Source organism: Chenopodium album, chromosome 9, assembly GCF_948465745.1.
Source record: "Chenopodium album chromosome 9, dcCheAlbu1.1, whole genome shotgun sequence".
Classification (NCBI taxonomy): Eukaryota; Viridiplantae; Streptophyta; class Magnoliopsida; order Caryophyllales; family Amaranthaceae; genus Chenopodium; species Chenopodium album.
Window position 1 is genome coordinate 29,030,646 of NC_137842.1, and position 72,089 is coordinate 29,102,734.

Consider the following 72,089-nt stretch of genomic DNA (forward strand, 5'->3'; position numbering starts at 1 on the left):
GCTAGTTGCCAAATGCATCTTTATTTATGTTTTCGATATATATTTATGTTTATATATATATGAATTATATGTTAGATGCATGTTTAGGATTTCGAATGTTGAGATGATTAATTAAGTTCACTTAAATCAACCAACATAGATACCCTAGGTCCCTAAAATATTGAGTAAAACTTGCCATTCCAAAACACACTTACCAACCGAACGAGGGTAGTGGTGGGCTACGCCAAAGCGAGGCATCACTACTTCTCCAAGGAACGTAAGGCATACCGGGTATGCAAGGTGGTTTTGGTTTTACTCAACAATATGAGTGATGGAGTCCTAACATGTCGTGGCAAAGTGAATAAATTGTTTAGAGAGCATTGGATGCGACGATTTATTCAACCAAGAGTGGCTTGGAGCCATTAGCAAAGCGTTGCTTACCTTAGGAGATTGAGTGTTAAGACAAGCCAAAGCATGCTTAACCACTCTTTGTTTCTTTGGATCTTGGAATCGACTTGTTCTCACCTAAAATGGGGACAATCTTTAATGTGTGAATAAGACGTTTTAAATAAGTTTGATTAAAATGCATGAATTCAATCTTATTTAAGTATAATGAATGGTTTTTCATTTCAAAATCTTTCAATTGTAGAATCATGTCTTCAAATAACTCAAACAACCGATTCTCGTTACGCTCAATTCTCGACAAGGAGAAGCTGAGTGGGCAAAATTTTCTTGATTGGCAAAGGAACTTGCGAATTGTTCTCATGCAAGAGCAAAAGGAATATGTCCTTGATGAGGAAATGCCCGAGGCTCCCAATGAGGAGGTGACTCAAACTACCCTAAATCGATGGCAAAGTGCCAATCGAGATGTCAAATGCATCATGTTGGCCACAATGTCTCCCGAGCTTCAAAAGACATTCTTTGATAAAGAGACGGCTTTTGAGATCATTTCTGAATTGCAGAATATGTTCCAAGAGCAGGCCCAAACTGAAAGGTTTGAAACCCACAGGCAGATCCTTGAGAGCAAGCTCAAGAAAGGAGAGCCAGTCAGCCCACATGTACTCAAAATGATTGGATTGTTTGAAAACATGGGAAGGCTTGATGCGGGGTATTCAACCGAGATGGCAATTGACATCATTCTCCACTCGCTGCACAAAGGCTATGATCAGTTCAAGATGAACTATAATATTCACAGCATGGAGAAAACCCTCACCGAGCTTCATGGTATGTTGAAGCAAGCTGAGCAAACGCTCAAGGATGAGGGAAAGCATGATATGGTCATGATTAAAAAGGGCAAGCCGTTCAAATTTTCGGGCAAGAAGAAGAAAGGCTTTAAGGGGAAAGGTAAGAAGAAAACTTTTCCGCCTAAGTCTAAAGCTACCAAGGATAAGTAGGTAGCGTCTTCAAAATCTGATTTCGAATGTTTCTACTGTAAGAAGAAGGGACATTGGAAGAGAGATTGCCTCAAAGAACGGAACCGTTGCTTCTGAATTAGGTATATTCGTTATAGACTTTAACTTCACTAGCTTAACATCATGGGTATTAGATACCGGATGTGGCTCACACCTTTGTTCCAATTCTCAAGGACTAAGGAACGCTAGAAGGCTAGAGAAGGGAGAGATTGAACTCCGGGTCGGCAATGGAGCCAGAATTGGTGCCGTATCCGTAGGAACTCTCAGTTTGTCTTTGCCCACCGGGCTAGTTTTGGAACTCGATAATGTTTATTATGTTCCTAACATTACCAAAAACATTATTTCAATTTCGGCGTTGGACGCCAAAGGTTTTGAATTTCGAGTAAAGGACAAAGAATGTTCGTTTTATCTCGATAATGTTTTATATGGTATTGCACATTCTGAAAATGGCCTTTATGTGCTTTCTTTAGACAAACAAGTTTATAATGTGAATAATGATACCAAAAGAGCTAAGACCATAGAGTCAAATCAGACTTACTTGTGGCATTGTCGTCTTGGCCACATCAACATCAAACGCATCAAGAAACTTCTACAAGAAGGTGTTCTAGACTCTTTCGATTTTGAATCGTTTGAGAATTGCGAGGGATGTCTATTAGGCAAGATGATTAAACAACCATTCTCTAAGTTGGGAGAAAGGGCAAGTGACTTATTGGGTCTTATACATACCGATGTATGTGGACCAATGAGCTCAACCACAAGAAATGGACATCGATATTTCATCACTTTCACAGACGACTATAGTAGATATGGCTATGTCTACCTCATGTCGCATAAATCTGAATCATTTGAAATGTTCAAAGAATTTCAGAGTGAAGTTGAAAATCAGCTTGGCAAGAACATCAAAGCCCTTCGATCGGATCGAGGTGGTGAATACTTGAGCCAAGAATTCGATGACCATCTGAAAGAAAAGGGTATACTTTCAGAATTGACACCTCCAGGAACTCCACAATGGAACGGAGTATCCGAAAGGAGAAATCGAACCTTGTTAGACATGGTACGATCAACAATGGGTCTTAGTGATCTTCCTATCTCTTTCTGGGGACACGCACTTCTAACTGCGGCACTAACACTGAACCGTGCTCCATCAAAAGCTGTAGAAAAGACTCCATATGAATTATGGACGAAGAAACCTCCTAGGTTATCTTTTCTAAATATATGGGGATGCGAAGAATATGTAAAGAAATTGATTTCTGACAAACTTCATCCCAAATCTGACAAGGTTTACTTTGTGGGCTACCCAAAAGAAACCAAAGGGTATTACTTCTACAACAAATCGGAGAACAAAGTGTTTGTTGCTCGCGATGGTGTCTTTTTGGAGAAGGAGCACCTTTCCAAAATAACAAGTGGGAGGAAAATCGAACTCGACGAAGTTCGTGAGGATGAGCAACAAAATCATAATGACAGTCAAAGTGCTCAAACAGCATCGGTTGACGCAGGTCAAAATGATCAAAATGTGCAAAGTCAAACCGACAATGCAAATGCTCAATCCATTTCCTTACGTAGGTCTCAGAGGCCGAGATCTCAACCTGATAGATATCTTGGTTTAGTATTAACCGAGAATCAGGACATCCTGATTATGGATGGAGATGAACCGATAACCTACAAGCAAGCGATGGCAAGCACCGACTCTGCTAAATGGCAAGGGGCCATGAGATCTGAAATGGATTCCATGTTTGAAAATCAAACCTGGGACTTGGTTGACTTACTCGAAGGTTATACACCTATCGGATGTAAGTGGATTTTCAAGTTGAAAACCGACAAAGATGGAAATGTATTCATTTACAAAGCTAGATTGGTGGCAAAAGGTTACAGACAAGTTCATGGTATTGATAACGATGAAACCTTTTCACCAGTCGCAATGCTTAAATCCGTTCGGATCCTCCTAGCGATTGCTGCGTATTACAATTTTTAAATATGGCAGATTGACGTCAAAACCGCCTTCCTTAAGGGTTATTTGGAAGAAACTGTGTATATGACACAGCCTGAAGGTTTTGTCGACCAAAACAATGCTAGGAAAGTTTGTAAGCTTAAGAAATCCATTTATGGACTAAAGCAAGCAAGCAGAAGTTGGAATCTGCGATTCGATGAAGCCATCAGTAAGTTTGGTTTTATCAAGAATCCAGATGAATCTTGTGTTTACAAGAAGGTCAGTGGGAGTGACATCGCCTTCCTAGTCTTATATGTCGATGACATATTGCTCATTGGAAACAGCATTCCGTTTTTAGAGTCTGTAAAGGCCTGGCTTGGAAAGTGCTTCTCAATGAAAGACTTGGGAGAGACTCAGTACATACTAGGCATCAAGATCTATAGGGATAGATCGAAAAGGATGATTGGATTGAGTCAGAGTACTTATATTGATAAGGTACTTGCTCGATTTGGCATGGAGGAGGCCAAGAGAGGTCACCTGCCAATGTCACATGGCATAACCCTAAGCAAGAAGCAGTGTCCACAGACACTTGATGAGCGGGTAAGAATGAATCAGATTCCATATGCTTCGCTTATTGGATCGATCATGTATGCCATGATATGTACTAGGCCAGATGTATCGTATGCCTTGAGTGCTACGAGCCGTTACCAATCAGACCGAGGAGAGGCGCATTGGACTGCGGCCAAAAATATCCTAAAGTACCTGAAAAGGAACAAGGATAAATTCCTGGTGTATGGTGGTGTAGAGGATTTAGTTGTGGAAGGTTATACCGACGCAAGCTTGCAGACAGACATAGACAATTTCAAATCGCAATCTGGATATGTGTTCTATCTAAATGGAGGGGCGTTTAGTTGGAAGAGCGCAAAGCAGAGTACAACTGCAGATTCTACAACTGAAGCTGAATACTTAGTAGCTGCTGAAGCAGCTAAGGAGGCTGTTTGGATTCGTAAGTTCGTTGGTAAACTTGATGTTGTACCCTTAAAGGGTCCAATAGCCCTCTATTGTGACAACAATGGAGCTATTGCTCAGGCCAGAGAGCCTAGGGAACATCTGAAGGTCAAACATGTCAAGCGGCGATTTCACATGATTCGAGAATGGAAATCAGAGGGTGAAATCAGAATTTGCAAAGTTGGAACAGATGACAATGTAGCCGATCCACTTACTAAACCTTTGCCTCAAGTGAAGCACAACAAGCACGTTGAGGCAATGGGAATCAAGCATGTAGGAGACTGGCTTTGATTTCCTTGTTTAGTGTTTTAGTTAATTTTGAGAAAAATTAATGTAAGACGCTAAGGAAAACCATTCAAGTTTTAGAGTAATATAAAATTTCATGCAATATTTTATTACTCCGTTATGCTATTTAATTGTGGTTTAGGATTAAATAATGATTCTATTCGATTCTGAGAATATTCAAAATAGGGTATCAAGACCAGTCTTGGTAAGGAAACACCTATTAAGTGAACATTGAATATTATAATTGAAAATTATCCCTAATCAAGGTCATTTAAACGATGGACGATTAATGACCGATTGAGATTAGTGTGTAGTTTTATTTATAGCACCGTTTCATGTGCTACAAGGACATGATTGTCATAAATCATTTGCACAGGTATTGGTTTAGAACAAAACTGGATCGACCTATGAGAATACTTTAAGAAATTAAAAAAATTTGTCATAAGTATACTTCTCATTATGGCTATCGGAACCTATTTCCTCGACCATGAGTATTGTGAGTTCTCTTGTTTGAGTACTAGTTCGCTTTGATGTTGTCAAACGTCTGCCGTAATAGGGGATTATAACGGCAACACTCGGGCGACTAGGTCCTCTTAGTAAGAGGAGCTACATTACAAGACTGGGAATGTCCCCCTACTAAAATAGGGAAGATGTCTTTGTTGTATACAAGGCCTCTCGTAGAGCGAGACTGTAAAATGCATGGCCGTGCTCGGATGGATTTTAGAAATCATCTGTTTATTGACAGTCGGACTCGGAATCGAGAAACACTTCTGGACGTAATAAGGATGACAAAACAAATCTTACCTTATATTTCATGAAGAGACATTAAGCGACATAGGAAAAAGGTTGTACACAAAATGCACACTTGTCCGGAAGGACAAGTGGGAGATTGAAAGGAATGGTGTCCTTCGAACAAGTGTACTATTCCGTTAGTGGGTTCAGAATTATTAGAAAGCTAATATATTCAGTGAGGTCAAGTGATCGGAATGCCTGGGTGGAGGCCGCTTCCGATTAGTAATATTAATGAATAATTAATATTACAGCTTAATCTTGACTGAACCCTTCGGGTCACACCCAAGCATTCAACAAACCGAAACGACGAATTAATTCGGAAGGAATTAATGAGTCAAGACGAGTAATATTTATTTAGACGTCGCAAATTCGAGCTTAGAGCGTTGAAACCGAGCGTCGGAAGTCGAGTCGAAAAATAGTGAAAGACGAGACGAGAAATAGTAATAAATCAACAAAAGACCAAAATACCCTTGCATCGGAATGCCCAAGCAAACCGAGTGCTAAGGGCGTATGGCCTAGCATGGTGGGTAGCATGCGCACCAAGCCGAGCCTAGGCTGGCTGGTGCGTGCTAGCGCACCCATGCTAGCATCGCAAGGCTAGGCGTTGCCTAGTGCGTGCTAGCATGCTAGGCGCAGCCTTGCAATGGCTAGCAAGCCATGCCGCAACAAGTTGAAGCAGCTAGCACGCTAGGCGCGCCAGCTCGCCACAGCTAGCAGCAGCATGGCTAGGCCATTGCTTGCTGCCTAGCAGCGCTGGCCAAGGCACAAGGCCAGCAGCAGCCCGCACAAGCATGCTGGGCTTGCTGGCCAGTAGCGCCTGGCACCCCGCATGCGAGTGCTGGGCCTGCTGGGCTTGCTGGGCGTGGCTGCCACGGACAGCAGCACATGGCAGCCCACCTTGGCTGCCTTTGTGCCCAAGGGTGGGTGCCATGTGGCTTGTGGTCCTTTAGTGTGTGTGGAGTGAGGTGGCCGGTTATGGGAGAGGGAGTGGGGAGCAAGTTTGGTCCCCCCCTTCTCCAAGTGGTCCTCACCTAACCACTCACATGAGCTTGCCACTTGTTGATTTATTACTAGCTTGATTATTAATTTTATTTTAGCTTTAAAATAAAATGGAAAAATCATACTATCCCACATTGATGGGAGAGTAAATGATACTCCCATCATTTCCTATAAATACCCAAGTATGGGCATTGGGAATGATGCTTGAGTAAGAGTTGAAAAAGGCATCACAATTAGTGAAAACCTTTGAACTCAATATAATTACTCGGGTTTTATTGGTCGGGTCTTGCTAACCCCAAGACATTGGACCTAGTCGGTTTTTTTGGTGCGGGTGGACTTCGTTTGAGGTCTCCGTGTGAGCGGGACTTGAAGCTTTCAAGTAAGAGCTCATTTTGGAGCGAAGCACGCGTCAAAGGTAATTAGCTTATCTTAATCTTGTGATTAATTTAATTATGTTTATGGTTTTATTTATTGCGAGTGCGGTCTTGTTTTTAGGTTTGTTTCCGCGGTCAGTCAGACTCACCAAACCCCAACAAAAAACACCTCAAGTGCACAAAGGCACCAACATACAATTTATTCCTTGTGTACATAGACACTTATATAGCTCTTTCCTCATGCTTAAAGCATCAATAAAAAAAATTATTTGAACCATAATAAAATTCCTTTTCAATATTCCAAACATAATTAAACATGTAGTTTAATTAATCATGCCTTCTAACATGCCATAAATAAAAATGTGGTTCAAACACAACATGCCCAAAATATAATTTTCCATTCCATAACCATCACAAATAATTCATGCTTCACAATTCAATCACAAACACCATAAATTCACAATTCCATACATAAACCTTAGCATGATACTACTTGTAATTGATTGAAATCAAACCTAGTTGATTCTACGTCATCAAAATATGCTAAGTACGCGAACGTACCTCAAATAAGCCCTTAAAGTAGCCGATTACACTACAACAATTCTAGAACCAAGTCTCCTACATAAAGGGACAATAATACTATATTAATTACCCTTGTATACACAATTTCCAGCAACTTAAACTCACTTTAAATAACTTATAATAATCTGAAAATTATTTAAAAACCCCTAATTAAACTCCTTTTTAATGGATAATCACACCCTTTTATTAAAAATCACAATTATACTACTTTAAATAAAATTCCAACATTTTAAACTAATCAAAAATCCTTTAAAACTTCATCAAAATACATCTTTATACTTAAATTATCCATAGAAACATTAAATTATCTCTTACCCCTTTTAAACTCAAAGATAAAATTTAAAGCATAAAAAAAAAAACTTCGTTAAAAATCAAAAACTGCTCGAAAATCGTATTTAGAGGCTGAATTTGGCCACGAGAGGGTAGTGCTCACTACCTAAGGTAGTGAATATTTCTTAAAACGTTGTTTCCACTCGAAAAACACTACTTTTTTTTTATCCAAATCGGAGGCGTTTAGAACTTAATCAGGATTAAAACGAGATTAATATTAACGAACGAAAATCTAATTATTAAAACATGAATTTGCGTGTTCAAAATAAATCTGGAATTAAGTTAAACTAATAAGTAGTTATAATCACAAAAATTTCAAAACATCATTACTATAAAAGCCCTAAATCAATTATTCATAAAAACCCTAAAATCATGATTTTCAATAATTAAAACCCCTAGGTTATAAAATTTACAAAATCTGAAAATTATAAAGTTCAATCATCAAAATACAATTTGATACTAATTAAATTAATTTCAAACAATAAAATCAAATCCCATAAATCAATAATTATAATTACACAAATTAATAAAACAAATGAGAGAGAAAATAAGACTAACCTTTTTGTGTGGGAAATTTTTGGGGATTCATGGGGTATTTATAGAGTAGAGAGTGTAGGGTTAAATTTGGGCTTATAAAAATGTGGGTTTGAGTTATGGGATAGGGCTTAAGTTATGGGTTTTGGAATGGGTTATTTCAATAAGAGTATGTAGGAATAATTTACATTGCCCAATAATTAATAAACGTTTGGCCCAAAACATATTTTACTTTTATAAAACTTTATATTTAAAATACTTTAACCCTTTAGAATATTTAATTAAAATACTTGAGCCCTTGACAATACATTTTGTTAATACTTAAATACTTTATAAAAATACATAAAAATACGGGGTATTACAGTTGCTAGGGAAAATCAACTAAGCAATCAAGAGAGTAAGGTAGGCTAATCTCCTATAGGTCAAGCTAGCACCAACTATGAGAGACTCTAACTAGGAGCCTTGTAAACCTACTCCATCAAAAAAAGCAAGCCACATATCAATTTTCCGTATCAATGCAAGCTTACAATGCATTCTAGTGCAACAAATCTAAGTTATCTACTCTTCAATTAATCACACACATGCACTTAATCAATTGACAAATTTAATCACAACATCAACTCCATCAATTTCCCCCCAATAAGCATCAATCCATCACTCATACATGCTTCACCATTCCCGTATCAAGAGAACTACTCACAATCCGTTGAAATTAAGATCAAAACTAAGCTAATCAACAATTTCATTATCATCATATCAATAGAACTAACTCAATCCCAAATTCAATTAAAACTGGAACAATCAACAAAATAATTGAAATGATAAGCTGAAAATTGCATTAAAGTAAAAGAAATCCTTACACACTTGATTCAATTCAATGGAGAAAATGCTAGAATTCAACAATCTTGAATCATCAATTAACAATCAAGAACTTCTCTCTCTACCATCTAGAGTTTCTCTCTCTAAAATTCTATCCTAATTTCTATTCTAATTCTAGAATAATTCCTCCCAAAAATCCTCTCTAATCCTCTCTCTAAAAACAGAGAGAAAATCTATATATAGAAAAACTAACTAAGATAAGTTAGTTAGATCGTCCCCAAATAAACCCATAAAAGCGCGGCCAACCATAAAGGGAGCGCAGCCGCGCAAAATTGGGTACGGAACAGGGACCTAGAGAGGCGTGCCCGCGCCACCAGGCCGTGTGGCCGCACCATGGTCGGGCGCACACCCATGTTTGGGAGCATAGGAGCCCTCTTCCCTATCATTCCGATGCTTCTCGTGCGTTCCACTTAATGCTCTTGATAAACACGGAACCTTGCAGTTTCTAAACTCCATGTTTGTGGGTTTAAGGCAAGAAATCATGCCCCCACGGCTTGACTGCACAGCTCAATGTCTTTAAGAACTTGCACTTCTCCATGCTTGAGCTTCAATTGGAGACCACTAAGCATCCTAATCAACGCCAAACTCGGGAAGAGGCTCGAGAAACTTTGGAAAACGATCTTAATATTATGACATATAAAAGATAAAATAACATAATAAACCAAGAAATGCATAAAGAACAAATCAAACTAAGAAAATGCAAACTAAAAGAAATAAAGAGTAAAATCAAGGAAAAACTAAGTAAAAGAGCTAAAGAATAGCATGAAATTCATCCTAAAAAGAATAAAATGAGTGCCATAAATGACACTCATCATAAACTTTTGCTTGTCCTCGAGCAAAACAAAGCAAGAAAGAATAAGGATGAAAAACTTATTCATAAAGAAAAAGAAAGAGATAGGACGGGAATATACACTAAGACTCACTTTTGTAGGAATCACGGTTGTTTTTAGTTACACAAGTCCTTTAAACCCCAAAGTCGCTTATGAGGACGAGTAAGGTCTCGTAAAGGTTTCCTAAGAGCTTAACCTATAACTCTCCACCAACATACATGAGGCAAACCACAAATGATCACATTTCAAATGAATAAACATCTTTCTTAAGCAATAGAGGTATGCACGATTCAAGATATCCGAGGTTGATTGAACTATAGAGTATGCTAAGCGTAGAGAACTATTTATCACAATTCACCTTCATCCCGTTCAATCTTACCGCGTTCTCCCTATAGTCTCAAATCTCTCAATAATGAGCATCTCAATGTCTCCTCGAAGGAGCCGGAAAAGAAATACTTTTGGGCTACACGACGTCTGGACTATACATCCCCTTTCTTTAGGCTTTAACTCTTAATGCCCTCCCTCGAAATTTGACTTAACCTCTAGGTCGAAAGGTTTTTCCCATGGTTGTAACGTAAGGGCAAAAAGGGTTAGGGGTAGGCTAAAATTTTAAAAATTTGGTGGTATCCCTAATAGTGAAGCAAAGAACGGGCCCTTTCTTGGAATCACAATCAAGTAGTCACCAAACAAAAAACTAACTCACCCAAGCTTATTCAAAGCCATAATCACAATCATATTTATAAAAAGCGTAAACGCTTCTCCCCCAAGCTTAAAGGAAGCATTGTCTTCAATGCTTGAAAAGGGAAAAGAATCACATCAAAATGTTTTTTGTTTGAATTTTCTCATTTTCAAATTTTTTCTATTTCTTTTTTATGCATAGCTTCAAAGCAATTGTCCTCGCCTCTTTCAACTTTGGACGGCTTTTACAACTTTGCATTTATTATGTCCTTGCCTTTTTGAACTTTGGACGACTTTTTCTTTCATACATTTTCCATTATTCACAAAATATACACAAATTACAAGCTTTCTTACAAATAGAACAAAAATCCAACCTTATAAACCACAAAATCCAAAAACAAGACCATTTACTTCACAAAACCAAAAATGGAACAAAAAGAAACAAAAGGCTCAAAATTCTAAAGATGTGGCTTGAATAGAAGGGAAAAGGCTCAAATGGTTAGCAAGAGGGAAAATGTAAACCCAAGGAGCTAAAATAAAGAAAATTAAACCTAGAAAAAGAAAAATTACCACCCCAAAAAGATGTCTTTGTCCTCCCTAGATGGTTCGATCTCGTGTTTGAGAATTATGAGTCAAGATTCAAGATTAGGTCCGCAATAGTTAAGGATCCACGCCACTCATACAAGTTATGTAGAAGGCTTGAAAAATGAAGAACCTTACATGGATGTAGCAAAAATTCATTTTAGGTTTCAAATCGACCATAGGAAGCAACTACCAACATGCCACAAAGAAGTAGAATCCGGTTTCATAATCCTCCCAGTTCTAGAACATGCTACCTTAGCATACACCTATCCTAGAGTCAACCAAGCACATTCTCAAACCGAGCATACCCATACCATTTAGGAAGATATTCATTAAAAAGCAAAATTCGGTTGTATATAGTCCAATTCAAAATGAAAAACAAAAAGATGACAAATGAAGCCTCAAAAACATACCAAAATCCAAAAACAAAATGAAAGAAAATAAAAGAAAAGAAAAGAGACAAGGAAAATTATAGTTAAAGGAAAAGAAGGAAAGTAAAGAATGGAACAAATATGCAAATAGAATATGTAATTCCCAATCGACAAACAATTGATCAAATGACAACATCGTCAATGATCCCAAACACTCTAGGTGTTAAAAGCATCCATCCTCGAACCATTCAACTTTTCCTAAAGCTAATCCTAGACTATGCATCCAAGAAAATAAAAGAGAATAAAGGGAAATAAGAAAGATCTCACCGGCTTCCAAGCAATGCTAAAAAGTAAGGTGAAGAATCAACCACCTCAATGAAGCTCCAAAAATCAAAGCATCATCATCAAAGCCATGTGAGAACAAAAATGGAAAAGAAAACTATAGACAAAGAAAACGGTTAGTAACTTCAAAACAAAAGAAAAAGAAAAGAAAATGAAAAGGAAAGAAAATAAAAGCAAAAATAAGCAAAACTAAACTAAAAACAAAACAAAAATAAGAAAATAAGAACTAAAGAACTAACAAACAACTAACTAAGACCCCAAAGTACTTAACTACAAAATTTGGATTCAAGGGGGTTTGGATTCACTGGATTTGGATTTTGGGGGTTTGGATTCAAGGGAGCAAACACACATCATCATCACAACAACAAGAAGACCGAAAATGAGCAAACATCATCAAAGTAAGATCAAGAATGAGACCATCATGCAAAGAATCAAGAGAAGCAACGTTAGTTTCTACAACAAATTAGCCACCGAGACATGACCCATATGAAAAGGAAAAGTTTCCCAAGCTAAACAAAGATACATCTCAACATCCCAACAATACAAAGTAAGCACACATAAGACAAGGGATGGAGGCACAAAGCACAAAAATGGGGGGAATTAGCAACCACTACCACTCAGCCCGGAGCCATTATTGTTGTCCCCATCATAAGAAAACCCGGATGGGGGACCATGAGGATCCCATCCCCCGGTGTAACCGGATGGACAACCATAATGCCCCCGAAAGTTATCTTGTTGCCAAGAGGCAAGGGGAGTGAATTGCTCGGGCAAAGCGAGCGGTAGCGGATGATCGGGGTGTACATCGGGGTAGTTAGGATCACCCCTATAATCGCTCCCACCGGGAACACGGTAATCGTAGTTACCGTGCTCATCAGGGAATAAGCGAGTCTTGGTGTTGGACCTAGGGGGTCCTTGCCAATTTAGGTACGTAGGTACCCCATCACCCCAAAAAGATGGTGGAAGACCATATTGGGGTTGAAAGTAAGGGTAGTTAATCGGGGGGTGATTTCTCCCTGGTTAACACCCGCATCATATAATTGTTGTTGTTGGAGAAACATACCTTGTTGCATCTCCGAAACCTCTCTCATATGGGAATAAAGGGCCTCAAAATCTTGATTGTACATGTCCTCCAACCGGATTTGCATGCCCTTCATTTGAGCACTAAGAGCATCCAAGTCGGAGCTATCATATTGATGATGTTGCTCTTGATGTTGTTGTTGTTGTTGTTGTTGTTATTGGGGTGGCTCTTCTTCTTCTTCTTCTTCTTCTTCTTCTTCTTCTTCTTCTTCTTCTTCTTCTTCTTCTTCTTCTTCTTCTTCTTCTTCTTCTTCTTCACCCATTTCTTCATCATGATCGAAGTAGGGCGGGCGGTGACTAATGGGGACATGCCAAATGTTTGCAACATTCTCTCGGTGGAGAGAAGTCAAGGAAGGGTTAGGGAGATAGCACCAATGCTCATTGTCCCTTAGCCACTCAAATACCTCATCATCATCATTCTTTGCCAAGAAATGGATTTGCTTTAATTGCTTGATGTCGAGATAAAGAGAATCATCATCCCCCATCGGAGTGCAAGATGGCAAATAATGCCCTATCTCAAGGTTGGTCACGAGCCTAGTGACCATGCTCCCACAAGTGATCTCGCCGGAATCCCTACCTTGCAAAAGTGTACCCCAAGTTTAGACGACCCCGGTGATCCGCTCGAGTGGCCACCCATAAAATCTGAAGTTCCAATTGGCTTATCTTTCCCAGTTCTTGCTTTGGGAACACCAATTATCCCAGTAGCCAATGGAGAACCCGGAGACATGGTTGGTATACCTTACTTATCTTGGCATACCGGGTCACAAAGTCACCGCAACTAGAAATATCGTCCCACAACGAATTCTGATTACTCATTGTTGAAGAATTGCTCGGGATCCAAAATATTAGAATTTTGATCAAAATCAAGAGACGCATTAAACTCTTCCAAATATTGATCGAATTGAATGTTGAAGAGTTGAAATTGGACACGGTAGGCATCACCCTCGACCACCACAAGATCAAACGTGGCCAAGAAATCCAAAGTTGGTTGAACATATGTACGGAAGCTCCGGTTCACAAATGACCCCATGTGAAGGTTGTTGATCAACTACCTCAAGTTTTCATTAATCCTCAATTTAATCATATCCGCTTGTAAATAGTGACGGGAAGGCTTGACGAAACGGTTTTCTTTGAGCTTGGAGTGTCTAGCTTTTTGGATTGGGTCGGTAATTCTAAGCTTAGGTATAGGGGTAGGTTGTCGTTGTTGTGAGATAGATGGAGAAGAAGCGGGTTCTTCATTGGTTTTACGTTTCTTAAAAAGGCTTTTAATGTGTTTAAACATGATGATTTTCAATTGTAGCTACTCAAAACACCAGAATGACCAAAGAAACTCCAACCAACAATCTTTAACATTTCAATCGAACTCCTTAACCAAAACCGACAAGCAACAATTCACTACCTAAGATGAGCAATCCCAAATACACAAAATTACCACCAATTCAAGCCACCAAATGCTTTCATATCATATACCAAGCTCAAAGAAATCAATAACCAAGGCTCAACATTATCAACCAAGCACCACTACCAAAAATTCGATCACAACCATTCTCAACAATAATGATCAATTTCGCTACAAAAACAACAAACAACAATATGTAAGCAATAAACAACCATTATTCATCACAAATAACAAACCAAATTCAAAATTCAAACATCAAAACAATCAAAATGCATACTACTACTATTCATGCCCATGAGTTAACTAAAACATGCAATTATATGGTATAATAAGGCAATTAAGAGCAAGAATAGATGATTATACCATACAAGAAGCAAAATAGAAAAATCCTTAGCCACCAATTTCCACTCACAAGAAAAACCCAATTAAGCTTCAACAATGGAGTATAGAAAATGGTGGATGTTATGGGTGAAATGTAGTATGAATTTGTTAAAATTGGATGAATTACTAAAGGATTTGATGAATTGTGATGGAATTTCGTTGAATTTGAGTGAAAATTTGATGAATGTTTGTAAAGTGAGGGTGCGGTTTTGGTGAGGGTTAAAGGGGTATGCTCGTGAGAAAATAAGGATGAAAGTGAAATTAGGGAAAAGAAGGAAGAAAAAAGAAAAAGGAAGGCACGGCAGGGGTGCGCGGCCGCGCGGCCTGGCAGCGCGCCCGCGCCACCTGCTGTTCTTCTTGCCTCTTCCCTTGGTGCGTTCATGCGTGGGTACATCGATTACTATCATTCTGGGATTTACGACCCCGGTATAATGATCAGTCTTTAAATGTGAAAAATATGGGTTTCAACACCCCAAATTATGGTAGCAACACGATGAACTCACCAAGTTCCAATTTCTTCAAACATAAGCACAAATTCCCTAACTTACCTTCCTAAAAAATCTTACCCCTTTTACCTCAAAATTTCAATAAAATTAAACATATAGCAATCAAAAACCGCAAAACACCATTCCATTTCTCATTCTACTTGATGTAATCCGATTCTAAGAATTCAACTATAAATCCTAAGTAAAAACAAGTGAAAGAAAATAAAAGAAACTAAAAGAAAGAAAATTAAGAAAATTTGAAATAAAAAAAAAAGTTAGAAATCTCCGGGTTGCCTCCCCGAAAGCACTTACTTAAGGTCCTTAACTTGACCATTCCTCAAAATCACGGAGGGTCAAAGAGCACCACCTTCTTCAAAGTGGCGGAAAGAACAACTTATCCTTCATTTCCAAACAACCTCTCATTGTTGCTTGACAAAACTTCACTAGCTTGCACATCAAAAACCATCTTTTCATTTATCATTTTCAATCTCATTCTCTTCTTCTTCGAAGCTCTTGCTTTTTTCTTGATTTTTTTTCTTTTCGTAGAAGGTTTCACACCATCTACATCCATGGAATCCTCCTCTTCCTCTCGAGGGTAGAGCTCAAACCAATGACGAATGTCGATCTCCTCTTCGTTCATAGCCTTTGGAAGCTCCTTCTTTTCTTCACTAACTTTCATGCAATCAAAAATCACAAGCACATCATCAAAAATATCATGAACATTGTTAGATGAAGAATCAATTACATACATATTATCAAAATAACGAAGGGAATCATCACTCTTAATTTCTTTCACAAGGGATAAAGATTCATGCATTGGTTTTAGCTCAAAACTCTCTTTCTTGTAACCAACTCTCAAGGTAATTCGGCCTCCCTTAACATCAATCAATGCTCCCGAAGTAGCTAGGAACGGTCTCCCTATGATAATAGGAAAATGGTCATATTCTTCTATTTCAAGCACAATGAAATCAACGGGGATTGTAAAACCACCTCTCTTTAGGGGAACATCCTCAACTCTTCCCTTGGGAAACTTGATAGACCTATCGACCAATTACAAAGTCATGTTGGTAGGAAGAATTTCTCCTAGCTTTAGCTTCTCGAAGACCGAGAAGGGAATTATGCTACACTAGCACCCAAATCACATAAAGCATTCTCAAACATCTTACTCTTGATTTTGCAAGGAATGGAGAAATTACCCGGATCTTTCATCTTCTTAGGGAGGTCATTGTGAATCAAGGCACTACAACACTCACCAAGCTCTACCGAATCAATCTCATTACAATCTCTCTTGCCACTCAAGATATCCTTAAGGAACTTGGAATATCTAGGAATTTGGGTCATGGCTTCGGTAAGAGGGATAGAAAGATGGACCTCCTTTAACATTTCAAGAAATCTCCCAAATTGTTCATCTAGTTTGTTCCTCATAAACTTTTGGGGATATGGAAGGTCGGGTTTTCTCACTTCCTCTTGCTTTCTCTCATCACTCTTCGTTTTCTCATGGCTCTCTTCTTTGGTCAAATCTCTTGACACATCTTCCCCTTTTTGCTCACTTGAAACACTCTTCTTCTTGTCCTCCTCACAATCCCTAGAAACTCTCTCTTCAAGAACTCTTCCACTACTTGTGGTGATGGAATAAACCAATTTCTTGGGATCTACACCTTAAGAAGGCAATGAAGAAGGACTAGCACAATCTTTCAAAGTGTTTTCTAGTTGGGTAATTTGTGTCTCATGAATTTTGTTATGTGTCATGATCTCATTAAGTTTCTTATCGCTCACCACCATATAGGTGTTCAAGATTTTTGTTTGATTTTCAATTATCTCCTTCAAATTTGACTTGGACGATTGAGAATATGAATTTTCAACTACACCTTGAGACTTTGGATCAAATCCGGGTGGGATTCCCCTTTGATTGTTTTGAAAATTTCCTCTATTTTGATTGTTCCAATTGTCTCGATTTTGATTGTTGCCAAAATTTTGGTTTTGGCCACCAAAGCCTTGAAATTGGCTTTGATTTCCATACCCTTTGCCTTGGTTTTGATTCCCATAACCTTGGTTATTATAGTTGCCTCAGAAATTTTTATTTCCTTGATTCCTATAATTATAATTGTTATAGTTATCAAATCCACCTTGTTGGTGAGAATTTCTATTTCTAAAGTTTCTTAGTCCATCAAACCTTTGACCATTGTTATTGTTTGAGACAAAATTCACATGTTCACATTCATTACTCTCACCATCATCGAGATTTTCAAACCCATTTAAACAAGTAGAAGCATTATAGTGATAAGACCCACAATTGTCACAAAACAAGCATCCATTAGGCATATTATTAGAAGTAGAAAGAGGAGTAGAGTTAGAAGATGTACCTCTCCCTTTGATGTGGAAGGGATGACCTTGTGCATTGGAAGTTGGACTTTCAAGCTTGGCCTTGATTGTTGTCATCTCCTTCCCCAATCTTGCAATTTGAGAGGATAGATTGTTGATGGCATTAAGTTGATCAACTGAGTAAACCGTTGATCCATTCTTGCTTGAAGACTCTCTTTCTCCTTCTTCCCAATCCATGTTATGGAGCACCACGTCTTCTATAATGTCTACAACCTCTTTTTCGGTTTTGTTCATGATTGGGCTTCCGGCTCCCGTATCAAGACACAATTTGCGTTGAGGACTCAACCCTCCATAGAAAATTTGAATGATTTGATATGTTGGGATGCCATGATGGGGATATTCTCTTTGATACTACTTATACCTTTCCCCTGCTTCATACAAGCTCTCACTAGGATTTTACTTGAAACTTTGGATCAAAGCTCTTGCCTCTGCCATTTTCTTTTGGGTGTAGAACCTAGACAAGAATTCCTTGATAGCTTCATTCCATGTTCTAAGAGAATTTGGCTTCACCTCCTTGTCTAACCATTCAAAAGCTCGACCTATGAGAGAGAAAGGGAACAACTTGAGTCGAATGAACACTTGAGAAACACCATTCACTTTGATAGTGTTGCAATACTTCTCAAACTCTTTGAGAAGGTTTAGCGGACTCTCAATCTTAGCCCCACTAAATTGTCTTCTTTCAATCAAAGTGATCATGGTCGGTCTTATCTCAATATCATTTGTCGGTGTTGTTGGCAAAGCAATTCCACTTTCAAACCTATATGCACCATGAGTTCCCAACTCCTTCAAAGCAACTCTTGGATTATCCCCCATGCTTACTTGATCCTCTTCTTCTCTTTCTTGGTGAACTTCTTCTCTTGGAGAACTTGGACTCAAAGAACGATTAAAAACCATTATCCTTGTTATTGTTCTCTCGATTTCCCGATCAAAAGGCACTAAAGTCCTTCCTCTTATCCTACGCATACAAAAACTCAAATCAAATATCAATAGCACGGCTACAAGTGCAGCCTAAAGAAAAAATCTTTTTGTATTTTTGAAGTTATGGTGAAATAGACTCAACAACAATAACAATCATCTACGCCATTCCCCAGCAACGACGCCTTTTTTTGACCCTAGGTGGAAGCTAGGTCGTTGGACTAAATTTCCTATGTCAAATCAAAAATTGTAAACTCTCGACACACCTTCATACAAGTATAACGACAAGTCAAGGATTGAACCCAAGGGAATAGGAGCTAACTACTATTGTTCAAGTCAAGCTATCTTGAAGTCAAGGGGGTACGTGTGTGTGTGTGTAATCTAAGAAACTAAGCAAAACAAACAAGAAATAGAAATCAATATAATGAAATACTAGGGTTAGGATCCGCATGTACTCGGAATGGACATACCTAATTGGGATTGGATATGACTAAGTCAAGTGTTGCTAGGGAAAATCAACTAAGCAATCAAGAGAGTAAGGTAGGCTAATCTCCTATAGTTCAAGCTAGAGCCAACTACGAGAGACTCTAACTAGGAGCCTTGTAAACCTACTAAATCAAAAAAAGCAAGCCACATAACAATTTTCCGTATCAATGCAAGCCTAAAATGCATTCTAGTGCAACAAATCAAAGTAATCTACTCTTCAATTAATCACACACATGCACTTAATCAATCAACAAATTTAATCACAACATCAACTCCATCAATTTCCCCCCAATAAGCATCAATCCATCACTCATACATGCTTCACCATTCCCCTAGCAAGAGAACTACTCACAATCCGTTGAAATTAAGATCAAAACTAAGCTAATCAACAATTTCATCATCATCATATCAATAGAACTAATTCAATCCCAAATTCAATTAAAACTAGAACAATCAACAAAACAATTGAAATGATAAGCTGAAAATTGCATTAAAGTAAAAGAAATCCTTACAAACTTTGTTGAGGGTAAAAATACCTCGTATACGTGGACCAATCCCATAGTGACACGTGGCCCAGTTATAGGGTGACACGTGTCCCCACGGGAAGATGCCACGCAATTAAGAGCCCTTAAGGTCTCAAGCCAATCTCGTAGCGACACGTGGCCCAGTCAGAGGGTGACACGTGTCGTCATGAGAAGATGCCACGTGTTTAGGGCATGTGTTCCTTCTTTAATTAGCACGCTAGAAAGCCCTAACAACGGCAGGGCCCAAATCCCGAGAAAAATCAATGAAAGCCGCAAAACGGCTCCCCCAGAGTAGCACGTGGCATTCACTGATTGCGCAGCCAATCACGCCACGCAAATCTAGGGTATAAACCCTAGAAAGGGGCACGAGACCCACCCCTATAAATACCCCAATCATTTATGATGGAAGGGACGGATTAAGACATTTACAAACAACAGAGCATTAAATAGCTCCAACTTCTCTCTACTTTCTCTCTCTAGCCTTTTCCGTTCCGATCACTAACTTGATCGTCGGAGGCGAATATTCCGTTGATCGAAATATTCGTTGTTTTGCTGGTTGGACCGTCTCGTTGCCAGAAGAGCGTGACCAATATCCTAGGAAATCCAAAAAACTCCCGAAACATTTGGCGCCGTCTGTGGGGATACTCGTACGTTATGGCGATAGATGGTCAGACACCTAATCAAGGCAAGGATGGACATGTAGAGGATTTAATCCCTACAATCCGTACTAGCGATCCTTTTATAGCCACATTTCAAAAAGCTGATGACCCTCCTGTTACCGCAACCTGTCTTAAGGCCGCGCTTAACAAACTCAGAAAAGAGATTGAAAACAATGGAGCCTCTACCTCTAGGCAGCCGCCCAGGAGAGAGGAACAGAGGGCTCCAAAGAAGACACACAGCAAAGCAGTCCATGCAACGGACGCTGGAAACACTCCCTTTCGAAGGCCGACTAGAAGGTCCCCGAGGGTACCACGAACTAATTTCTCTAACTTGCTTGCGAAAACGAAATCGGCTGGGGGGAGGGGTAGGCAGCCTCGAAGAGAGGAGCCTGAGTCGTCCAGACGATGGAAGGACGCAAGAGATTACCTTCGGCATAAGCAGCGGGAGCGCGTCGCCTACTCGGAAACGGCCTCAACCCCAACTATGTCGGATGATTTTTCACATCATTTTCTTTCCCAACATACCAACACGCCCATCTCTAGTAGAAGTCAGGCGGTCCGCAGCCCAACTCATATTCCAGTCTTTCATACTCCAACTCCTATTCCAGCCCAATCATTGCAATATCAACCTCCTCGGGGGTTCAATGGCTTGATGCAGCCGAACCCCCAGGCATACGGAAAATATGGGCCATACGGGCAGGTGTACGGACAGGATCCTTACCTGGCTGGACCGTCCGTGCAGCCACAATCCATCGATTGGCAGATGCGCCTACTTACTCTAGGAGATAAGCCGCCCCCGTTCTCGCAAGATATTTTTAATGCCCCTCAGCCGCCAAAGGTGAAGAGTGTAGTTGTGGGAGCCTATGATGGCACGGGCAACCCAGAAGAACACATCACCTCGTACAAGAACTTGATGTACTTGCAAAGCGTATACGATGCTACTTGGTGCAAATGTTTTCCGGCCACTCTGAAAGGTGTGGCGCAGGATTGGTTAAATAGTTTGCCAGCCGGATGTATCAATTATTTCACTTCTCTTAGTTTGCATTTTGTGGAAAATTTTTCATACAACATACCGCCTCGAAAGACTAGCCTTAACTTGGCGACAATCGTCCAAGGAAAGAATGAGGGCCTACGCTCGTACGTCCAACGATTTAACCAAGAAAAAGCCCAAATTCATAATCTGCCGGACGTAATGGCTTACTCTAAATTTCTCCGGGGATTAAGGCACAATGGTTTTAAATTTGACCTAGTTAGGAAAAAGATTCGGACATACGAATGTGTCTTGCGGGAAGCCGAAGCTTATATTGAAGCAGCGGACTTTTGTTCGCTCACGAAATCAGAAGCGTCGGCAAGGGGGTTGAGAAAAAACCTTCTCAGCAAGACTCGGCCGGCAAAAAGAAAGAAGGAAAAAAGAGAAAAGAAGTCTGGGTGGCTGATGCCCAGCCACAGAAGTCCAAGAAGGTCAAGGCGTACGAGCCCCAGTTTGAATTCAACAAGGATTGTTATTCTATCTTGATGGAAATCAAGGATAAGTTTGAATTTGAGAAGCCACAGCCGCTGAGAGGCCCGGCTCAGTATAGGAACAAGAACAAGTACTGCCATTACCACAAGGACGTGGGACATGACACAAACGATTGTATCAACTTGAAGAGACTGCTGGACAAGCTAGCCGAGAAGGGCATGCTGAATTCGTATGTGATGAAGTCCAAATTCACATACACACGGACAAACAACACGTCCGAGCAAAAGCAAAAGAATGACAAGAATAAAGATAAGGAAGATGATGGGAACAACACTGATTCAGGCTTTGTGGCCGTGATATCAGGAGGATTTGCCTCAGGCGGCCCCACTATGAAGGGGATCAAGCAGGACGCCCGGAACCTGGGATAGGTGATGCAAATGGACTCAGTAAAGGCTGAACCCTTCCCCGAAGTAATCATCAGTGAGGCCGATCGGGGGAAGGTCAAAGTCTTACACAATTATCCCATGGTATTCATTATGAAGATAGCCAATTTGAAGGTCGGTTGAATATTGATTGACACGGGAAGCGCGGCTGATATCATCAGCCTGGCCGCCTTGAAGAATCTAAGCTTCCCAGAGGATGCTCTCCAGGACATCACTCACCCATTGGTTGGATTTGGGGGGAATGTCATCCATCCGGTGGGGCGGATAGACTTACCTGTCCGATTTGGGAAAAAAAGGGAAGGAAGGGATATGGTTGTCCGCTTCTTGGTTATGAAAGAATTGACTGGATATAATGTCTTACTCGGCCGTCCTACACTGAATGCAGCAAAAGCAGTCATTGTGCCTCACCTAATGCTGCTAAAGTTTGAGAGGACGGACGGGAAAATAGGTACAATCTAAGGAAGTCAGAAGATGGCAAAGGAATGTAATCAGTTGGCGGTTAAGCCTACAGCGCGCGGACCAAAGTCGTCCGAGCCAAAAGAAGAAGGAACCTCACTCCCAACACACCAGGTCGGCTAGAAGCGTAAGGCGGCCAAGATAGAGCAAGCATAGCAGCTAATGACTGTCGGTCGGCTAGAAGAGTTACGACCCCAGCCGGCCGGCAGCCACTAAGATATAGTGCTTTACCCCGATCAACCGAGTCGGACGGTTAGTGTGGGCACTATAGCTTTGGTTGTGCTTGGGGATGTGTTAATTCAATTGTTGAGAGAGTTTAAAGATGTATTTACATTTGATGTTGGCGAGATGCCAGGTATAAGCCCTGACCTGGCCGTGCATAAGTTGGCTGTAAACCCGGCCATTAAACCTGTCTGCCAGAAGAAAAGGAATCATGGAGAAGAGAGGAATCAGGCGGCCGCAGCAGAAGTCAAAAAGCTTCTGGACGCCGGTTTCATTCGGCAATGTTATTACCCAGAATGGGTGGCCAATGTGGTCCTCGTGAAGAAGCCGAATGGAACATGGAGAATGTGTGTGGATTACACCGATCTGAACAAGGCATGCCTTAAGGATAGCTTTCCCTTGCCCAAAATCGACCACCTGGTTGATTCGACGGCCGGGCATGCCCTGATGAGTTTTATGGACGCATACTCCGGATTCCATCAAATTTCATTATGGGAATAAGATCAAGAGAAAACAGCGTTCGTAACTGAGCAGGGGTTGTATTGTTACAAAGTTATGCCATTCGGCTTTAAGAATGCCCCAGCTATCTTTCAACGACTTGTTAATACAGTCTTCAGAGATCAGCTCGGCCGGAATATGGAGGCGTACATTGATGACATGATTGTCAAGTTAAAAGAACCGGCCGACCATTTGAAGGACCTACGAGAAATTTTCACCGAACTTAGGCGGCATAAGATGATGTTAAATCAAAAGAAATGTGTCTTTGGTGTTGAGTCTGGTAAATTTCTCGGATTTTTAATTGATCAGCGTGGAATTGAGGCCAACCCTGAAAAAATCCAAGCCGTCATGGATATGAAGTCACCAAGGACAATTAAAGAAGCCTAAAGATTGACCGGCTGTTTAGCAGCACTTGGTAGATTTCTGTCAAGATCAGGGGACAAGTGCCGCTATTTCTTTCAAACCATAAAAAAGAAAGCCATGTTTAAGTGGACAGAGGAGGCCGAGGAAGCATTCGTACAGCTAAAAGTCCACTTACATACATTGCCTCGGCTTGTCAGTCCACTTAAGAGTGAGAAGCTATTTATCTATCTTGCCATCTCTGAACACTCCCTAAGCACCGTCCTACTTGCTGAATGGGACGGCCACTAGATCCCTGCCTACTTTATTAGCCACGTACTTCATAACGCCGAGCTAAGGTATCCCCCTATTGAAAAATTTGGCTTGGCATTATACATGGCATCGAAAAAGCTGCGGCCATACTTCTTGGCACATTCAATTGTGGTCTACACAGACCAACCTCTGAAGAAGCCATTTACAACTCTGGAGGCAAGCGGTCGTATGCTTAAATGGGCCTTGGAAATGAGAGGCTTTGACATTTCATTTGAGCCAAGAAAAGCAATTAAGGGGCAAGCCTTTGCTGATTTTTTAGCTGAAATGACTCGGCCGGATCTTCAGACGGCCGGAGACCAGATTTGGAAAGTGTTCGTGGATTGTAGTGCAACAGCTGCAGGTTGCGGTGCAGGTGTCATATGTCAGTCTCCTGAGGGAGATAAGTTTGAGTACGCTCTGAGATTCCAGTTTCAAGCCTCTAATAATGAGGCCGAGTACGAAGCCCTCTTGGACGGCCTTAGAATGTGTAAGGCGGCAGGAGCGACAAAAATTGATGTATGCTCGGACTCTCTACTTGTAGTCGGCCAGGTGAATGGAGACTTCGAGGCGAGGGAGCCGGCTATGATAAAATACTTGAAGATTGTAAAAGAGGAGGCTAAGAGCCTAGATCATTTTACTCTACAGCAAGTTCCTCGTTCGTCCAATCATCAGGCGGACGCCCTCTCTAAGTTAGCATCCTCAGCATCATGTGATACTCCTAGGTCGGTATTTTGGAAAGTAAAAGAAAAGAGGAGTATTGATGTTAAGCCAGTACATATCATTGATAGAAGCTTCACTTGGATGGACGGGATCATATCTTACCTAAAGGACGGATTACTCCCGGCCGATCCTAAAGAGAGCTGGCTGATGAAAAAGAGAGCAGCCTGGTTTGAAATTAAGCAAGGAGAGTTGTTTAATAAGGCATTTGTGAAGCCGTACCTGAAGTGTATCACTCTTGAGAGAGGGCATGATGTCCTGGATGATCCTTACTAGGGGCAGTGCGGCTCTCATATTGGAGGACGAGCTTTAGCTGAAAAGACTGCACATCTGGGCTACTACTGGCCGAGCTTAAAGTCGGACGCCATGGAAATGGTAAAGAAGTGTGACAAGTGCCAGAGATTTGCAACCTTGATCCACCGACCCGCCAGCAGTCTTTCGGCCATCTGTAGTCCGCTCACCTTTGCCTAATGGGGGATGGACATTTTAGGACCGTACACACCAGCGTCCGGCCAAAGGCGGTATGTGTTTGTAGCAGTAGACTACTTCACAAAGTGGGTAGAGGCCGAGGCTGTCCGGGGCATCAAGTGGACGAATGTTTTAGCTTTCATATGGAAGAGTATCATTACACGCTTTGGCATTTCTCAGTCTATGGTGTTCGACAATGGACCCCAGTTCGAAATGCCTCAACTCAAAGAATGGTTGGAGGACCAAGGCATAGCTCATTGCTTTGCTTCAGTCGGCCGACCACAAGCCAATGGTCAGGTAGAGGCATACAACAAGTTGATCTCCAATGGAATTGAGCGCAAGCTTGAAAGGGCAGGCGGCTTATGGGCTGATGAGTTGGTCAATGTGTTATGGTCCATACGAACCACGGTCAAGAGTTCCACAGGAGAAATCCCATTCTTCTTGGTCTATGGTGCCAAGGCTGTCCTCCTAATTGAAATGTATGAGCCCACCCTTAGGGCGATGCTATATGATGAAGCGGCTAATTGGGAAGCCATGAAGACCGCCCTAGACTTCCTTCCTGAAGCTAGGGGCAACGCGGCGCTTAGACACGAAATCTATCGTCTACGGATGACAAGGGCATACAATCGCCGAGTGTCAAAGCGGTCGATAAAATTGGGAGATCTGGTCCTAAGGAAGATGGAGGCTGTGGGACGAGCAAATGAGGATGGGAAGCTGACCCCAAATTGGGAAGGGCCGTATCGAGTCAAGGAAGAGGTCCGAGATGGGACTTACCGTCTTGAAGCCATGAACGGCCGACCCATTCCGCGTACATGGAACACTGACCATTTGAAGAAATATTATGTTTAAGTACTTAGCCAAAAGCTGTGTATACAGCTAGGTCTGTTGACCGAGCAATGTAAGCCGTACGACCAGAACAATGTAATTTTGACAAATTAATGAAAAGTCAAACATTGTTATATTATTTTCCATTTAATTTATGCGTATTTGCACGGTCATAATCTATACAGATATGCCGCGTGAAATTTGCGAGTAGGTTGCTTGCAACACAGCAACTCGGTCGCAGAACAAAAGTAAATTAAATAAAATAGAAACGGGCAACTTGACCCCGAGTTATATGTATATGTCCGCCCCTAACTAAGGCGGACGAAAAAGGTAAGGTACCCTGTGAAACCTATTTAATGGGGCAAGGGCGTACCTAGGCAGCCCAGCCCAGCCAAACTTAAAATTTTAAAGTTGAGATCATACTTGAAGTTTTCTGAGAGCGTCCGAGCGATAGTTTCAACGGACAAACTCACATAAAGTCAATTGAACGGCCAAATAATGTGTTGATTCGGCGTACCACCTAGTCCAAGGGCAATCATTACTATGATTTGATTAACTTGTTAGAAGTCATACCACCGAAGGTATAAATTCTACCAAGTCAATCAAACCACCCAAAATATGGACTAGGCGAACGCCGAATAAAGAAGCATACCCCCCAATTGTACGAGGATACAAAAACGTGAAAAAGCACGCGTACGAAAAAGCAAAAACTTGTTAAGTATAAAATGTGCAAAGTATGAAGCAAAATTTGGAAGCTGAATTAATAAAAGGACCGCTCAAAAGGCGGTAAAATATCTTACATAAAACCGCTCGAAAAGGCGGTTGAAAAAGTTAAGAAAAATATTAATAAATAGAAATTAAAGACAGAAAAAGCTGAAAGTCAGGGGGCGACCGGGGTCGAAGCTGGATCATGGACTAGGATGGGATCCTGAGAAGCTGTAGGAGAAGCGTCCTAAGCTGGCACCTCTTTGCTCTCCACTTCACCATTATTGTCGGCCGCCACTTCATTTTCCTCATCCTCTGAGGTTGTTGGTGTGGCGTCCAGCTCTGTAGAAGGCTGTCCAGCCTTCTTAGCTTCTTCCCTGAGGTAGACGAAGTTGAGGCGCTTAGTGAAGCGCTCTTGAAAATAGGCAGCCTCCCCTACGTCCACCATGAGCTCGAACGCCTCGAAGAAGTGGCTCTTCAGCCTATCCTCAGCGTTCTGCTCAATACGGACGACCTCGTCTGCGCTAGGGGCCCGAGGCGTCTTCAGCTGGAGAGTCAAGTCCTCAACAGACTTCTACAAGGTCTCCACCTCGGCCCTAAGTGCGTCTGCCCCGTCCAGGGATTCTTTCAAATGCTTATGGGCCAAGGACACCTCACTTCTGAGCTTCTCTGAAGCCTCAAACCCCTCCTTCCAGCGCTGGCCGTCCAAGAGGGCCTGATCCCTCTTCTGCCTCATAGTGTCCCTGGCTAAGGCCTCTTGTTCGAGGCCCTTACCCAGTTTCACCAGATCCTCCGCCTACCGCGCTGCCTTATCGGACAGCGCGTTGATCTGGGTATCAAAATATCGGCGCTGGACGACCGCTTCCCCAGTAACAGCATCCTGGGCCTTCTGGACGTTTTCCCAGGCGCGCTTCAGCCTTTCGTTTTCTTTTTCCTTCCATTCAAGGAAGGCGGTCAGCCGTAAGAAAAGCTGCGCACAAGAAAAACAGGTTAGTGGGTCTGAAAACAAAGAAAGGTCCTCAGTTGGAGGGTTGAAAAAGTCACCTCAGCGCTGCAGTTGATCATGGGGCCGAGGAAGCCCTCATGTATTCCCCGCAGCTTGTCTCGCTGCTCAGCAGGGACGGCTCGGACCATAGACTCCCGCATGGCCTTCCTGTCCGCCCCAGTAAGGGACTGTCAGGCAGCTTCATCTGTAGCTACTCTGTAATATCTACATATGGATGCAAAGAGTTAAAGTTAAGCTCAGTAAAAAAAAAAAAAGAAAAGAAAAAAAAGTAGGAAATTTAAAGATTACTCGGACTGACCGTTAGAGAAGCTTGGAGGAGTAGGAAGGTTGAAAGTGAATGGCGGGGGCGGCGCAGGCTGGTCACCATTATCCCCCGTCCGGCCAGACTGTTCGCCGACCGACTGAGTGGCTTCAAGCCAATCGGTTTCATTGACCCTTTGAACGGGCGGAGTCAATTCTGGCCCAGTCGGTTTTACCGGGGTCGACTTACCCCTATCGTCCGATTTCTCGGACCTAACATGACTCGGCATGGTGGCCGGATCTATGGACTTGGAGGCCCTGCTATCGCTCAACCGGGGTTGTTCTCCTTTGGACTGCTTAGAGGCAGCCCGCGACGTCGTCTTGGCCGCAGAAGTGGAAGTGGTCTTGGACGCGACCGTCTTCCTTTGTTTGGACGCCTTACCATCCTTGTCCGTCTGGGATGCAGGGGACGACTGCTTCCGTTTGGACCTAGGGGTTGGAGTGGCCAGATGTAGAGGCAAACTTTAGTAAAAAGAGAGCAAGATAATACTCCTTTAGATTGCTCGTACAGCTTTTGGCGAGCCTTGTACCGAGCCAAGTCAATCTCTGCCATATTGACCTCCCCTTTCTGCTCTGGGTCAAGCATCTTGTACGCCTCAGCTGAAAGAGAAGGAAAAAGTGTTAGAAATTTCTTCAAACTCAAATAATATGTGTATGTGTAAGAATATGTGTCCATGCGTCCACCTTGGGGCAGGTTCTTGTACAGGCCATAGGCGGACATAAATGTGGGATCCCACAGCCAGCTGGATAAAGGGACCCATTTACTTGGAACGCGCTCAGTTCTGTCGTTCCTTTTCACCCGCTTGACTTTGAAATATTTAAGCTGGTACTCCTGGCTGGGGTGGACGGGTGGCTTATCAGGCTTGAGGTCCCCGCGTCCAAGTTGAATTTGCTCAGCATTGAACCGATTCATCCGCAAGTTAAATTCAACATCTTTGGTCTTGATGCGGTAAAATCGGTGCTTCCAGTCACGCCACTTAGAGACGCGGTCCACCACCATCATGTAGTCTCTAGTAGAGCTCAAGATGAACCAACCGTCCGTAACCACGTCCAGCTTAGTCAGTGAGTGCATCTCACAGAAAACTGCAAAGTCTGGCTTGAAGCCTTTGCAGATTCACGTCACCAAGTACCCTAAAATGTTCAACCAACTGTTTGGCATCAGCTGGAAGAGGGCTATGTCATACTCATCCAAGATTGTGCGGACGAAAGGATGGAGGGGGAAGCGCAGTCTGACGTCTAAGGCCGCCCTGTAGACGCTAAAGGATCTTTGGCGCGACCTCTCTTCTTCCCAAGCAGCCACGGCGCGGGACTTTCGTGGGTGCTGAATCTCGAATCCCTCCCTAATGTGGAGGAATGCCTTGTAATCCTCAAATTTGTAGTTCAGGTAGCCCAAGGCTGTGCTACCCACTGTGCAGGCGTACAGATCCTTGAAGCTGTCAATGTTGGCAACATCCTCCTCGGCCGCCTCTTCGCCCTCTGCGGCAGCCTTTCCACCCTCGGCCGCATTCTCAACCTCATCCTCCTCTCGCTGAGGAGGGCTCCTAAACTCGGAAGACAGCACTCTGTCCAGATCGGCTGCCTCCGCTGAGCTGCGGCTCCTAGAACTATGGCCGCCTCGGGGAGAGATAATGTCTTCAAGTGGCCTTTTGCCTTTATCTTTGGCACCCGCCGCCTAACTCCCAGTAGGAGGTGCTCTGCGAGGGGGCAGGTCGGACGGTTCATTAATTGAAACCCCCGTTCTTGGTCTGTCCGACCTGCCATATCGGAGATAGAGTTCTGAGGGGGTGGGGACGGACGTATTAGCGTCCTCCCGAGAAGAAGAAGGAGGTCCTTCACAAAGTAGCAACTTGGCCCCATCCATGACCGAGCTGGCATATTGGGGGAACCTCAACCCCGGAGTTCGCCCGGACGTTCCCCCAGTAGTAGAAGCGCCTTGGGTTCTTTGGCGCTCCTCGAACGAGGAAGTTACTTCCACGGCCGAGCAGTGAGTGCCCGTGGAAGCGGTCGTAGGAGTGGTAGAAGGTGTCTCTAAGTTAGCATTATTTGGGTCATAAGGGGGCCTAGGGTTCACCAGACTTCCGTCTGGATTTCTGGCCGCATGACGATCGTACGTTTGCATCGTCCGTGCCATGTTCGACTGCAGGGACAGAGAAGAATGGGTGGATGTGAGTTGGTACGCACTAGAAATGGACCCACTCCATGAAGGAGACAACTCGTCTCCGTCCACTCAAGACTCCTCAGTCCCAGGCGAACGGCCGGCCTCATGAGGAGAAACGGACGAAGCCGAGTGTTGAGCCAGCTTTTAAATAAACAAAGAAATAAAAATGAAAGGAAAAGAAAACAGGCGGCCTACCTCTGTACGTGTTGAAAACTTGGAAGCCTTGAAGATTGATCGGAAAACTCAACAAATGTTCCCGGAAAACTCAAACGCACGGCGGAGCTATTGAAGATTTAAAGGAAAACACACTTTCTCTCTCTAGAAGCTCTAACTTCTCTCTAGAAAATGTAAAGTTCCAAAGTGCCAAAATGAAGTCAAACCCCTTGTATATATAGGCAAAATTTATGGGGGTAAGATGGTAAATTCATCTTTCCCGCCTAACAAAATGGAACGGTTATAATTTGAAAATGTGACCTAGAATTTGGAGGGACAAGGAGCAACTCAGTTAAATTAGGCGGAAAGAAGATGACCTAATAAACGGCGCGTCCAAAGGAAAGTTGGCAGAGCTAAAGCTCCCTCCGCAATGGCAAGACGGCCGCATCTCCCAAAAGCGAGACGGCCTACCTTCGTCCGCGCCATTTGTATAGATAGGCGTTCACTCCAAAATTGTCAGGCGGACATAAAACTGACAAAACCCTAATACACTTGCACGCGCCAAGGCTATTAGAGGTCAGAGGAGTCGGCCTGTAAGCGTACGAGCAACCCCCTCTGAGGGGCAAATGTTGAGGGTAAAAATACCTCGTATACGTGTACCAATCCCATAGTGACACGTGGCCAAGTTATAGGGTGACACGTGTCACCACGGGAAGATGCCACGCAATTCAGAGCCCTTAAGGTCTCAGGCCAATCTCGTAGCAACACGTGGCCCAGTCAGAGGGTGACACATGTCGTCATGAGAAGATGCCTCGTGTTTAGGGCATGTGTTCCTTCTTTAATCAGCACGCCAGAAAGCCCTAACAACGGCAGGGCCCAAATCCCGAGAGAAATCAATGAAAGCCGCAAAACGGCGCCCCCAATGTAGCACGTGGCATTCACTGATTGTGCAGCCAATCACACCACGCAAATCTAGGGTACAAACCCTAGAAAGGGGCACGAGACCCACCCCTATAAATACCCCAATCATTTATGATGGAAGGGGTGGATTAAGACATTTACAAACAATAGAGCATTAAATAGCTCCAACTTCTCTCTACTTTCTCTCTCTAGCCTTTTCCGTTCCGATCACTAACTTGATCGTCGGAGGCGAATATTTCGTTGATCGGAATATTCGTTGTTTTGCAGGTTGGACCGTCTCGTTGCCAGAAAAGCGTGACCAGTATCCTAGGAAATCCAAAAAACTCCCGAAACAAACTTGATTCAATTCAATGGAGAAAATGCTAGAATTCAACAATCTTCAATCATCAATCAACAATCAAGAACTTCTCTCTCTACAATCTAGAGTTTCTCTCTCTAAAATTCTATCCTAATTTCTATTCTAATTCTGGAATTATTCCTCCCAAAAATCCTCTTTAATCCTCTCTCTAAAAATAGAGTGAAAATCTATATATAGAAAAACTAACTAAGATAAGTTAGTTAGATCATCCCCAAATAAACCCATAAAGGCGCGGCTAACCATAAGGGGAGTGCGGCCGCGCAAAATTGGGTACGGAACAGGGACTTAGAGAGGCGTACCTGCGCCACCAGGCCGCGTTGCCACACCATGGTCGAGCGCACACGCGCCTGAAAGCAGGGGAGCCCTCTTTCCTATCATTTTGATGTTTTTCGTGCGTTCCACTTAATGCTCTTGATAAACATGGAACCTTGCAATTTCTAAACTCCATGTTTGCGGGTTCAAGACAAGAAATCATGCCCCCACGACTTGAATACACAGCTTAATGTCTTTAGGAACTTGCACTTCTGCATGCTTGAGCTTCAAATGGAGACCACTAAGCATCCTAATCAATACCGAACTCGGGAAGAGGCTCGGGAAACTTTTGAAAATGATATTAACTTCAAAAATAAAGGAAAACAAGCAAATAAAATAGAAAATAACAAAATAAACTAAGAAATGCATAAAGGAAGAAATCAAACTTAGAAAATGCAAACTAAAAGAAATAAAGAGTAAAATCAAGGAAAAACTAAGTAAAACAGCTAAAGAATAGCATGAAATTCATCCTAAAAAGAACCAAATGAGTTCCATAAATGACACTCATCAGGTGGTTACGGCGACGGCAAGGTGCATAGACGCCTTTCGGAGCCAGCTCGTGCGGATGAGGAACGTGGCTTCTTATCATTGCGATGACGTTTTTCAGGAGGTAGCTTTTTTCTCTTTATTTCTGCATTGTTTATATTTCTATTTTGATTGCTCCTAACTTGATTTCTTCTTGTAGGGACAACCTATTCCTTCCCTTACTCGGACGATACCTGAGGTTGGGAGAGAGCCAGCTAAGTCTAGCTCAAGGCGTCACCGCACTACTTCCAGTGGTCAGGGTGGCTGATCTGATTCTGCCCGAACCAAGGCGGTGGAGGGCTCGGCCTCTTCATCTGAGAGTGCACATGCTGGGCCGATAGGCAAGGGAGAGGCGACTTCGGCTTTGAGAGGTTGTAGGATGTACGAGGTTTGTGAAAATTAAGGTGGCCGCACCCTGTAAACGGTTGCCTACGTATCCTTTACTAAGGAATCAGGCCAAATGTAGCTCTCTTGAGTGTCCTACTCAAGTAATGATGGGTAGTACTTTTTAAGTTGGTCAAGGTTCTCCATGTTTGAGAACTCATTGTCGTCCAAATCAATTACTTTTGCTGCACCTCCTGATAGGATTGTTTTGACAATATAGGGTCCGGACTAATTAGGCCTAAATTTGCCTCTTGGATCCAAAACATTTTTCCTTAATGCTTTTAACACCAAGTCTCCTAATTTGATGTTTCTCGTCTTGACCTTCTTATTAAAATGTCTAGCCATACGGGTTTGATAACATTGGGTATGATGTAGAGCTTCTAGTCGTTTTTCATCAAGTAGAATTAGCTCTTCATACCTTGCCCTAGTCCATTCGAATTCATTGAGTTTACTTTCTAATGCAATGCGTAGAGATGGTATCTCTAGCTCTACAGGTTGTACGACATCCAATCCAGAAACTAGGTATAATTGCGTATTTCCTGTTGATGTGCGAATTGACGTGCGATAGCCCCAAAGTGCGAAATGAAGTTTGTTAGGCCAATCCTTGTAATTTTCTTTCATTTTCTCGATAATAGTCTTTATATTTTTTTTAGCTGCCTCAACTGCTCCGTTTGCTTAAGGTCTATAAAGGGAAGAATGATGGTGTTGAATGCCATATTTTTGTAACAATTCTTCACACTCAGCTTGGAAGTGAGTTCCATTGTCACCTATCATCTCATGTGGGACTCCGTATCGAAAATGATATTTTTTTCGATAAAGAGTGCTACATGTTTTGCAGTGTGTTTAGCATATGATTATGCTTCAACCCACTTTGTGAAGTAATCAATTGCTACTAGGATGGATTCGTGACCTCCTGTCCTAGGAGGGGTAATTTTACCAATGATATCAAATCCCCACGTAGAGAATGGCCATGGTGAAGTGTAGGTCTAAAGTAGAGATGGAGGAACATGTTGTAAATTGGCATAAATTTGGCATTTAGGGCCTCTTTTTACATATTGATGACAATCCTTATTCATGGAAGTCCAATAATACCCTTCTCGTATTATCTTTTGGACTAGAATTTTGCCATTAACATGGGTTCCATAAATGCCTTCGTGGACTATCCTCACAGCTCTTTGGGCATCCTTTTTTCCTACACAGAAAAGAGCTCGACTCTTAGGTACCCTTTTATGTAACTCGTTGTCTATGAGTACGTATTGGGAAGCCAAGAGTCTTAATGCTCGTTTTGCTCTTTTGTAAGCATGAGGAGGATATTCTCTTTTGGTGACGTAATTAAGTATGTCTGTATATCACGGTTCTTCTTCCTCTTCTTCTTCATCTTTGACCACTTCATCATCTTTTATGGCTTGAATATAAGCCGTTTTGTGCCTTTTCTCTATAGTTAGAGGCATTTGCTCGATCTCCGTAGGAATCCTAACCATTGAGGCTAGTCTTGCAAAGGCATCAGCAAATTGGTTTTCCTCTCTAGGTAGATAAGTGTATTCTACCTTTTTTAACTGATTGGTGAGAGTTTCTAGATAAGTTTGGTAAGGGGCTAAACTTTCACACCTTACTTTTCATCTTTGAGAAATCTGGTTGATGATCAATGAAGAGTCTCCGAATATTCGTAATTTCACTACCCCCAATGCCAAAGCTATTTCAACGCCTACCACGCATGCTTCATATTCAACAGCATTGTTGGTAACGTCCAAATTTAGCTTTATGGAGATTGGAACGTGCTCTTCTTGAGGTGATACTAATAATACTGCCACGCCTCATCCCTTTTGGTTTGAGGCTCCGTCGAAGTATAAAGTCCATGTATCATCTTCAGTGACCATCAAGTCTTCGTCTGGAAATTTATTGTCATGTATCAGCGTCGAATCGCTAGGAAATCCAAGACCACAGATTTATTGCCTTTAGAGGCATGAATCTTACATCGAACTTGGCTAAATTTACTATCCACCTTGATATGCGCCTATTGAGTGTAGACTATTCAAATAGATATTTAAGTGGATCCATTCGGAAAACTACAAAGACTGTATGAATGAGCATGTAGTGTCTTACCTTGGTTGTGTCCCACATCAATGCGAGGCACAATTTCTCAACCGGTGTATAGCGTACTTTATACTTGAGCATCTTTTTACTTAGATAGTAGATTGCATTTTCTTTACCTTCTACTTCTTGTGCGAGCATAGCCCTCATTGTCTCCTTGGTGACATTTAAGTATAACCTAAGAGGGACCCCTGGAAGTGCTGGTGCTAATACGGGAGGATTTGCGAGATAGGCTTTGATCTTCTCAAAGGCTTTTGACACTCATTGTCCCATATTATTGGCACGTTCTTTTTTAGTTTCTTGAATATTGGTTCGCATATCGTTGTTAATTTCGATATGAACCTACTTATATATTTCAACCGACCAATAAACCCTCGAATTTGTTTCTCGGTTTTGGGCGGTTGCATTGACATGATCGCCTTGATCTCGGTTGGGTCTATCTCTATTCCTCTAGAGCTTATGACATATCCCAAGAGCTTGCCTGAGGTAACTCCAAAATCGTACTTTGATGGATTTAACCTCATGTTTTTTTTTTTTAGCCTTTCAAAGAATTTTCTTAAGGCTACTTGATGTCCTGGACGATCTTTTGATTTCACAATTATGTCGTCTACATATACCTCAACCTCTTTGTGCATCATGTCATAGAGTAAGGCAGTCGCTGCTAGTTGGTATGTAGCACCCGCGTTTTTCAACCCGAATGGCATTACCGTGTAACAGTAAGTAACCCATGGTGTTATGAATGTTGTTTTCTCCATGTTTTCTTCTACCATGAGAATTTGATTATATCCCGCGAATCCATCCATTAACGAGAGAAGTGCATGATTTACTGTATTATCTACTAAAATATCGATGTGTGGAAAAAGGAAGTCGTCGTTTGGACTTGCCTTATTTAAATCTCGATAGTTGACACACATTCTTACCCTTCCATCCTTCTTCGGAACTGGGACCACGTTGGCTACCCATTCTGGTATTTGGATACCTTGATAAAACCTGCACTTATTTGTTTTTGAACTTCTTCTTTTATTTTGAGAGCTACATCGGGTTTCATTCGACGTAGTTTCTGTTTTACTGGTTTTATTCCTGGAATTAGTTGTATGGTGTGTTGAGTTATTTCTCTATTAATGCCTAGCATATCTTTGTATTACCAAGCAAATACATCAATAAATTCTTTAAGTAGATTAATTAAATCGGTTCTTTCTGGTTCATTAAGTGTTAGTCCGATTGTAACTTCTCTTTTTATGGTTGAATCATTTGAGATATCAATCGTCTCAGTTTCTTCAATTATCGGTGTTTTCTTTTCAAGTGTGTCCATTGCTTTGATAATTTCTTTGTCATTTTAATTGTTAGTTAAGCAATGCTCGTCATTTTGGGTTAATGAAAAACACGAGGAGTAAGTAGAAGAAGATATATTATTGAACTCTAAAATCATTACATCGAAAACGGAAATGTCCTCAAGGACTTGATTACTAACTATCCTAGGAGTAGAAATAGAAGAAATAGGGGGTGCTACAGCTAAAGGCTTGGTAGACTCTACAGGAAAAGACTCCGACTCTGACTCTGACTCAGACGACTCTTCGAACATCGGTCCTTTCCCTGTTGTTATGAAGATTTTCCTTCCACGGGAGTAGTCCTCTTGACCGTCTTGTGCTACCCTTGTACTAATCCTTCCGCTGGAGTGATGAGTTTTGAAGGGTCAAAGTTCTCGCTTTGTAGGACTGTTTGGATGAGTGAGGAGTTATCCTCTATATATTTCGGCTCATCTTTTTCTCATCCAAATAGGAATCCCATGACATTAAAGTCAAAGCATGGAGGTGCTTTCTCCTTGTGAATATGAGTTGGGATTTCATCTAGAAAGTAGCAATCTAGAAAATTTTGGAACCCCAGTTGCCTTATGCCATTTACAGCAAAAGGTTCGGGAAATTCATAGCATGGATAGTCTTCTCCTTCTCTTATGAACTTTCCATTGAGAGTAAGAGGATAATGATCCATTGGGATTTCTTTCTTTTGGGTGTGAGCTTTCCTACGCGCCTCAGACCTTTCTTGGGATCGCTTAAGATCTTCCCGAGTCGGTTCAAAACAAAGTCCAAAAGTATCTAATTTAGGGAGGCCAGGTAATTCCAGCTATTTTGCTATCTCCTTTTTCTTTCCTAGAGTTATTCCAGGAAAGTGCCCTAGTCTCTGGAGAATAGCATTAACTCTCATATTGGAGTGGGGGTCATGACAGAGAGGGGTCCTTTCATCTTCCTCGATTAAGGAGACCTCTTCATTAAAGCCCCACAAGTCTTTATCGTCCTCATCGTGCTTCACATTAATGAACGGATTTTCAACAGCTTTAATCCACAAAGGTGAAGCATCGATCATGATGGGGATTCCTCCAACTATGGATTTTACCTGTTGGTGAAGAGATGATGCGACGACCTTAAGGTCATGAAGCCAAGGGCGTCCCAACAATAAGTTTAATGAAGCTTGAATATCTACCACTTGGAAGGTAGTGGCATTTTCTATTGTTCCCGCTGTTACATTCATATTAATTTTACCAAGACCTTAGCAACAAGTATTGTCATAAGATCTTATGCCTTGTGTTGACGGAGTTAAGTCTTCAACCTTTATGCCTGAGATCCTCGCAATTCTTAGTGGACAGACATTGATTGCCGATCCATTTTCTGCGAGAGTCATTGGGACGTTTATTCTCTTGCAGACTACTTTGAGGTTTAGCGCCTTGTAATGCTTGTCACCTTCTGGAGGTAAATCTTATCAGAAAAAGTGATCAAGTTGATAGGACTAAGGATATCACTCGTAAGGAATTTAGCCAACCCCTCAGGAGTGGTATCGGAATTTATCCCTATCTTATCCAAGGCATTCATTACCGCCAACCTATGTTCTCGATACGTAGCTAGAAGTTTCCATATATTCATCTCAACCTTGGTCTTTTTGAATTGCTTGAAAATGTCATTGTCTTCTACGATATGTATGGGAACGTGTGGCACGGAAGGCATGGGTTGTGTAGCGATGGGAGGTTGCGTTCTCCCTGATCTTGTGAGGACGTCTATAGGTGAATCCTCTTTATCCCAAAAATTCCCTATTGAATAATACACTAAAAAGGGAGGTTTTTCCATGTCCTTTAGGTAGACGTCTTCTTCATCGCTGTCCAAATCCTGTTAATGCTTATGTCTTGTTCTTGTGGGATTCGAACTAGCTTTTTATCTTCAATCATCTTCTGAATTTAATCTTAAAATTTAAAACAGTTTTCAATGGTATGTCCTCCTGATTGATGGTGTGAACAGTAGAATCATTCTGTCCTCTTTAGGGATTCAAATGGTCTCGGTTTGAGAGGTTTAACCTTGCCATTCTCATAGAGCATTTTGAACATTTTAGCATTATTAGTCCCAATTGTAGTATAAAGTTTATTACTCTTCTTTGGTGTGTCAATTACCTGGATAGGGAATGTTTTCTTCTTCATGGGTGGATCTTTATCGTACTTTTTCTAAAGTTCCTCTCCTTGTTTCTTTGCAAATTCAATAGCCTCACGTAGTAAGTCTATTCCCTCCCACATGGACCATATAAGCATTCGCACATCCTCCTTGGTTGTTGGTTCTAAAAAGTCATCCATGGCATCAAAAAAGGTTTCCTCCTCTTTTTTGATAGCATGAATTTCTTCAACAGGCTTGATGAGAGATGAGGGATCAACATTGTTTTCCTCATTAGAGATGGCCAAGGAATCGGAGAGAGGTGCATTGTTGATGCTTGGCTTCTTACTAGCAGGGGGCAATGGTAGTTTATTATTATCAATTAAATCTTGGATAGCTTCCTTAAGCTTCCAACAATTCTCAGTGAGATGACCCCTACCTTGGTGATATTTGCAATGTGCATTGGGGTTCCAATTAGTTGTCCTCTTTTCAACTGGTGGGTCCCCAAATGGTCGAATAGGAGTTATAAGACCTTTTGCATTCAGTCTATCAAATGCAGTGTCATAACTCATACCAATAGGAGTAAAATTCCTCCTAAATGGTTTCTTTTGTCCTTGGTTGTTCATACCAAGGACTTCACTCAAATTAAAGGTGCAAACATTATTTGAGTGGGTGGTTTTAGAAGAAGAAAGATTGTCGTTCTTCTTGCCTTTCCAACCACTGTTCGAGTTATATTTAGCAGCTTTTTGTTTAGCAAGGTCGCCTTCAATGTTAATTCCAATATTGTATACAGCCTTGAAAGTGTGTAGATTGTTTTGATATTTTAGATTCTTGGAGTACTTTTCTTGGAGATTCTTGATGAACAACCTCACAGATTCTTTTTCACTTGGTACTTCAATAATCCAAGCAGAAGTTTCTCTCCGTTTATTGAAGAAAGAAGTGAAACCTTCATTCTCTTTCTGTTTAAGTATTTCAAGTTCCCTATGATTAGTTTGAACTTGAATATTTCATTTATACCTATCAATGAAAGCGTTTACTATTGATTCCCAAGTAGAGGTTTTCTCTTTCTCAAGGGAGAAGAACCATTGTTGGAAAACGGTTTCAAGAGATAGGAGAATAGAGAATGAAATACTTTTTTATCAATACCCTTAATACTCATTATTGTTTCAAAAGCTCTTAAGTTAAAATAAGGGTTATCAGTTGCCTAGAATTTTGGGATGTTGTTGGCATTGAACTTCTGCGGAAGAAGCTCCTTGTCCACCGAGACCCCCTATGAACTAATGCCCTAAAACGTGTTATCACTAGATATCTTTCTCAAGCTTTCTTGCATAGATCCATTTGTTGTTGCTTCACAAGGTCATTAACTTTGAGGGTTAAGGTCTTTAACAATTCAGTAACACCAGCCATTTGCTTCTTGAGCTTATTAACTTCTTCTTGACTTACCATTATCTTCTTGGCTTTTCTTTTTGAGCAATTGGTTTGTCAAAAAATTGTACTTTAACGAAAAGGTTGTCTCTGATTAAACGCCCTTCCTTTCTTAACCACCTGCTGTAAATTAAACCATTTTTATTTTAATGACTTGACTCAAATTGACTTTGACTTTACGGGTTTATAAAGAAAAAGAAAAAAGAGAAAAAATAGGGTGTATGTTTTTGGGAATCAAGTATATGGTTCAAACAAGTGGTTTAATTTGGAGGATTAATTTCAAACTTAACCCCCTAAAAAATGACGGAAAACAGGCGCATACAAGACTCTCTAAACATGGATAAAGTGTATATACATATTAGTGTGTGCTTTATTTGTGAGTGCAAGTGACATGATTTGACTCTTGTACATGACCATGGGACTTAGTGTCTAGACTCAATTAAGGACTTAACAAAGGTACTGTTTTTTACAAAATAATCGAACTAATTAGCAAACTGTTTAATTAGACTCGTTGTGATGACTCGAGTAAAATGCTGAACTGTCGCCAAAGCAACAGGACGTAGTATCGCCGCACTCTGTAGTGCAGCGCCAAACGACAGAGATGTCGCTTGATGTTACACAACAGCGTGTGGCGCTGCAGCCCAAATCGTGGCGCCATTACTGGAGCGTTAATCTGGGACTCCTTTCAGTATTTTAACTCTACGGGACATTCCTAAAGTCGTACTAAGTCAATTCCGATTAAATTATTAGACTTTAATTACTCAAATTAATTAATTAGTTAATTAGACAAAGTCCTTTTAGTCATTAATAAACTTATTTATACATAAACACAAGTCAAACAAACGGTTAGGAAAAACACATAGAGTATGCACAACAAATAATGCACAATTAGTCAAGTAGGCACAATACGATGCAATGAGTTTGTAACCAAACCATGGCTCTAGTTCTTTAAAGTTCGGGATATGGGTTAGTTAAAAAGAGTCCATAGTTAATTGTCCAATTGCACCGCGCGGAAGCCTTACCCTTTGAAGGGGTAGCGCGAGTGGATGGGACACCGTGAGTTAAAAACTCGCTTCCATGGTTTGGTGAATTTAACATTCTCGGATGTACCCTTTGGCTCATAGAGCGTTCAATCAGGTAGATAGAGCATGAATTCCAAGTGGGTTATGTCCATATGTATAACACGTATGTGTTTCTAAAAAGTGTGAAATACTCAATTAGGAAGTAGAATCGAGCAAACACTGCTAAAACTGGTCAAAATTAGAACTCATATTTCTCGCTCGGTATTGAAAAAATTTGGCGCCAGAGAACAGAGGCCGCCGCCGCAATATAGCTCTGTCGCCTGGCGATAGGAGTGTCGCCTGGCGACAGAGTCATATCATCGGCAACAAACTCTGTTTTCTAGACGCCAGTTCCTACATGCCTTAGCAGCTTTCTGTGTTTGATAAAATTTTCCAGTTTTTTGCACCATTATTTCGGTTCTAGTTGTGAAAGATATTCCTCAAATTTCCTACGTGTAAAAATACTATGTTTTAACTCATTACGGATGGTCTTTCCAATGAGATCTTTTTTATGCATATGACAATATTGTTAATCAAAATTACGCACATAAAATACATAGAACTTTTCGAGTCTCATCCACTTATTCTAAATCATTGCCGAAATAAATTTCAGGAATTAAAATAGAAATCCTCCCTAGTGGAGTCGCCAAATATTGTAGGGAATATTTCAAGCATTACCCAAAAATTTTACCCCATTATGATCATACACTAAAGCATGGTGGCGTCCAAAAGTAAGGAAGCTAGATCAAATGAGTCGCCAACAAGTTTTAGAAACTTGTAAACCATTCACATGGTGAGGTTACACCCCTTAACGATTCAAGAGATCGTTAACTCCAATAGGTATGTGTAAACGTCACTCAAAGTGCGCCTATGTTAAACCACGTGTGAATATGCTTGGCACTCATAGGAAGTGGTAATTTACATAATACGATTAGGGACTAATAAAATAGGGAGCCGCCAACAAGTTTTTAAGGAACTTGTAAACCGTTCACGGATCATAAAAAGGCAACCACGATAAGGGACAACGATAGGCAACAACGATTGACCCGTGAAGGTTACACCCCATTCATAATCCATGAGATTACTAACTCCATGTGGTTCGGAACCACGAAAGGAGGATCGGGGATGATGGTACGAAGTGAGTCATGGAGTCACATTCGCCCGTATTGGCCTCTACTCGATTCTTATAGTGAAAAGCATTCCTATGATCTCTAAGGCATACAAACAAAATATTCAATTCGCTCCAAACTTTTATTAAGCTAAATTGGTTGAATATTAATGCAACATATAGTTCTAAAATATTTGTGATCACTTGAGTAAATAACAAGATTAAAAGGATCCTAAACCGGTTGTCCAAATTATCTTATTAGGCGTGATTTTTAATTACATATTCCCTTTAACATGAAATATGGTGACCATAAAAAATAATAGAATGAACATAAATATTGGAAGCAATTCAACAATAATTCCAACAACATAAAATCGTTAGAAAAATAATAGAAATAAAAGGAACATAATTCTTACTTTGATTCTATTTGCTTGCAGCTATAAAATAATAAACGAGTTAGTAACTTCAAGGAAATAATAATAATAAAACAACAATTAAATTAAATTAAATTAAATAGAGTTGATTTGGGGCTAACCCTCAAACACTTATACCTTTTACGCCTTGGCTTAAGGACATAACCACGAGTAAAGTATGGACACCTTGGAGTGCTTGAAGAAGGAATTTTGAAAGAAGAAGGGTCGGCTAGTGTTTAGGCTAGAGCATAGAAGAGAGAAAAAATAGAGAATTAATTGATGCCCCGTATATCATAAATGAGGGGTATTTATAGAAAAAATGTGATGAGGGAACACACGGAACCCTAAAAAGATAAGAACCCTAAAAAATTACACTACGACATAGCAAAGTGTACCGTAACACGGAGAACCCCACCGTTAGGCGGGGAACATTCCCGAGACACGGTGGACTGTTGTGCGACGCGGGAAATATTTAGTGAACGGAAAACAAAACGCGTCAAGGGTTTACGCGGTAAGAACCCAGAAACCCCCGTGTCACAGCAGGTGCCCTGTGTCACGGGGAATCCCACCGTCAGACGGGACAGTTTCTTGTTACACGGTGGACAAATGCCGTGATGCGGGAGTATTTAGTCCATTTTTCCGTCTAAATTCATTTTTAACCCTAATTTCGTTCAGCATTTTTAAGTGTCGATTGATAATTTCGGGCTATTTCTGATTTATTATTATTATTTGGGCTAAAAGAAATTAAGAATATAAAATAAATAAAAGGTTTGGGCCAAAATAAATTATAAAACAATGAAATAATAAAAAAAAAAAGGTTTAGGCTGAAATAAAAAATAAAATAAAAAAAGAAACTATGCTTTGACCAAACATCAAGACTGATCCACGGACTATTCAAAAATTGAATTTAATTAAATACGATTTTTTAAGCACTCTCGGGATTAAATACTGAACCCGACCAATAGTGGCGGTGAAAGGTTGTTCATCATTGGGTGTTGTTTTGGGGAGACATTTTTAGGTGTCTACAGAAGCCCCCACTTTGACTGAGTTTGTAGAAACGTTAGTTTCGAAAACGATAGTCAAAGTAGCCGATAGGGACAGAGAATGATTCTAGATGTTCTGCGATCCTAAGTCACTCTATACGCCGATATCTGCAGAAAAAATGTTAATTCTATAGATAAAAGAGTAAAAGGATATAATACGTATCTAGCACCAGTGTATCGGTGACAAATGAGTTTGGCAGCTTCCTATGCTTGAAGGAATCCACCGGATGACGTTCGTTGAAACGCTTTCCATGCCTGAGGAAAGCCAACTGATGAATTTGGTAACTTTCTAAGCCTGAAGAAACCTACCGGATGATACTTTCCCTGCCTAAGGAAAGCCGATTAATGAATTTGGTGTCATTCTATGCTTGAAGAATTCCACTGATAATGTCTTCCATGCTTGAAGAAAGTCGACTTGGCGGTTTTCTATACTTAAAGAAAAATCCACCGATAACGCTTTCCATGCTTGAAGAAAGCCGACATGGCGGTTTTCTATACTTGAAGAAAAATCCACCGATAATGTTTTCCATGCTTGAGGAAAACCGACAAATGATATAATCGCTGAAATTTGCAAGTGTATGATGGTACGATTATCCCCGAACGTGGGCCGCAGATGATTCAAACCTTCAAGTCGACTATCCGACCATATTAGGTGTTTAAAATGTCGACAAATTGACTTTGACGCTTGCTAGGGGTAAAACAGTAATTTTGATACCCCTTAAATGTCAGTTAGAATTTTCAGCGTAATTTTACTGAAAAACTAACTGTCCAATTTGTGCGGACACACGTGCAATTTTGGTCAAAATGCCAGGAATATTCGCTGATAGCTTAGAGGAGCATGCAGGTCACACGCGAAACCACCGTGTCACGAAGAAAAACTCCCGTGACACGGCTGCTAGTCCCGTCACGTGGAATAAGATCCCGTAACGCCGAATTTTTGTGGTTGCAGAACTGGTCAAATGCTCGATTTTAGCATTTTTGACCAGCTAAAATACAGGTGCGCCACGTCAGAAGTTTACCATTACACGGTAACGGACGACATGGCACGGGAAACGGGGATGTATAACGAGATGCTCTTCTCTTTAAATTTGAGCTTCCATTTGCGATTTCATGCTGCTCTTTCACCATTTTCATCTCTCGTTCTTCTTTTCTCCATAAAGTTTTTTTATTTTTAAGTCTAAGAACTACTGTGCCACATAAGCTCGGCAGCGGAGAACGTCCGTGTTCACCGTGTCACGTTTTCGGTCACCGTGACACGGCGGTTTTGCTGCTGTGTTATCTTTTTTAATTTAATTTTTCTCCGCTACTGCTCGCCGCTGCTGCTGTTACGGAGCTCCGCCACGTCCAGATTCAACGTGACGCGGGCTTTGAACATCGTGTCACGAATTTAGGCTAACCGTCTCGCGGTTTTTCGAGCTTTGGAGCTCAAATCTTCATCAATTTTGCTCTATTTTTTTGCTATTTTCTTCATTTTCGATTCTCCACAAGGATTTATGTAAGTTTCCTTTGATTTATGTCTAGAATTTTGCTTCAAATGAGTAATTTCATGTAAAAACCCTTAAAAAATCAATTTGGGGAATTTTGATTTTGAGGTTTTATGTTGAAATTTTTGCTATGAATTAGCTTGTATTTGAATGAATGTGTGTTTGTGAGCGATTTAAGACAAAAATTGCATGATTTGGTGAAGAATTGAGCAAATCCCTCTTTCTTCTGGTACTACTTCTGTGAAATGGCGTTCTTGTTATTTTTGTCGTTCCTTTGTACTTGTATTGATGATATATTGGTTGTAGATCTTGTAAAATATGCCATGATGTGCCAATTTATCATTCTTGTGCAACTTTAAGACATGTTTTGTTTTGTGTATGTACTACATTGTCAGGGAGAACATAGTATCATGCAATTAGGAGAACATAGTTTTAGTTCATAATGGAGAAACTAAATACTAGAAATAATTCCATTATTTTGCTAATTTTTAGCCTTGAGGTAAAAATTTAGCGTATAATAGAAAATGCAACTTGATATAACCGTTAATCTGTTTGGAATAAATAACTAAATAACCTAGGAAATGATGCTAAGCATTTAGATTTTTATTTTTGTAATAGCATGCGTAGACACTAGGATCGTGATCTTTCCACTCGTGGCCGGCGTCAGGCTTTTCGGGAGGACACTCCCACAGTTCCGAAGGGCATGGATGACGATGCCCTAGAGACGGAGCCTCGTCCTTCTTCGAGTAGGGGCAGGTGGGTTCCACCTCCGTCGTTGTCGGATGAGTTGCTTTTCTGCCGTGAGAACCACGTTTCTCACCGTCCACTTGCCAGCATAGTCGATGGCACGCTTCGCCATCACGGTTCTGGAGCTGGAGAATTGATTCCTCAACTTCATGGGATTATCACGAGGGATCCTGTTACGAACGCCTTGTGGGAATCTGCTGGTGTAGTATATTTTTATTCGACGATCGTAGGGTTTCGCAGCCCCCGGGGTTGTGGCGCGACAGTCGTTCCCGCGTAGTAGGAGTATTTTTGCAATACTACCAAAACTTTTCATTTTGCTTTAGGGGAGATGACAGTGACCCCTCTGGATTTTAGCATGATCAGTGGTCTACGCTTCACCGACCGGGTCGTACAGCAGATGTCTGATCTTTCTTGGGGGGCGGCCGAGGTAGCCGATTTGTTAGGTTCGATCGTTCAGCACATCGGGACTCAGCCGATGTCTCGAGGTGGTCCTAGGAGCAGGCGATCAGAGTTGGCTTCTGTTCTGGCCCGTGGTTTTGACATGGATGAGACATCACCTAAGCAGCGAGTGCGGATCTTCATTTTGATTCTCATTTCCATGACTCTTTCTCCTAATAGGAGTTCACGTGCGCTCGTTTACTAGCTTCCTTCTTTGCTCAGGATCAATGAGATAGGATCCTTTAGCTGGGCCAGCCTTGGTTATGCCCATCTTCTCTTGTCGTTACGTCATGGCTGTAGGCAGTTGAACGACCAGGCCCCTGTCAATATCTACGATTTATGGAGAGTCGTAGAGGTGACGATCTTCCTCTTCTTGTTTAGTGTTAATTTGTTCGACTCATGTGCTCAAAGATTAATTTTCATTGCATCTATGGTTCTGTGAGTACTTTCCAGGATTGGCCCCTCGACAGCGTCGTGGAGCGGTCCATGACTTCCCTGTCGGAGCCAGCTGGCCTGACCGAGGCGAGTCGCGAGTGGAGTCTGTCCCTCCGCTACGCGAGCTGCAACGCCGAGGCATCTCTTCTGTCAGTGTAAGAATTACTTTTGTAGCCCGTTATTTTCTATTCTCACGTTATTTTCGGCGTTTCATTGCAAATTTTTGTGATTTTCAGGTTGCTATTGATATCTAGTATCGGCCTTGGGCTGGGATGACTAATATTCCCGAGGCCTTACAGCTTTCGGCGCACCACACTGTTTTTTGTTAGTACTGGACGCTTTGTCTGGTATCTGGGGGAGTGTGTCGTTCGTCAGCACAGTAGTGATCGCTTTGTGGTACCCTTGTCTCCACCGGAGTCAATGCTGGACTCACGCTTGCTTAGGGAGTTGATAAATAGGGGAGCTTGTGCGTATGGAGGGCGATTATGCGCAGGACTTGCTTCCCTTCTTAGCTCCTCCACCCCGTCTTCCTAAGGTAGTATTTCTTTTGAGAAGTTTGTTGCTAGTCTCTGTTTAAACCGTCGAATAACCTGATTATTCGATCGTATTTTCAGACGACTGTTTTCCGTGTGGGAAGGATTGAGATCCCTCCTCAATCCGTCTGCTATCTAGGCCCGATCAGTATTACTGAGGACCATATTGCAGACACGCTAGAGGGTTTCAGACAGGCGAAGGAGTCTTTGCCTAATGTTTTTAAGCCGGTAAGCTTTTTTATACATAATTCATCCCTTTTAATATTGCTTGTTACTGATTTTTTTTCTTTGCTTTGTTCTCAGCCTACCCGCTCGGAGATGATGGGATTCATGAAGCTGGTTGACGCTTTGAAGTACAGCATCATCAAGCTTCGGCGTGGTGCGAGTTGTCGGGGCGGTTCTAGCGATGTTCTTGAGGTATGTTCACTTTTTTCTCATTTTTACCATTTATTCTATTTCACACTATTGACATCTTCAGATTTTGTGTCTTTCAGGAGCGACGGAGGTCCCGCTCGCGCTCGAGGCATAGAGGCTTGGACGAGGGAGAGCCTAGTCATGGTATACGATCTCCTTAGGTTCATCGACATTCTCAGTCTCAACGGGAGCCTCAGCTTTCTTAGCCATTTTAGGAGACTCAAAAAATAAATAAATAAAGAGAATTTTAAATTTCAAAACAAATAATTTTTTTTTCCCGGATGGGTTAAGGTTAAGTTTGGTCATTAAAGGTGTGTTTGTTTCGGTGTCACAGCACTTGGTTAAGAAGAAGGGGTAGATTGTTACGGTTCGAGTCAATATCTCAACAACCTCTTATACCAAAGAGGCGTACAAGGAAACCACCAAAATCATCTCCACAAGATCTATCTCCAGTCTACTTTCAACCAATGGCTACTAAGGAAGATATCGAGAACATCAACAAGACAATTGAGATGTTGTCTAACATGATGCAAACATTTACCACTAGAGTCAACACGGTAGAGCAAGACAATCAGAACAATGTCACTGCCGCTGCAATGGACAAGATTAAGGAATAGATGAGTAAGATCTCTAAAGAGTTCACTTATGTGAAGCAACCTGACACCTCTTCGTCCATGAGGGACAAGCTTCCTGAGAAGTTTTCCACTGCTGACATTCCCAAGTTCAAGCGTACTGATAATCCGCTTTTCCACTTGAAGGCCTTTTCTGCGACCATGGCTCTTAAGGGAGTAGATGTGACACTCTTCCCTATTGTCTTTCCTCTTTTCTTAGAGCATGCCTATTAAAAATGGTTCTACTCTCTGGAATCCAAACATGTTGCAACCTGGTAGGATGTCGTTGAAAGCTTCATGAGTCGTTACAAGTGTAACATCTAGGCTAAGACTTTTGAACGTGAACTCTCCACTCTCAAACATAAAGAGAATGAAGGCTTTACCACTTACTTAAGCAGGTGGAGGGAAACAGCTGCGCTCTTGGTGGATCCTCCCAAGGAAAAAGAGATGGTTCGCTTGTTTCTTGCCAATTTGACTCATAAATACAAGCAACACTTGAAGTTTCTACCTTTGATTACCTTCGAAGCAGTATACGATATTGGAATTAATATCGAAGATGAACTGATGAAGACTGCTGGTAGTAACAATAAATACAACAACACTTGGAAAAACCAGAAGAACGACACTCATTCTTCTTCGTCTTCCAAGCCCAATAATGCTACCAACAATATCTATATCAATGATGTGCAGGCCCTTAATGCTCCTCCTCAAAGATTCCAAAGGAAAAGGAGGGTTTACATGCCTTTGGGAATAACTTATGATGCTGCTTTTGATCGCTTGCATAGTCAAGGACTGATCATGCCAATTGGACCTTTTCTAGAACCTCGACCAGAGAACAGAACCCCTAGCTATGACCCCAATGCTCATTGCAAGTTTCATCAAGGCAAGGGTCATAATACTGAGAAGTGTTAGAGGTTAAAGGATGCGATCCAAGATCTGATTGATGCTAATCAACTTCCTGTCCCTCTAGAGGGCAAGAAGCCTAACATTCAAACAGGTCCTCTTTCTGATGCTTTGGCTATCATGGGAGATGAAATCTGCTTTAATCCGTCAATAATCATTCAACCTATGAATGAACCTTTGTCGGAAGCTGTATTTGTCTCGAGCTATGAAGAAGTTAATGGAATTTGGGATAGTGACGATGAAGACGTCTATCTTAAAGATATAGCCGGTTCGTCTCTTGGTACAAGTGAAGATGTTTAGGGAGACCTTGAGGTCAAAGTTCTCACCAGAAGTGGATGGTTGTAACAGCCTAGTCCACCTCCACCTCCACCGCAGTCACAACCAATAGTTGATCCCATCGACCCTGTGAACAATGAAGTTGGAAATAAATGTATGGAAGCTTTTGGCCACCTCTAACGAGCATCGAAAGGCTGTGATGAATGCTTTGGTGAAAATAGGAGTTGATGATGATATGACTCCTCAAGGACTGGTCAACTTTCTCACTACTGAATTGCTAAGTACTAGCAATTTGATTTCCTTTTCTGACAAGGATCTGTCCCGGAAGGGGACAAACATAACAAGGCCTTACACCTCACTGTGGTGTGTAGGTAGATCAATGTTCCTATGAGCCTGGTTGATAATGGCTCTGCAATCAATGTATGCCCACTCCGCACTACAAAGGAGTTGGGTATAAAAAATGAAGAACTGACACCCTCTACTCAAGGGATTTGCGCTTATGATAATACTCGACGTCAAGCCGTGGGTACTATCATGCTAAACATAACTACTAGAGCCATTAAACGTCGCACCAAGTTTCAGGTGGTGGACATTAAGACTTCTTTCAATCTGTTGTTAAGACGTCCTTGGCTTCATAAGCTAAAGGCGATCCCATTGTTGTTGCACCAGAAAGTGAAAGCCATAATTGGAGGGGTTCCAATTACCATTAATGCCTCCCCCATGCGCATTCAAGTTATCGATACTCCCATCGTCCATGTTGAACATGACGAAGAAGATGTAGATCTCTGGGGTTTTTCGCTCGATGATGTTCTCATTATCAAAGAAGAGGAGAAGTGTCATCTCGACTTTGATCCTTATTAGAACACCAATGTTAATGCCATTATGAAGAAGAAAGGGCATATCCCTGGAATGACCCTCGGACTCAAAAAGAAAATGATGAACTTTAGGGCCATCCTGGTGCACTCAAGAAAGATACCTTTGGCTTGGGATTCAAGCCAACAAAAGAAGATGTGAAACAAGCCCTCCTGAAAATGAAGGCTCGCAATAATGCTCGAATCATGAAGACGGAAATGGCCATGGATCCATATCCATTCACCCTCAATGGCCAATATATCAAAGAAGGGGAAGACTTCCCATGTTATGAATTCCATGAACCTTTCATCCACGATGGGAGGAGCGAGCCAGGGTTCGAGATGTTCCTTGATTGTGACTTCGTCGATGAAGGCGAAGAACTCTTCACAACTAAGAAACCAGCTAGTCCAAGCTCTGATGATTAGAACATTAACCTTCTTTTTGGACTAGAAAAGAATGAATCCAAGCCGGTCTGCAATGATGATTCCGAGCTCATTCAAGCTGTTTTATCAAGCAAGGATTTTGACCCCTCCAAGTTAATCATCCAGGCTGATTATATTTCAAAGGGATGGCGCAAAACAATGAAGATCACTACACCAAACAGAGTGAAGTTGGAAATAACCGCTAGCGAAGGTCCTATGTTTGATGAGTCTGAGTCGTCTGGGTCCAAGTCCGAGTCTGAGTCTAAGTCTGTAGACGAGTCCTAAAGGTCTGAGGTTGACCCTCTTTCTGCTATAGAATCCAATCCCGAGTCTCTTGTTGAGGCTTCTCTTTCTGTTCCAAATAATTCCGGCGAGGACGCAGTTGACCTTGCCCCCTTTATGTAATAACCAATGAATTCAATAAAATGAATACCTTTGCTTACAATGCGTGTCATTCCCCTAACCCTGATCAATATTGCTTTGCTAATGATAAAAATTCAAAGAAATAAAAAAAGCAATGGAGGAACACGAAAATAAAACAACAATTATCGAAGATACAGAAATAGTTAATATTTCCAATGATACGACTATCAAAGAAGCAAAGTGCTAATTAACTTGCTTAGTGAATTTGTTATTGTATTTTCTTGGTCATACCAAGATATTCCAAGAATTGACATGGATATAGCTAAGCATACGATACCACTCATTCCAGGTATGAAGCCTGTCAAACAAAAGCTGCGCCGAATGAAACCGAATGTGGCCCTCAAAATTAAAGAAGAAATCAAAAATCAATTGGTTGTAGGTTTCATCAAAGTATCCAAGTATCCAGAGTGGATAGCAAATGTGGTTCCAGTTCCGAAGAAGGATGGAAGGGTCAGAATGTGTGTTGATTATAAGGACCTCAATAAGGCAAGCCCGAAAGATGGGTTGCCCCTACCTCACATTGACATTCTGGTCGATAACACAGCAAACCACGCACTCCTATCGCTCATGGACGGCTACACCGAATATAATCAAGTATTAATGGCCGAGGAAGATATGGAGAAAACCACATTCATCACACAATGGGGTACATATTGCTATACGTTAGTGCCATACGGGTTGAAAAACGCGGGTGCTACCTACCAAAGAGCAGCCACAGCATTTGTTACATGATATGATGCACAAAGAGGTGGAGGTCTATGCCGATGATATGATCATTAAGTCAAAAGATTGCCCAGGCCACATCATTGCACTTCGCAAGTTCTTTGAAAGACTCTACAAGTACAACATGAGATTAAATCCAGCAAAGTGTGCATTTGGGTCACGTCAAGCAAACTACATTGTTATGTGATCAGTTCTCGAGGGATTGAAATTGATCCCACAAAAGTCAAAGCGATCATGGCCATGCCACTGCCCAAGAATGAGAAAGAAATTCGAGGCTTCATTGGAAGGCTGCAATATAAAAGTAGGTTCATATCAAAACCCACGGCGATATGTGAACCTATATTCAAGAAGCTTAAGAAAAATGTCCCAGTCACATGGGATGATGATTGCCAAAAAGCTGTCGACAAAATCTAAGAGTACCTGGCAAACCCACCCGTGCTAGCGCTAGCAATGCCTGACTTTCCTCTTCGACTCTACCTTACGGTAACAAGAGAAACGATGGGGGCAATGCTAGCACAAAAGATCGAAAGCAAGGAGAATGCAATTTCCTATTTGAGCAAGAAGCTTCAAGGATATAAGACACGATACACACCACTTGAAAAGTTGTGTCTCGCACTTGTGTGGGCCGCACAGAAACTAAGATGTTACATGCTCACTCATACAGCGCATGTCGTGTCCAAGATGGATCCTCTCAACTATTAGTTCAAAAAAGCAACACTCAATAGCAGATTATCAAGGTGGATAGTCAACCTTGCTCAGTTTTACTTGAAATTTGTACCACAAAAAGCCATAAAAGGTTCTGCGGTTTCTAACATCTTAGCAGATTGTCCGCTAGAAGAAGTTGAGAAAGAAGAAGATGAGTACGGTTTTCCTGACGAAGATTTACTCATGAATGAAGATGATAGCTGGACACTCTATTTCGACGGAGCTTCAAACCAAATAGGTTGTGGTGTAAGAGTCTTGCTTGTATCACCCAATGAAGATCATATCCCAATTTCCATGAAGCTCGACTTTGATGTCACCAACAATACCACAGAGTATGAGGCATGCATTTTGGGATTAGAAACAGCTGTGGCCTTGGGAATCAAGAGGCTTATAATCTACGGTGATTCATCACTAATCATTAACCAGATCTCTATGATATAGAAGGTGAGAAGTAAAAGTCTCGCTACGTATCAAGCTCATCTGGAAACTCTCACGGAGCAACTAGATGAAGTGGAATATATGTACTTGCCTAGAGAAGAACACCAGTTTGCCGACGCACTGGCTAAATTAGCATCAATGGTGCGAATTCCAACCGATACAATCAGAATGCCGTTGACAATAGAAAGAAGATATGAGTCGGCTTATGTTCACGCACTTGATGATGAACAAGAATCGCAAGAAGAAGATGAAGAGTCATGGTATACAGATATCCTTAACTACGTCACAAAAGGAGAATACCCTCCTAATACTGATAAAAAGGAACGTCGCGCTTTGAGGCTCATGGCCTTACAATATGTGCTCATCAGAGGAGAACTCCACAAAAGGACCGCACTAGGGTGAAATCTCTTATGCATACAAAGAAAGAAGCACACAAAACCATGGAAAATCTTCATACCGGCATATGTGGAACGCATATGAGTGCTAAAATGTTAGTCCAGAAGATTCAATGACAAGGTTATTATTGGAATACCATGGAGAGAGATTGTCACAAATACGTCAAGAAATAAATGAAATCTCAAGTCTATGCAAATTTACAGCATGTTCCACCGTCGCTTCTATACACATATACGTCTCCATGGACTTTCTCTACTTGGGGTATCGACATCATTGGAAATATAACGCCACTAGGACAAGGGGGGCATGAGTTCATCCTCGTAGCAATCGAATATTTCACCAAATGGGTCGAAGCTGCCTCATATGCTAAGTTATCTGCAAAACATGTAGCTCAATTCATTGAGAAAAATATCATATGCCACTATGGGGTACATCATGAGATGAATAGTAATAATGGAACGCATTTCCAAGCCGAATGCGCGAAACTATTATAGAAATAACATATCAAGCATCACAGATCATCACCCTACAGGCCACAAACAAATGGTGCGGTCGAATCGGCCAACAAAAATGTGAAAACTATCATCGAAAAGATGACGGAATATTACAAAGATTTTCCAAGTAAGCTACATTTCGCCCTTTGTGGTTATCGAACCTCTGTTCGTACATTAACGGGGGCTACCCCTTTCTCTTTGGTCTATGGAGTTGAAGATGTACAACCAATAGAGCTCGAAATCCCTTCTCTCCAAATCGCGTTGGAAAGCCAACTAGATGAAGTCAACTGGATTAGAGCAAGATATGATGAACTAGTCTGAATTGACGAAAAACGCTTGGCAGCTTTGCATCATGTCCAAACCTACCAACAGCGTATGGCGTGACATTTCAATAAAAAAAGTCAAGACTAGGAACATCAAAGAAGGTGACCTGGTGCTTAAGGCACTTCGCAAAAATGTGTTCGATCCAAGGGGAAAATTCAGACCAAATTGGTCAGACTCGTACATTGTTAAATCCATCTTGTCTGGCGGAGCGACACAATTGGTAGACATGGAGGGTAACGGTTTCCATAATTTAACCAACTTGAATTAACTCAAGAAATTCTATGCCTAATTGCATGGGTTCATGACCCAATAGATTTACGTTTGGCCTGATTCCTTTTTAAGAATACGTAGGCAACCCCTCAAGGGGGCCCGGCCACTTAAGAAAATAAAATCCTTCCTCTGTCGATCAAGTACACGCGTCAGTTCAGCATTGCATCACGACAAAATGGAGCTAAAATCCAAAAAATTGCCGGATCAGCATCCGAAGTCCACCGTGGCACGGTAATTTCCACCGTGTCACGGCAGCTACCACCGTGGCACGGTGGAACTGCAGCAAAAATAAATTAATAAATAAATAAATAATTTGATGCGTTACGGGAGTCTCCACCGTGTCACGGCAGTTCCAAGGTGGCACGGTGGAAGTCCAGCAAAAAAATAAAAAAAAAAAGATTGCCGCGCCACAGGGTATTCCACCGTGGCACGGTGCAATCTCAGACTTTCCAATTTTTTTAGTGACGCAGACTTTCCTAATTCGGTTATTTGTTCGACGTTTTTTTATTTTTATTCTTCCATTGCGTCCGACTTCTTGACTCGGATATATAAAAAAAAACAAGTCATTGTAATTTTTATTTTAGGCGAAAATAAATATGCTATTATTATTGAAATAATTGTGACTATAATTATTGGCATCATGCGCCTTATATTAAAAATTATAAATCATATAAGCAAAGCAATACTGATCTAATCCTTCTTCGCTTTAGAAACCTCCTTCTCTTTTTCAACTAGGTCGGCCTTAACCATTAATGTGTCTTTTGTAGCCCAAACCGTCACACCCCTAATCGAACTTTCACCCCTTTCACCTTTCTTAGAATTCTTTGGTTGCTTCTTTCTATAAACCATCTTCTCCTTACCCTTCCCTTTCACATAATTCTTCCTTTTAGGCATTATAGGAGTTTTAAACTCAATCCGTTGTGTTCTAGGACCTAGACGATCTTTAGGAGGCGCTTTCTTACTTCCAAGACGGCCCTTCACATCAAAGTTCACAAAGTTCTTCCAATCCCTTCTACTTCTAGGATTCAACCATGCCTTGTATGCACTAGATAAGGGAGGAGGAGCTTGGTTACTTGCAGAAATAGTCCACAAAGTTCTTCCAATCCAATAAGCCTCATACTTGTGAAAGTTACTTTCATGCAACAATACTTGACGAGGAGTATCGTTATAGCGTACGTGGAACTACTTGTTCAAGTCCATATTGTCGCATCAATCGAAAAGGACAATAAAAGGTCAACCTTGAGATACTAGGATCACGACAATACGGAGTATCATTCGTACCAACCATCCTAGTAAGCCTCCACCAAGGCACCCCCCAACGAATGGAAAATTCTCTCTTTGCAAAGAAATTCTTCCAATCTTCATATGACATGTTCACAGAGTAATTCTTCTTCCTGCGGACTAGATCGTTGGGACCCTATTTTTCAATATCGTCGGGGGGCTTCAAAAAGTTCTAAACGCTCCATCAACCAAATCTGCAAAATTGAAAAAAGAAAAATCAGTAAAAAAAATGCAGAATCCACCGTGTCACGGCAGTAGTGCACCGTGACACGGTGCCTGTTTTGTGTCACGAGGGCTACTCAAAGCGCGTTTTTACCTGCAGCAGTACTAGAGAGCCCTTTCTGACGGCTTTTCGATCAGGTTTTGATTCGTCAAGGCCGCGCAAAGTTTCTCCAAGGCACGTAGGCATAAGAGATCTCCCAAATTCAACATGTTCAAGCATAGATGCTAGACAAGCATGTCCTATCCTACCGTTTGCAAATAAAATCTTGCTAAACATGCAAAAAATATAATCCCTTCTACGGTATACATGATAAGACTCAGAGACAGGGCGATAGAAATATAAATTTGCAAGTTTTTCTAAGTCTACCTCATTACCACACACAATTCTATTTAAATCTGGATCAGTCAGATTTAGATGGCGTTCAAAGTCTTAGTAATAATACTCACGTAGGGCAGGCATGGCAATAAGATTTCTGGCAGGAAATCCAAAGATGGCACCGAATTCCTCCGGCAGGGGACAGATTTCATCGTAATCAAATTTAAAACAATGTGTTTCTAGACTCCAATATTCTAATGTTGCCCTAAGAAAATCATGTTCACTCGCTACATGTCTCGGGGCTAATAAACCCCTGACATGAAACAATTCCAGCTCTCTTTTGTAAGCATTGGTCAAAGAATAAGACCAGTCGCGCAGTGTATTATCCAAATTCTGAGACATTAAAACGAAATATGAAATTCTAATTATTTTATGTTTCGTAATTATGTATATCACGAATATACTGGTCCTATATGATAGAAAAAACGCTCGAACATACTTAGAATTTATCTTTCTATACGCGTAAACCACACCGTTGCAGAATACGCACACCGTGACACAGGAATTACCACCGTGTCACGGGAATTTATCTCGCGACACGGCAGCTTTTGCTGTGACATGGTGTACAGTGTCGTGTCGCGGTGCCCACACGTTTTCTTTTTTTTTTTAATCCTTTTCCTATTTTTATCCGGATTTTTATTTTTTTATCTTCACTGTTTATCTTTTACTTCTGTTTTTCGAGAGTTTCATTCTTAATAAAATTCTCAATTTTTTTTTATTATTAATATTTTTATTTTTATTTTCATCTTTATTATTTTATTTTATTATTTTTTTTATTTTATTTTATTTTTATTTATCTTTATTATTTATTATTTTATTTTATTATTTACTCTTACTTCTATTATTATTATTTTATTTTATTTTCTTTCTTTGGGGAAGTTGTAAACCTTGTCCCATTTCTATACTTATTTATTTTGGAGGAGTAGTAAAACTTATCCCTTTTTTTTCTTTTTATTTCTTTTTTCTTTTGGGGAACGTCGGTACCCTCCACTTACGTTTTTTTTCGTTTCATTAATAAATATGCAATCACACACAATGAGTCTTAATCACACATAATAAATACATAAACTGTGAATAATATACAAAATGAGTCATGATGCAGAAGTAGTGTCAAGTGTCACCAACTAAAGTACAAATAAAGAACCTCGGTCAAAATCTGTAGAACTAGAAAAGTGAGGATCAGTGTCATCTCCAGCCTGTGGATACGGGAGCGGTAAGCCAAAGAGTCCCACCATCATCCGGGTACGAGGAGTACTATCCCTACTAGTCCCTGTAATCCCTGTAGCAGTCAAACTCAAAGCAGGACCCGTCCAACTGGCAAACGGTGTAGACTGACTCCAAGAGGTAGGAAGAGTCGGTGGAGGCATCGTCCCATACACTTGAACTGAAAACAAGCCTGACATCGGTGGAGGAAGTGTCCTAGACGATGGAGGTGAGTATAAGCTATGATCCACAGGAGTAATTGCTGGCCTGAACTCAGGGTGTGAAGACTGTAAAAACGACTATTAAGACTGTGAAAACGACTGTCGCTGCCACTAACCCTGAAAGTGCTGAAATGACTGGGAAGACTGAGGCTGATGCCACTGAGCCTCCTGAAACGGCTAAGAAAGTTGAGGCTCCCGCTGAGACTGAGAATGCCGATGCTCCTCAAGAGATCGTCTTCCACGACTAGGGTCTCCCTCGTCCTAATCGATCACTCAAATTGATAAATAACCAAGAATCCTCCCCCGTGGAGTCGCCAAATTGTAGGCGTCGCTCGAAGTGCGGCTACGTTAAAGCATGTGTGAATATGCTTGGCTCTCATAGGAAGTAGGAATTGACATAATACGATTAGGGACAAATAAAGTAGGGAGGCGCCAACAAGTTTTTAAGGAACTTGTAAACCCTTCACGGATCATAAAAAGGCAACCACGATAAAGGACAACGATAGGCAATAACGATTGACCCGTCAAGGTTACACCCCATTCATAATCCATGAGATTACTAACTTCATATGGTTCGGAACCACGAAAGGAGGATCGGGGATGATGGTACGAAGTGAGTCATGGAGTCACATTCGCCCGTATTGGCCTCTACTCGATTCTTATAGTGAAAAGCATTCCTGCGATCTCAGAGGCATACAAACAAAATATTCAATTTGCTCCAAACTATTATTAAGCTAAATTGGTTGAATATTAATGCAACATATAATTCTAAAATATTTGTGATCACTTGAATAAATAACAAGATTAAAAGGATCCTAAACCGGTTGTCCAAATTATCTTATTTGGCGTGAATTTCAATTACATATTCCCTTCAAACATGCAATATAATGACCATAAAAAATAATAGAATAAACATTAATATTGGAAGCAATTCAACAATAATTCCAACAACATAAAATCTTTAGAAAAATAATAGAAATAAAAGGAACGTAATTCTTACTTTGATTTTGTTTGCTTGCAATTATAAAATAATAAACGATATAGTAACTTCAAGGAAATAATAATAAAACAATAATTAAATTAAATTAAATTAAATAGAGTTGATTTGGGGCCAAACCCTCAAACAGTTCTACCTTTCACGCCTTACCTTAAGGACAGAACCACGAGTAAAGTATGGACTCCTTGGAGTACTTGAAAAAGGAATTTTTAAAGAAGAAGGGTAGGCTAGTGTTTAGGCTAGAGCATAGAAGAGAGAAAAAATAGAGAATTAATTGATGCCCCGTACATCAGAAATGAGGGGGTATTTATCGACAAAATGTGATGAGGGAACACACGGAACCCTAAAAAGATAAAAACCCTAAAAAGTACACCGCGATACGGCAAAGTGTAATGTGACACGGGAAACCCCACTATCAGGCGGGGAACATTCCCGTGACACGGTGGACTGCTGTGTGACGCGGGATATATTTAGTGAACGGGAAACAAAACGCGTCAAGGGTTTACGCGGAAAGGACACGGAAACCCCCGTGTCATAGCAGGTGCCTCGTGTCATGGGGAATCTCACCGTTAGACGGGACAGTTTCCCGTGACACGGTGGAAAAATGTCGTGATGCGGGAGTCTTTAGTTTGTTTTTCCGTATAAATTTATTTTTAACCCTAATTTCGTTCAACATTTTTAAGTGCCGATTGATAATTTCGGGCTATTTCTGATTTATTATTATTATTTGGGATAAAAGAAAATAAGTAAATAAAATAAATAAAAGGTTTGGGCCAAAATAAATAATAAAACAATAAAATAAAAAAAGCATGGGCTGAAATTTAAAAAAATAAAATAAAATAAAAATTAAAAAAAAAAAAACTTATGCGTTGACCAAACATCAAGACTGATCCATGGACTATTCAAAAATTGAATTTAATTAAATACGATTTTTTAAGCACTCTCGGGATTAAATACTGAACCCGATTAATAGTGGCAGTGAAATTTATGGTTTTGTGGAGACATTCGGGGATGAAGGTACAAATCCAACCTAAAAGAGATTGAACCTGCCCTAATAATATGCCTCTACTTTATTCTTCTCGTATTCATGTGTGCTTTCTAACTAACATGCAATAATTAGGTTAACTTTAAACTTGTTTAATCTATGTTGGTTGAATATTAATGCACAAATAAAACTATTATTCGCGGTCACTTGATTTATAATCATATTACCCTAAACAAGATTATTAATTATCTTATTAAGCGTGATTACAAGTACCTATTCCCTTTAAACATGCATAAAAGGTGTGATCAAGCAATAACAATAAATATCAAGCAACATAATAATAATCGAAATAATAATTAAAATAATCATGTTAAAGCATAATATTAATAGCAAGATCCTAGGCATGATACTAACAAGATTAATAACAAACCCTAGCATGTCACTAGGCAACAAAGATCAAATATATAGCCCTATCATGATACTAACATGATATTAAGAAAGAAGGTAGGAAACATCGCAGGAATCATAATAATAAGCATATTTTATATTATAAACATTACACTAAACATGATACTAGGAATCATTGTTATCATTAAAAACATCAAATTAAGGAACACATCCTAGCATGATGCTAGCTAGGAATCAAAATAACAACCTAGACATGATTTCTATATCAAAATAAAGCACTTACTTGGATGCCTCGTACCTCTTTCTAATAACAGAATACACGCGTTAGTAACTTTAAGGAAAATATAAAATCAAACAATTAAATTAAATAATTGAAAGAGAGATTTGGGACCATACCCTAAGAAATTAAACCTTTCACGTCTAGGGCGAAGGCAACTTCGAACTTTGCTAGGTGTGTCAAGATCTTGTGAATGCAGAATTTTGTATAAGAAAAGCTAGTTTAGAAAAGAAAGAAAGAATCAAGATTTCCTTGATGAGAGTTGGTGATGAGAATTGATTAAAAAAGGAGGTTTTAGGAGGCTATTTATAGAAAAAATCAGCAAGATATGGTAAAAAACGAATCAGAGTTTCGAATAGAATAAAATACGACGCTGTCGCCAAACACGCGCCTGTCGCCAGACGACAGGGATGTCGATAGACACTGCACGTGTCGCCAGACGCCGCCAGGCGACAGACGTGTCGTACGGCGCTATAATTAGTTTTCTACGCGTTTTCTTATTTCGATAAAATTTAAGTGTATGAGGGGGCAAAACTGTAATTTCCTTAAAAACACTTCTTTTATTCCAATTAAAACTCTTAAAAGTCAATTTACCAATGCTAATCAAATTAGGACTCAAAAGAACCTTCTAGAAGATTCTAGAAAACTATAATCAATCCTAATTGCATTAGGAATTATAAATCAATAATAGGCCCTCCTCTAGATCATTGGGCCGCATAAAAAATCAAATTCGGCCCAGTTTAGTAATTTGGCCATAACTTCCTCATTATTCATCGGAATTGGGCTTATAATATATCGTTGGAAAGCTTTTTTTGAACTCGAACCAACTACACTATTATTGGACCCTTGCCATGGACCAAACTAAACTGGATTGGCTGTTACATAAAATAGGTTTTCAAGAACAGAGAGAAAGAGAAAATTTTAAAACTAACCGCAACACTAGACTTTCCACACTTTCATTTCACTCGATTATGATTCGACGTGAAAGGTACTCATCACTGGGTTTGGTTTTGGTGAGACACAAATGGGTGTCTACAGTAACTAAATCTTGTATAAATACAAAACTCATGCTTTAATTTCATTATTCACTCAATAATAATCTTCTTTCTTCTTCTCAAAGCTTCTCCTCTCTTTATTTTCTCTCTCTAAATTCTGGAAATTATTCTAGAATGAAGTTCAATTGATGAACTTCAACATGGTATCAGAGCAGATTTTAGCTCAATTTTGATCCAAATTCCGCATTATCATCTTCAATCTTTTTGTTCTGTAATTGTTGAACGAAAATCTTCTTCATAATTTCTTGTTTTCTTTTGTGTGATTCAATTAATATGCAAATGGCACCTCAAAATTCTGGAAATAGTTCTACAAATTTTGTTGTGAATGCAAAAAATGATCCTTCACAGAATCTAAATTCTGTTTACTTCTTGAGTAGTTCTGATCTATCAACATCAAAATTGGTGAATGTTGTGTTTGATGAAAGTAGCTTCAATGATTGGAACTCTTTATGACAATTGCATTGTCAGCTATGAACAAATTGTGTTTTGTTGATGGAGGTCTCAATCAACCTTCAAACTCTTCTCCAAATTTCAAAATCTGGACTAGATGCAATAATCTAGTGATTTCATTGATTCTGAACTCATTTGATCCTTCAATAGCTCAAAGTTTACTTTACTTAAAGACTGCAAGATTAATCTGGCTAGATTTGGATGAAAGATTTAGTCAATCTTCTGGACCTTAGTTGTTCTCAGTACAACAGCAATTAGTAGACATTTCTCAGAATGATTCTTAAGGTATTCCTGACTTTTACACTCGAATTAAACAAATATGGGATCAATTGGATTGTTTGGATCCTTTACCTATTTGTGTAAGTACTGGTTGTAATTGCAATTTGACACAACAATTACTTAAGTCACAATAGAATCAAAGATTAATTCATTTTCTGATGAAAATTCATGACAAGTATTCTTATACAAAGATACTATTCTAATGACGAATCCTTTGCCAACTGTATCAAAGGCATATAGTTTGTTGCTTCAAAAACAAACTCATACGAACTTGAGCAATTTAAAGAATCAGCATGTTTCGTAATCTGCAGCTTTTATGCTTTGAAATTCAATGATAACAGAGCTCAGTTTAATAACAACAGGCTTCCTAGCTCAAGGGTTCTTAATTCCAGTGGAGGTGCAGGACAGTCTGATGCAGGACAGTCTAGTGAATTAAATTTTGATGGCTCAAACACAAAAAATATTGTTTACACAAGGAACAATTTGTACTGTGATTATCGTAAGATGAGGAATCACACAAGATACAAGTGCTTCAAGTTGCATGGCTATCCCTCTGATTTTAAGACTAAAGGAAAGAGAGTTGCAGCATCAGCACAGCTTGATGAAGCTAATTTTTCTTATTTAACTAATCTGGTCAACATGTTAGTAACTCAAGATCAGTACAAACAAATTTTACACTATCTTGAGAAGCAACAGGGTGCTGAGCAAGGTGGACTATCTGAAGTTCAAGTTCCCTTAGCTTAGTAACAACCTTTTAGTTGGCAGGTAACTTTTGTCTAACTTCTTCTTTAATTCCTAAATGGATACTACAAAGTGGAGCATCTGACCATATGTGTGCTGATATTTCTTTGTTTAAATCATACTCCAGGATTCATGATGATATATTTATAACAATACCAGATGGGAAGAAGTTAAAAGTTAAACAAACAGGAACAATTTTACTCAAATAAGGCATTACTCTTAGTATTGTCCTCATGTTCCTGGTTTTCAATTTAATTTGATTTCTATATCAAAATTGTGTAAAGGTGTTTCAAGATCAGTATCATTCACTAATGATACATGCTTACTCCAGGGCCCTTCTTTGATCAGTCCAATAGTGCTTGGTAGATTGGACAAAGGATTATACAGTCTTAATGAAGAACATTTAGGTGCAAATAATGATATTGATACTGGAAGCTATAGTTTGACAACAATTGAGGAAGCTAAACTTTGGCATCTTTTTTTAGGGCATGTTTCTTTTGACAAAATAAAGTCTATAAAGAACATAGATTTACATGGTTGTTTGGCTAAAAACTTGTGTCAAATCTGTCCTTTGGCTAAACTGTCTAGGTTTTCTTTTTCTAATAGTACAATAAAGACATGTAAGCCATTGGAGCTTGTGCATATAGATGTATGGGTTCCCTATACTCATAGTACACACACAGGTTGTAATTAGTTCCTCGCTATCGTAGATGATTTTTTAAGGATGACTTGGATTCATTTTATGAAAAACAAAAGTGATTATGTTTCTATCATGACTCAATTCTTTACTTATGTAAACACTCATTTTTCTTCTAAAGTTTTGGCTGTAAGATCAGACAATGCTCCTGATCTCACGGAAGGAAGTATAAACCAGCAGTTTTTACAGAATGGTATCTTACATCAAAGATCTTGAAGTGACACACCTCAATAAAATGGGGTGGTTGAAAGAAAGCACAAGCATCTCTTGGAAACTAGTAGAGCCTTGTTCTTTCAATCCAAGGTTCCAGTAAGATTTTGAGGTGAATGCATTCTGGTAGTTGCTTACTTGATTAACAGAATGCAACTTAAGTTTAATGATTCTATCACACCTTATGAAAGGTTACATGCTTCTACTCCTACCCTTTCCCATTTAAAAGTTTTGGATGTCTTTGTTATATGTCCACTTCTAAATTAATAGAACAAAACTTGATCCTAGAGCTACTCCTTGTGTTTTTCTAGGATATCCTCCAAATCAAAAGGCTTACAAAGTTCTAAACCTTGCTACAAACAAAATTGTCACCTCAAGGGATATTGTTTTTTATGAAAAACATTTCCCTTTTCATTTCTCTTCCTCACCTTACCAAATTTATGCAAATAAATTTTTTCTTACTGTTAGTACTCCTATTTAACAAATCTCATTAAATATTCCTGAAATATTTGCTGAAAACACCACACATATTAGTCCTCTTCCCACTACTGATTTTATCCCATCTAACTATATACCTTCTTATTCTATCTCATCAAACCCTATACCTTCTGATTCTATCTCATCTAACCCTATACCTTCTGATACTATTCCTTCTCCTATCTTACCAAATCCTTCAGATGTACCATCAGAACCAAATTTAAGACATTCCTCTAGGGTCAGCAGACCAACAACTCATTTCTCAAACTATCAGTGTTATGCTGTTCCTGAACATTGGTGTAATCTAGTCTCTTTTGATAATCTTCCTGAAAAGAACAAGCTGGAAATATATGCTCATTAAACTCTTGTTGAAACAAAAAGATATAATGAAGCAGTAAAAGATCCTTCTTGGATAGAAGTTATGGATAATTAACTTTATGCCCTTAATAAAAACAACACTATAGACATTGTTATGCTCCCTAAAGGAAAGAAAGCAAGCAAGTAGGTTTACAAAATTAAGAAGAATGATAATGGTAGTATAGAGAGACACAAGGAAAGGCTTGTTGCAAAAGTTTTCACACAGAAATATGCGGTTGATTATGAAGAAACATTCTCTCCAATTGTGAAGATGGCAGCAATTAGGTGTTTGATTTCTTTGGCAGCTCAAAACAACAGGAAATTGTCTCAGCTTGATCTAAATAATGTCTTTCTCCATGACACTCTTTATGAGAAGGTTTATATGAAAGTATCATAGGGTGTGTCAGCTCCTGCAGGACATGTTTGCAGGCTTAAGAAATGACTATATGGCCTGAAACAGGCATCTAGGCAATGGTTTGCCGGATTAGTTGAAGAGTTGAAGTTTCAAGGTTTTTCTCAGTCAAAGAATGTCTACTCTCTATTTTTTAATAAAGATGCTTTTTATATTACCTTAGTTGATGTTTATGTTGATGATATAATCATCACAGGCTCAAATAATCAGTCATTTTTTATTTGAAAAGTCATTTGCACAAGACATTTAGCATTAAAGATTTGGGAGAGCTGAATTACTTGTTATTGAAGTGACCAAGTGTGATAATTGTTATGTTCTTTCACAAAGGAAATTCACAAAAGAACTATTAGATGATTGTGAATTTAATGTCTCAAATCTTGCTAATTCTCCTTTCCCATCTGTACTCAAGCTTCATTCTGACCAAGGTGATTTATATGACAATCCTGCTCTCTACCACTACTACACTTTTGACCAAATGTAACGGCCTATTAAAGGCTAATACAACGGTATTATAATTTCCGTTGCAATAGAGTAGGCTAATGCCACAGATTTAACACTAATGTTCTTAAAGGTACAACTAATGTCACGGCTCTAAAGAACCGTTGCAATAGCCTAGCTGTTTCAACAAAAAAGGGAGCTGATGCAACGGTATGTGATAAATGTATAATGAAAAATTTAAAAGGGCGCGGAAAATTTCAGGACTTGATTTTTAACCCTTACACGTGTTTACTATCCTAAGGCTTAAAATAATGAAAAATTAAAAGAAAAATGGAAAAGTAGAATTCTGTACTAACATTTTCTCACAATTCTGAGCACCCATTTTCTCACATTCTCACGTTTTCCCCAATTCTCCATTTTTCCCTAATTCTCCATTTTTAATTCTACACTCCCACCAAATTCTAAGAGGAAAATTACTAAATAAAATTACTCAAAAATTCTAAGAGGATATTATGCAAAAAAATCTGAGGAAGTAGACTAAGGCGACACTCAGGCAGTGGTGGCTGTTAGCAGCACTCAGACGACGGTGAAGGCTGATAGCGGCACTCAGGCGGTCCTATTTCATCTTGCATGTCCCTTCCTTGAGCTGATTGGTCGAATTTCTCTTTAAGGTATACAACAAATTTTCGTTTTTGAGATTCTTAATTGAATTTTACGTTTTTGTTTTTGAGTGTAATAGGTTTTTTTGGGGGGAATTTCATATAAATGGATAGTTAAATTCGAGTATTCCTCCAGTTTTTTCCCAGGGTTTTCTTTATTTTGTCTACTTTTTCTTTATTCCATTGTGGGTATGTCAAAACCTGTAGCTGATGCTTTTGCCAAGGATCCAAAACACAACTAATCTCAACTGTTTGAAGAAGCAGGCTCCTGGGAACATGCCTGGCTACTACGGCTATTATTACTTTCTTGTATACTTTATCTATGGCTATTATTACTTTCTTGTATACTTTATGTTCAAAGTTAGGAGCTGCTAGCTTATGTCTTAATATCAACTCCTTTCCTTTCTTCTTTTGTACTATGAACTGCAGTACTCTACCTATTAGCCTTTAGGCTTCTTTAAAATTTCCTTGGTGTGTGTTAAAAAAAATTGTGGGTATGTCAGATTTTCATTGTTAATCTTTGATATTTTAATTGTTTGGAGACTAATCTGAATTGGGTTTTTGATGAATTTTTTTGGGTTTCTTTTAATTTAGCTGAATTTCTAAAATTGATGAGAAATCAGGTTGAATTTCATTGTCTTCACTTGTCTGGAAGGTGGTTTGAATAGGGTATTTTGATTTCGTTGAGCTAAAATCTTCCTTTAAATAGAAAAATAACGAGTAATTTTGTTACTAGGAGAAGTTGGTGATTGTTTGGTTTGTTTATTTATTTTATTTATGGTTTGGTTTCTTAGTTTGCTCTAGACTTCCAATTGATAATTAAGATAAAGAACTAAAATAAAGGATATCTAGAATTCTAGATATCTTTGCATCACAAAATCAAAATGTTAGCTTACTAGAATTCTAGATATCTTTTAATCACAAAATCTAAATATTACTAAAACATTCGATTATTAAATTTCACAATCTGCCCATCATTATTCTGCTCATTTCAATTAATTTAAGTTACTTGATTAGGCAAGTGATTTGGTTTACTTACGATATATTCCTCAGTTCTTCACGTAATACACTTAAAGGTACTCGATCTTATTCTAATATTTTCGTATATTTTTCTCATTCTTGCTTAGTGACAATGTGACCAATGTGACCAGCTATCTATGGAAGAGGTATGTGTATTGTGTGTACACCAAATGGGAAAGAACTATTTTTTGGGATATGATTGAACCATATAGACGGCCTAAATCAGTTACGCCTCTTGTAACTCTTTATGTTGCTGCTTTCTACACTGGAGTTATTGGAGCAGCAATCACGGAGCAACTCTATAAAGTAAGTGCTATTGGGACTGGCTTTCAACCTGAATCAATCACAAAAACACACACACAAGGATATGGCAGAAAGCAAGCTTGATTTTATTAAATATACGTTCCAGGCAGCAATACAAAAGAATAGCAGTTCACAAGATAGCTTTATGCTATCACTATCTTAATGGAATTTGTCTTCTAGTTCATTTGATTAACTGACCTTATTCTTGAAAAACTAATTAACTGACCATCTGATGAGTAAGTATTCGGAATATTCTTCACTGGAAAATTGTTTTGCTTTGTTGTTTCTGAGGATCTGTTTGTCTTCTATTTGTAGAGGTTTGAAAAGCACTCAAAACGTGTTAGAGCTCTCTTTCACGTATCTTTAAAATTTAGGCTTGTAATTATTAGTTGCTTTTGCTTTTGCTTTTTAACTCATATGTCTTCTGAATTCTATTTGGAAGTGAGAAGAACATTAAGTATAAAGACTTGAGAGGTCATGTGTGTCCTTTGCAAATTAGACTTTAGTCCTACTTTTGGGAAATTGATGTTCAAGCTTGAGAGGTCATGTGTTTCCTATGGATAACAGAGCACTCGATTATGTATCCATACATATATATATATATATAATGATGAAGTTTCTTTTGTGAAGCTGAAACAAAAATATAGTTGGATAACTACTGATATTTCTTGTAGCTAACACTGATGGTTAATAAGTCATTATAAACTTAGAAATGTGCATTGGTGGTTGTACGGTCTTCTCTTGATTCATCACACATCACTTTCATAATATGTCAACAGCAATAGTTAGTTATGGAATACTACAATTGTTTTACTAATGAAGATAACATTGGCAAAGTATTTTGTCCAACAACTGAGGCAGCTCCTGCCTTTCCTAGTTCATTCCCTAACCTATTTGCTGGATAAGATAATATTCGGCGTTTAATTCCTTGTGCAATTGACCAGGTTGATTCTTTTTACCTGGTCATATCATAATTTTTCTTTTTAATTTTTATAATTTTGAATAATCGTTCATTTTGCTTTTACTGGTATGCTTGTTTTGATTGCTTGCTTACATTGATTTGCATTAGGCCTCAAATCTTGTAAATTTGTCTTGTTGAGCATTGACGAAAATTCCAGCATGATGTTAGATTTAAGCTGAATTTATGATCTGGTCATGATGGTTTAACTTTTTTTTTTTTTGGAAAGATGATGGGTTTGAACTTAGGGTTAGGACATTTTCCTGAGTCCAGAAGGATGTCAAGACCAGGTTTTGATTTGCTTAGTGTTCGAACAGGGGTCAGGGGCACTGTACTATTAAGACCTTGGTGCAAAGGTGCGAGGTCCCTGGTATATGTCTCTTAAATCGGACTTTGCTTTTCTAGGCTCAAAGATTGCTTTACTTTTATTAAGGTTTTCGTTCCAATTCCTCTGTAATTTGAAATACTACAATTGTTGTACTGTGCTTTATGAGTTTCCTTGATTTAGTTGTATTAATTAGTTCAATTATTTTTCTATTATTTAGTTCTATTATTTAATTATATTTTACGTGTAGGTGCATGGCGAGCAAAATGGAGATGAAGTAGAATGATTAAACGACTAGTCATCTAACACAAATGGTGCAAATATGTTATCGACTTCTATTCTTTTAAGTTCAAGTTTGTCAAGATTTAATAAAAATCCGGCTTACATATATGTTGGAATTTTTATTTTGGACAATTAAATCAATTATATAACTTTAGTTTATTAGTAGGGTGTAATACCGAAAACAAGCAAGTAATATTTTGTAATGTACGTATTTATTAGCATTATAATTATTATATATAAATTTAATGATTTTTTGTTTCTGTTGTTAGTGTATTTAGATTTGTAATGACTAATTAGTTATTTACAAATAATATAACGAACTCATATATATTATATTACCGTTCCATTCTTAATAATAATAATAATAATAATAATAATAATAATAATATCGTTGCAGTAGATACGTACTATATACAACGCTTCATCCGTTGCATTAGGTGCCAATTTCATCATAATTATTAGTTAGTAATCTATTGCCACAGATAAACAATGTTGTAGCATCAGGTATTAAGCTAATGCAACGGATCATAGATACCGTGGCATTAGGTGTCAAATACCGTGGCATTAGACCTACTGCAACGCCAGCAGATGCCACGATACATGGCCGTTGCAGTAGACCTAATGCCACGGATTTTGATGCCTAATGCAATGAAATTAGGGGTTGCAATAGGTAAAAAATGTAGTAGTGATACAGAGGTTATGTTGGGAAATCGAACTCTCTCACAAATACAAGATCTAATCTTGCTTTCACTGTTTAATCTTTGAGTCAATTCATGCATTGTCCTCGGATTCCACATGTTCAAGCCTTGCAACAGACCTTAAGATATGTTGCTAGCACTGTTGGTAAAGGAATATTACTGAAGGCAACAAATCAGCTCACACTCAGAGCTTTCTGTAACTCTGATTGGGCTACTTGTCCATCTTCCAGGAAGTCAGTTTCAAGATATGTATTGCTTTTAGGAAACTCTCCTATATCATGGAAGTCAAAGAAGTAAAGCACAACTTCAAAAAGTTCAACTGAGGCAGAATACAGTGCTATGTCACATGCCTCAGGAGAAGTTGATTGGTTGGTCAGAATCCTATCTAAGTTAGGACTGCTTAACTTGAAGCTTGTGAAGCTGTTCTGTAACAGTCAGTTTGCTATGCACATAGCAAAGAACCTATCTTCCATGAGAGGACAAAGCATATTGAGGTGGATTGCAATTTCACCAGGGATAAGTTTCTAGAGGGTTTAATAGAGTTATGCTACCTTTCTACAAGGCAACAACTAGCAGATGTCTTTACTAAGCCCCTTTCTGTTGCTTAACAGCAGTTTTTGTTGTCCAAACTTGGCCTGGTTTCCTCACCAATGCCTAGTTTGAGGGGGGGGGGGGAGGGTGTTAGAATACAAAGCTTGAGTCAGCATCCAGCTTAATATGATCAAGCAGCAGCAGCAACTCTAGCTCAGCATAATGAAGCAACAACAGTAACAGAATTATGACTCAGCTTTTAGTTTGTTAAAAAGTTTGTTACAGAATGTAACTAACTCTTGTATAAATACAAAACTCATGCTGTAATCTCATTATTCACTCAATAATAATCTCCTTTCTTCTTCTTCAAGCTTCTCCTCTCTTTATTTTCTCTCTCTAAATTTTGGAAATTATTACAGAATGAAGTTCAATTGATGAACTTCAACAATTGATTTGTTGACTCTCAGTGAGAACCAAGGAGAGAGAAAATGGGAAGACAGGGGAGACATTGTAAAGTGTTAAAAAGTAAAACCACTATTACTAATTGCGGTATACACTTATTAAATAAAAAATAAAAAAACTAAACCAAAGTGAATACCCGATCCTACGTGGATACTATATAGGGAATAAGTTTTTGAAACGACGCAAAGTAGGAATTAATTTTAATTTAAACAATTTCTAGGGAAATTTATCCTTTTCTATTTTTTCGAATTTTCTATTTCTTTTCCTTTTTAAGAAAAAACAAATAATCTTTTATATTGGTAGTATTGTCACACCCGGGTAGTAGGCAGTTGGGCACTCATTTCTTGACACTTGCATGAGTTGTTTGGAAAGGTTATGTCTCAACTAGTGTGTCTTGTAGAATACTTTCGAAGAGCTCACCATCTGTATGGTTACAAGTTTTTATTGGTTGGTCCCTTCACCGTATCGTGTTAAGAGATTATAGCAGTAGATACTAAGGTACGACTTATAGAACAAATCCTACTTATATCAGTAGATACTAGACAGAGGATATATATCTTAAATGTACCAATGTTCATGTTCTCATATACACCCCCAACTCAAGACGAAATGCCATTTTTTTCTTTGATGTTGAATGAATAAGCGTACTCTTGGCTAAAGATCATGAAAATAGGTAGATAACTTTTAAATACAAAATTTTTTATGTGGTTGGTCACATGTGATCATCGATCCATTATGGGGTTATTTCGTCAGTATTATATAGGTTACTCATTTAGTGCTACAAGGATTACTTCAGCAGCATTATAGGGATTACTCAAGGGCTACTCGGTCAGTATTACTCTCTGCATCTGAAATTACTCGCAACGTTTTGACTTTTTACACTATTCACACATCTCACTTTGACCATCTTTTTTTAGCTATTATATGAAAGCTAAGGCAGTCATGTAAGATGTTGGGTGACTTGGGTCTATTTAAATGTATAGGCTCTTAATATAAAATTTTTATAACTTTTATGAATATATAATAAAATATATGGACGGTCAAATATATGCATCGACAAGCATGTCCATTCAAAATGTTGCAATCAAAATGGGACAGAGCGAGTATTACAGATGTTACTCGGTCAATAGTATTATAGTGACTATTCGATCAATGTTATAGGGGTTAAATTTGGAAAAATTGAAAAGAATAATCCCACCTTTCGCACTTATTCTCAAAATAATCCCACCTTTGTGTATTCCAGAAATAATCCCACCTTGTAACCCCATCTTCCCAAAATGAGCCTTTTACCCGTGTGTGAAATTGATAACCTATTTTAGAAGTTATTATGACACGTGTTACCTTCTAATTGGTTTCTTATTTATAATTTTTTAAAATAAAGGAATTTAAAAAAACAAAAAACCCTTCTTGCTTCTTCCTCCTTCCCCTGCCAGAGTTAATTCCTCACTGAAGCATTGCCTGCAAACCAGTCGAACTCAACCACTCACCAGAAAATCCGGACCCAACCACCATCTTCCCCGATTCCCTCCCTTTCCCTCCCTTCTCCGATTCTA

General features: G+C 39.9%; 1 non-coding gene across 1 annotated transcript; it reads left to right on the forward strand.

The window, feature by feature from the left end:
* Positions 1-17,950: 17,950 nt before the first annotated feature.
* On the forward strand, positions 17,951-18,056 carry LOC145561192 (small nucleolar RNA R71). Its single transcript, XR_014093755.1, has one exon. It is a non-coding gene; the product is annotated as a small nucleolar RNA R71 (small nucleolar RNA).
* Positions 18,057-72,089: the final 54,033 nt, after the last annotated feature.